The sequence below is a fragment of the Actinia tenebrosa genome, unplaced genomic scaffold, assembly GCF_029948245.1.
Source record: "Actinia tenebrosa isolate PJP-AT-01 unplaced genomic scaffold, QUT_ActTen_1.0 PGA_scaffold7__59_contigs__length_16204524, whole genome shotgun sequence".
NCBI lineage: Eukaryota > Metazoa > Cnidaria > Anthozoa > Actiniaria > Actiniidae > Actinia > Actinia tenebrosa.
In genome coordinates this window covers 14,489,034-14,560,308 of record NW_028292584.1, presented here as the reverse complement: position 1 = coordinate 14,560,308, position 71,275 = coordinate 14,489,034, and the positions used below count along the sequence as shown (strand labels likewise).

Genomic DNA, 71,275 nt, shown 5'->3' with positions numbered 1-71,275 from the left:
TGACGATTCAACCCGCGATGGGGGGGTTTTCGGCGAGAAAAGTTTGGAAAAGTCAGGGTGTCTCGGACGGCTGTCCGAGTTTTCATCCTCTGGTGGGTCTTAAGAAAGATATATGTGTATGTCTATAGTGCCTCTGGCGCGGGATTAAATCAGCCCCGTAACCCAAAATGCAAAAAACCCCACTGGGGAAGCTTGGTGTTCTGCTCGACATGCATTCCCCAGTGGGGTTTCTGGCAAAATAAACGCCAGTTTTTGCATTTTTATTTTCTCGGAATCCATCCTAATAGTGGGTGTTGGTCTATTTTTGTAAAATATCGTAGATTTACGTCAGGGTAATAAGGAATATCCTTATCCACCGCAAAAATCCACGCGGCTTTTGTCATATCAGAAACCTCGGAATAGACTTAACCGGTATTTCAGACAAAGATAGGGAATAGCTTTGTAATGTTCCCTAGTTTTAATTTTTCTCAAGCGTTTTTCTGTATTTCTTAACTTTGTGGGGTTGGCTCTTCTAAATGGTCTATGATTTATTCTTCTTTACTTCGTTGTTTAAATTGCCGGTCGATAACCCTGGAATGACCAATCCAGTCCCTAAAGTATTTTATTCCTTATGAGTGTTTTCTTACACCTCCATTGGCGTAATATTGCTCTCTGGTAGCAGTTGTTACGGCCATTCTAATATTTTTTACCACACTCGTAACACTGCTGACGTGTACACTTTCGTATTTGCATTTTCTTACCACACACGCCGAACCCTTGGGTTGGGAATTGTTAATTTGAATCTTAGTCAAATTAATACAGAAGGCTTGGTGAAACTTTTTTACATTCATGCATATATAAGACAAATATTCCCAACATAGCAGCACCAAATAAGGGACGGCGGGTATTTCCGCTGCCGGCGGCCTTCCTTACGCCTGTAAAACAACCCGTAATCTTTGACGTTGACCGCGAGTCCCCCTTACTGCTGCTGACCCATCACATCAACAGCATCAGAAAACAACATGAACTTTAGAAATTCCCACAGTTCCTCAAATCGCGCCGTCCTGCAACAGTATCCAATATTTGTGTATTCCCAACGAATCGCTAAACCACCCTTTTCTATAGAATGCGCCCCAGTGAAATCTGCATCGAATTGCAATTTTTTTTTGCTTCCCACGTTTATTTTTGACAATACTCCTACGTTTCGTTCAGGTAACCACGATAATAGTTCCTAAGTCGCGTTCCGCGCCATTTTAAACTATTGTTTGTCATGCGCGAAACCCAGCCTCGACTTCATCTATCATTCGTAGTCACGGAACCGGAATGTAAAAATGAATTGTCGGTTTTTCACATGACTTCATCAAAATCTAAATCATAGATCGTACAAGGCATTTCGCAAGTCTGTTGTAGAAATTAGTGTACACGTCACAAAAAAAGTCCGATTCAATTTTCGATGTTTGTTCCCGAGTTATGGAGGACGTTGACTCTTGTGTCACGCGATACCGCACGTCTATCTAAATACGAATCAAAATATAGTTTAAGTTTCCTTAGACACGTTTAAATAACTGTTTAAAGCATATTTAAAGAAAGTGAAAATCGTCAATACATATGAATCTTCCATCATCTTAAGCCCTTTGTGGGGGGAGGGGGGGCGAATTGAAATTTCGTCCGCCTGATGGTGTACCAACTTGGAACCCAATATGGCCGCTCCATACTTTTTAACCACAATTTGCGTCCTTTTAACTCGCCTCTATTTTCGCAACGAAATGGCTTTACCGCCTTGGAAATTTGGCCAAATATGTAGTTTGTCGCTTAACAAGATTATGAACACTTATATTTCATTAAATTTAAGCTTTTAAAATGTATGATGACGTAGGTGAAACCAGAAATTTAAGGGTTTTCGTTTTCGGGTCTTTTGTATTACCTCCTCCCGCAAAACCCCTTGCACTCAGTACCCAATTTTCAGTACTTTTTCTTTCTTACTATTTCTTCGGGAAATACAATCGATTTATTTTTTAACAAGCTATAATACGATATATACACAATTTTTTTAATAAATATCTTAAATTTTCTTAAAAACAACATCGATGCTATTAATACTATAATAAATCTTTTTCATAACGGTGCCACAAGTGCTCACGGCAAAACAAAACTCACGGCAAAAACAAACTTAAACTCACGGCAAAACTAACTAAACTCACGGCAAAACAAACTAAACTCACGGCCGAAAAGGCAATAAATCTCACGGCACACAACTAACTCAACGGCCGAAAAGGCAATAAATTCACGCTGCACAATAAACTTAACTCACGGCAGAATAAAGAAAGCCACGGCAAAATACAACTAAACTCACGGCAGAATAAAGAAAGCCACGGCAGAATAAAGAAAGCACGGCAGAATACAATAAAGGTTGTGATGGGCAACGACCGTGGGTTCTCTGATTTTTTACCGCGAGCAATTTGTCAGCGGTTTTGATGTTGTAACTACAAAGTTTATCAATTTATCATAACCTCTAAGAGACTTTAGATTTCAATATTGACCTGAAACAATAAGAACGCTTTATAATTATTCCAAAAAAAAAGTTTCAATGATAAGAACCTAAGCTTGACAAGAAATAATTAAAAATGAATGTATGTAATGAAATGAATGGTTTTAGGAGATATTTTAAAGAGAAAAATCGGTTCAAGGTTTGTCATCTTAGTCGCCGGGTATGTGATTCCAAGCCGATCGGTTTTTGGATGCTCGATGTTCTAGCTCAATCAATCGCGTTTGAATAAAGTTATCAAATGAAATATCCACCACTTAACATTTTGAGGCAAGTAACAGCCCTTATGGTCAAAGGCCACCTTTCGTCATTCAGTTCTCAGATGTTTTGGCAGTCAGGAAACAAAACAATCCTTCGTTCGCGAGGGTTGCCAGTGAAGCTTAACGTGGCCCCCCAACTAGTTTTATCGACATAAGTGGCAGAGACTTCATCGTACAAGTATGTAGAAAATTGAAAGTATACACTGTGTTAGATATAGGAAATCACCAACTGCAAGAAAATCCACACCCAAACCGGTGAGGACAGATTTGGCATTCATAATACTTTCTCGCCAGGAGATGTTCACACAACGACGTCAAATGCAAATGAAGCATAATGAAACTTTTAACCCACAATGCTTCACGCGACTTGATCACCCTCCTCTGATTCTGCCGTGGCTTTTCTTTATTCTGCCGTGAGTTAAGTTTATTTTGCCGTGAATTTATTGCCTTTTGCCGTGAGATTAGCTTGTTTTGCCGTGAGTTTAGTTTGTTTTGCATGAGTTTAGTTTGTTTTGCACATGAGTTTAGTTTGTTTTGCCGTGAGTTTAGTTTGTTTTGCCGTGAGTTTAGTTTGTTTTGCCGTGAGTTAGTTTGTTTTGCCGGTGAGTTTAGTTTGTTTTTGCCGTGAGTTTTTGTTTTGCCGTGAGACTTGTGGGCCACCGTAATTTCATAATAATGGCAATAATTATTGCATGTGATACAGCTGCGTGGGTCCCTAATGATTGGATTAGACATACGCAGTAGCTTGCTCATCCCCGCCTCAAAGGCCGCACCTCAAATCTTTAGGCCGACGCCCAAAATTAGCTTAAGCTCATTTTCCAATAAATTCTCCAAATCAAAAACCCGTTTTTGCCATATTTGTCTTCTTTTGTTCTTAATTCATTCTTAATACCTCACAATTAAAGTGTTAAGGGTAATATGCGGATGATAAGCTACTTTATTTAGCATTCAGTCCCAATGTACAAGGAGATGCTGATGCTGCTGTTAGTGTGATGCGTGCATGCATCACAGACTTAAAGAACTGGATGATTAGAGATCGTCTGATGTTAAACGACGATAAGACTGAATTTCTTTTACTAGGTACTAGGCAACAACTAGCTAAGGTAGATATTGATAGTATACTAGTTGGTAACTCATATATCGAAGCAAAACCAGTAGTAAGGAATTTAGGGGCCTGGTTTGATAGCACTTTTAACATGAATACTCATATCAGTAAAGTTTCTGGTGCGGCTTTCTACCATCTGCATAATATCAACCGCATACGTAAGTTTTTAAGTCCAGAGGACACAAAAGCTTTGGTGCATGCATTTGTAACATCACGCGTTGATTACTGTAACAGTTTGTTATATGGTTTACCTGCAAAGCATTTGCATAAACTGCAACGAGTTTTGAATACTGCGGCAAGGTTGGTATGCTGCGCCCCGCGGTTTTGTCATATCTCGCCTCTGATGCGCGAGCTGCATTTGCTACCAGTTAGGTACCGTATACACTTTAAAATACTGCTATTCGCATTTAAGGCCATTCATGGTCTCGCGCCACCGTACATAAAAGAATTGATTTCAATCAAGAGTCAAGGCAACTACAATCTGCGTTCATCTACAGGAATATTGCTAGCTTATCCTAGTTTTCGCACACGGGCCACCTTAGGGGATAGAGCGTTTGTTGCAGCTGCGCCTGCACTTTGGAATGATCTTCCATTTGAATTGCGCGCAATAACTGATATTAACACATTTAAGCGTCATTTGAAAACTTTGCTTTTTAGCCTGGCATACAATTAGGTGATTTGAAATATATTATGTAATCCAGAGAGCATCCACAAAGTTGGGACATGATATTATTTTATGTATATAGTTATATTTTTCTGATTTTTATTGGTATTTTGTTTAGATTAGTTCCTAATATTATTATATATGTATGTATATATATGAGTGTGTGTATATGTGTATATATATTTTTTTTTATTACAAAGTATGTAATGTGGTCTATACTGTTGAAACAGTGCTCGATGCGTAGGGATGCAGAGCAATAGATATATATAGTAAAGATTGGATTAAAGACGAGACATGTTCACTGTAACTCCGAATGTACAAACCAACGTCGGAAGCATCTTCCTGAAGCTCATACACAAACACTTTCCCAAGCACCACAGATTTCACCGGATCTTCAATAAGAATAATATCAAAGTGAGCTACAGCTGCATGGAAAACATGAAAACCACCATTACCAAACACAACAAGAAAATCTTCAACACCGATACCGATCCCGCCACCACCTCTGAGAAAACATGCAACTGCCGTAAAAAAAGATCAATGCCCTCTAAACAACAACTGCCTCTCCTCCAGCATCATCTACAACGCTCATGTCACAACAAACGAGGACACTACTTGGAAAAACTACATTGGCCTGACAGAAGGAACATTCAAACAACGATACATTCAGCATAAACTATCTCTGCGAAATAGAAAATACGCTAACAGCACCGAACTTTCTAAACACATCTGGGACCTTAAAGATAACAACAAAGACTACAACATAGAATGGACAATCATCACTTCAGCCAGACCATACAGCAACATTTCTAAGAGGTGTGACCTGTGCTTAACAGAAAAGCTACTTATCATCAAAGCAAACAGCGACACTCTTTTAAACAAGCGATCCGAATTGATCTCCAAATGCCGACATGAAAACAAGTTCTATCTGATGAACAATAGAAATCCAGGCCTTGCTAATTAACTCCTTTCCGAACAATACTTCTTTTGTAAATAATCATTACACCTCTTGTATATAAATATCACAGTAATAGGAATATGTTTCATTAAAGTCTGTCTGATGAGTGCGTAAGCACGAAACTCGGAGTTACAGTGAACATGTCTCGTCTTTAATCCAATCTTTACTATATATATATTTTTATTATATATAATTTCAATTGTGATTACAATATTTATTTATATTATAATTTTAGTGAATTAGATTAGATTTATTTTATATCATATATATTGTAATGCGCTGCTGATAATTTTATTGAAGCAGCGCAATATAAGTCAATAAATTATTATTATTATTATTATTATTATTATTATTATTAGTACTACTTTCAAGCTAATTAGTTTATCCAAAAACAATTTTCCATTTGTCACCTTTGAACTGTAGTTGTTTTTTAAGGTGCACCTATCGACGTCAGACAAAGCCTGAAATCTGAATGACGTTCCAGCTAACACGAAAGTTACTAAGGTAACGCTGCCTGATTTCTTTATCAGGCCATGAAACGAACACTGTTGTACAGTTCATCTAAGTTGCTAATCCCTGACTTTTCAAGGTGCTATGGAAATTAGCCCGGTAGACGATCAGTCGCTATTTCGTCGAAGACTACGAAACGCCACTCCAAAGTCCTTGGAATGCGACCTCCAAATAGTTCCTCCTTCACAATGCAGTGAATGCGAACTAGACCCTGATGCTTTCAAAAACAAGCCAGATGTAAAAGAATGGGTTTGGAAGACGGCACTAAAGATTTTTCGCCGACCTTGTTTGACATTTTCTCCATCATTCCTCTTATCACCAGTCTGTTTTTCGCCATTTATGGTCGACGATGGGCTGGTATCTCCATTCTCTTGCACAAACCAACTGATCACCACACCGAAGAAAACAACCGAAATTTTTCCATTTTCATCGAGCGAGTCAAGTAGCTGTAATATCTTCACATTTGATACAGTCGATGTTGCTCACGCCTCTTCATCGAGTCCCATAAGCTCTAGCCGTAGACTTTGTGTTATTCCCGAAGATAGCGAACTCACAGCTTTTGATATAGAAATAGCATCTAACTCAATTTGTAGTCAGATATTTCAGTATCGCAAAGCCGAAATTCCATCCGTTCCTCCAAAAGTCCAAGCATTGCTATTGCTACTCAAAGCAAGAACAACTCCTTCCAGAACAAACATCAAGTACAGCAGAAAGAGCCCGATAATTCGAAAAGCAACCGACGGATTTCTAACTCTGATTCAAATAAAAACACTTGCCAAAATAGCAGACAAAAAAAGCCTGGTACAACTCTTGTTGAAGGATTTGAAGCGAAACGAAAAAGCGGTAATTCAATGTTCTCATCAATGGTTACTCGTTAATACAACTTATTATCATATAATTATCCATAAAATACCTATATTTCTCCTTTTCGAAAATCTGATATTTTCATATGTGAAAATAACATATTATTTTCACATGTGACTGAATATCGTTACCATGTGTATTTAAGCTATTAGTTAGTTAGTTATAATTAAAAAAAGCTTATTAAGTTGATTTTATGGATAATTATATAATAAACAGAATATTACATGGGCGCTTGGAGATACGAATGTTTTCTTCTCGTGTTGAAAATCTCTCACTCTTTCTACGCTCACTCGTGAGAGATCTTTTCAACACTCGAAGGCAGGTCCACATCAGCCGTTGGCTGTCGATGCAATATTTGTTTTAAAATTTTGTAAACCTAACCTGCTTTAACAAATAAAGGATTGGTTGATTGATTGAAGATAAATTTCGTATCTCCGCGCGCCCATGTAATATCCTCTATTTATCCTGAAATTTAAAAACTGGTCTATTTATATGGTGATTATTCATAAAAAAGTTGAAAGCATTTTTATTATTTATCGATGCTATGAATTTGAGAAGGTGTCCTACAAAATTTCTGTTGTTTATAGGTCTGTTAATGTTGAGCATCAATGTAATTGAATTTTCTTAGTAATGACTGACATACTTGCAACAAATTTTGTGATCAGAAAAATATCTCTTTCAAAAAAAAAAAAAAAGCTTTCTTTTCCCAAATTATTATCTTACATATATATAAACATGTTTTTCTACATATAAAGTGAAAAATAGAATCCCATTATACATCGACGATTAAGGTACCAATTCCAATTATTTTGGTATGAGAATGTTATTAATTTGAAATATGATAAAGGAAAAAAAACGCCCTCTGTATGATAAGGACATTGCATAATATTATAATTTGTGGCTCTGACTTAATCTTAGTTACCGTTGCTATGCGCCACACTAGATTAATACTTCTAGATAAAGTAAACCTAGTCGAAGGAAAGTTGTCATTTATAAAATAAAAAATTAATACAAAATAGCTAATAAGAGTTAATAGTAAAACTGGTGTAATTAGAGACCTCTAGCACGACTTTCTTGCTACGTACTGCAAACCGCTCAAACTGCAGTTCGACGTCAGGCGTTTTTCGTCAAGATTTTCGACATATAGCAAGGCGTTATAACGGAGTTGTCGCTGGAAAAGCCGCCATATTGAATAGCGGGCGTGTTTCTTGACCTGATCCCTAGCGGATACACGTTGGCGGTTAGCAGTAAGCTTGATGCTAAAAGTCTCTATTGTTTTACAGTTCTGAAGGTATAGAATAATCAATCTCAATTGTGAATAGAGTAAGTAATACATACGTTTCTTCAATATGTTGTTTTCTTCTTGAAAAAAATCCACATCTCTTTAGTTTTCTTAGCATGAGTTCCACTTTGTTTTTGATTTGAGTTAGGTTGATGAATAGTTCTCTCCCTTGCCACGGGGGTTTTTCTCCGGGTTTTCCACCTTCTATAAAATTCAACATATGAGTTGATCGAGAGTTGAATGTTGTAAATAATGAGTTGAGAGTCGTGCACATAGAGGTGTGTGTAAGTGAATGTGTGACAAAATAGGGAATCATTTTTTCGCGCTAGTTTTTTTTCCTTCTATAAAAAAGATATACGTCAGTCATAAATAGTTGTAACACGCCCTCTTTTGGGGTCCTTCACTGGGTGTGATGTGAGGATCTTAACTCATATGAATCTTCTATCTAAAATAAATAAATAATCAGGTGTATTTTCAAGCCCCGGCAATAAATGACTTACTCTTAAACAAATATACACCAAGAAATTAAAAGACAATTGAGAGAGTCATCGGCTCAAAAGAAATTAAATGACATGAGATCATAATTAATTAATAATTATAATTAATAATGAAGAGGTTGGGTCCAGAAATAGAAAGAAGTTGTCGAAAATTTAAATTGAACTTTGGGATTTGATACTATCGTCGTGTACGGATTAACGAAGTACGTCATAGGTTTCCGAACACACGAGTGGGACTTAGAAATTTTGGTTCTCCTTACTTAGAAAAAAAATTAAGTGAAGACAACAAGAATCGAACTCGGTACCTTCGGCACCAAAGAACTACTACAATGCCAACCCCAACCCTAACTCTAACCCCAAGACCACGAAAGTGAATTCGGTTGGGTGGTCTCATTTTTTAGTCATATTTAAACGATGTATCATCAGCGCGTGCACATAAATATTTATTATAGTTTAATTTATGCTATCGTAGGTACGATTACTAGCCGATTACTTGAAATTTGAATTTGAATAGAATTCCCCTGACAATTCCCGTACACGACGATACAACCTGGGATTTAATTAAACTTTGTCTTAATTCTTGATTATTACGGTTCAATCTCCCAAACCACTCTTACATACCTCGTCTTGCCCTAGCGTGATTCGTGATTCTTTTACGTAGCAACGTAGAAGTCGTACAATTATTTGTAGCTCAGAACATCTTTCAAAAGTTTAATTCAAATTGCTTAAAATGTCTTCTTAAATGGTTCCAAAATCATTTAAAACTTGGTAAGTCATTGTTGATCATCTCACTGTTGTCCTTGCCTGGTTTTAATGGACCTGCTTTGCTCTGTTTTAGTACAGTACTTCGTTTTATGAAAGGGTTTGAATGCAGTTCTGTACGCCATCTTTGCTCTTTGCTTCGTTTTTAAAGCTAAGTAGCCACCCCTTTCGAGTGCACAGGGAACCCATGAATATATATGTTTTGCATGAAATACAAAGAATGTATGGGAGATAATAAAATAGATAATAAATCAATTGGAAGTCCAAAAAATCTTAACTGAATTTTAAAAATTGCTCTGCGTTTTTATTTGGTTCCGTATGCGATCTCAATATTTGGTTCCGTATGCGATCTCAATATTTGGTTCCGTATGCGATCTCAATCCATTTGTCTGCGTCTTAACTTCAGCTTGGGCTTCCTGTGGTCCATTGCGCCCTAGCAGTTCTTACATAAAAGAAATAAATACATATGAAACACTAAATTAATAAATAGAGCACAAAACAAAGCGGTACGCAAAAGGTGCGAAAATTAGCAAAGATAAAGCAGATAAAAACTCAACAATGATTAGGTGACACGACATGCACATGGCATATTAGTCCCTCTCCCTCTCCCTCTCCCTCTCCTCCCGTCCCTCTTTTCCTTCACGCTCGTCTAGCTTATTTCAAAAGTATCCCAACGTTAGATAGTTTCTTTCACACTAATACTTGACCTTTGCACTTTATCTGAAAAGCCTTTATTTGACCTCGCAATGCAACTCATACAAGTCATTTTCTTGACTATTTCTTCAAAACAAATTCGGCAAAAAATTCCTTATATTATGCATTATTTTGTTCGAATAAAGCCTGAATAATCATTTGCATCCCATACCACTGTAAATACAGCCATGGATTTTAAGATCCATGATTAAACAGCCAATAAGAATGCAGGAAAGTAGGCGCGCGGTATATTTATTGTTTGTTTTCATAGCCGCCATCTTGGTTGAGTTAAAAAAAAAGATTTGTCATAAGTCTCTTTGATTTCAACCAAAACGGCAGCCGTGTCTATTTTTATTTCAGACCACAGGTAGCCCAAGCTTGGTTTCTGTGGTGTCCTGTTATAAGGAAATGTATGGGGAATCATCAAAAATTTCAATAAAATCATCAAAACGTGAAATAAAGCCTCGAAATTTTACCCTATCATTGAGAAATAGCACTTCTTTCGCTCTGCGTGGTTATTTTTTGAATTTAGCCCGTTTTAAGGATTTTTTCCCCCACCAGTAAGAAATAAGAGAAGGTTGGAAACTCGGGATCCAAAAGCGAGCCATCACGAGTCTTTGAAACCTCGTACGTCTTCGAATTTTCTTTCCAGCGCCAAATTTTAGTCATGACCCTTCTCTCACATCCCTATAGAACCGAGAAAGTCGCATTAGAGATTAGTCTTCGCGTCTTTAAGCCATGAAATTTACCTGTATTCACATACTACCTCGCTTGTTCTGACCCGTACTTGGAGCTCACTGTACACCAGTTCAACGGATTTCTTTCGGCAACCGACGCGAGGTCACGCCGGAAGTCTTCGTATCGTAAATGCGGATTCGATTTGGATATCGTATTTCTTCGAAATTATGGTGAGTGTATTTTTTAACGGCCTAAGATACAAAAGTATTTAACTTATGATTTCGAAAATTATGGTGAGTGTATTTTTTAACGGCCTAAGATACAAAAGTATTTAACTTATGATTTCGAAAATTATGGTGAGTGTATTTTTTAACGGCCTAAGATACGAAAGTATTTAACTTATAATTTCGAAAATTATGGTGAGTGTATTTTTTAACAGCCTAAGATACAAAAGTATTTAACTCATAATTTCGAAGAAATACGATATTCAAATCGAATCCGCATTTACGATACGAAGACTTCCGGCGTGACCTCGGGTCGGTTGCCGAAAGAAATCCGTTGAACTGGTGTACAGTGAGCTCCAAGTACGGGTCAGAACAAGCGAGGTAGTATGTGAATACAGGCAAATTTCATGGCTTAAAGACGCGAAGACTAATCTCTAATGCGACTTTCTCGGTTCTATAGGGATGTGAGAGAAGGGTCATGACTAAAATTTGGCGCTGGAAAGAAAATTCGAAGACGTACGAGGTTTCAAAGACTCGTGATGGCTCGCTTTTGGATCCCGAGTTTCCAACCTTCTCTTATTTCTTACTGGTGGGGGGAAAAATCCTTAAAACGGGCTAAATTCAAAAAATAACCACGCAGAGCGAAAGAAGTGCAATTTCTCAATGATAGGGTAAAATTTCGAGGCTTTATTTCACGTTTTGATGATTTTATTGAAATTTTTGATGATTCCCCATACATTTCCTTATAACAGGACACCACAGAAACCAAGCTTGGGCTACCTGTGTTCAGACGTATTGGTGAGTGTATTTCAACTGATTCCTTGCAATCTGGCTTTGCATTCTAGGCGTATTTTCAATGGTTTGGGATAAGATATATTTCCAATGCTTTCTTTTAGCACACTATAGAATACCCCACTTTTTCTTTGTGTTTTCTTGTATACTCCCTCTCGTGCCAGTGAAGACTCCTGTGTAAACTCGAAAATACAAGTGCATTATGGGATATTTTATGGTATGCGAATTTAAAATATATTTGTAAAAAGCCGGCTCTCCGAGGTAATTATATAAATGTCAATTTCAAATGCATAGCTGATCAACGTAGCAACTTTCGTTCTCGAAAAAATAGTAAATAAGCATTTAAGAATCTTTGCATAACACTTTGTTATTCGTTTAATAACAAGCTTCTTTTTTTTTTTTTTTTGCGCGGCATTTAATTATGGAGTGAGGTTGAGTTTGATACTGTGAATTATCAAAACCGAGGTTATGTTGATATAATATATGATATCGTGCGAAAACCGAATTCACCGATTTGTTTTAGTATAATTATTGTCAGCGGAAGAATAAAAATTTATTATAATTTAATATTCAGCTTTTGAAACAAAGCAAAAATATTTCCATCTCTCTTGTGACCTTTCAAGGGCGGATCCAGCCAAAATCTTAGGTGTGGGGGGGGGGGGGGTGGCTTTTTGAGTTCCTTCCGTCAGCACAACGGAAAACAAATTAAAAAAAGCATCTAATTCTTCAGTTTTGTTTGTTTTTTTTCCTGCTGATGGGCAACTTTACGCCCCCTTTGCTCCCCCCCCCCCCCCCCCCCCTCTTCTCCTGGATCCGCCCTTACCTTTACAGATGACTGATGGGTTGCAAGCATTCCCAAGAGAGTTAAAAGACAAGAGCATTGCGGCCATTGTTTGTGGCGTTAGAGGCCGCGATGACGTAACGTGCAATCGAAGAATAGTTATGTAGGTTCACTCGCTATCAAAGAGGCCAAATAGTGAGCACAATGCATAAAATCTGAAAATCTGTGTAATATCGCTTGATATTTTTATACGGTAAAAAAAATATATACTAAACTGTTTTCACGTTTCTTGTAATACGTTTTTCACTGAAAACAGATTAATGAATGGCGTGAAACTATTTTTAAAATAATGCAAATTAGCTTAAAGCAGATGCGCATTTTTGCGTTTGACGTCATCCGTAGGTTTCCTACTCGTAGCCCGGTCCAAAGTATCTTGTATTTCACTTTTTTTGAGTCGAAAACCGAAAACTAAGACGTCTAGGATTACACTTCATTTCAGTTAGCCCGCGTTTCTTGGCGGTTTGCGGAGTTGAGGAGAGAGTCGAAACACCGCTGACCACCAAGCAACGCAGTCTATAATCATATTCCTTCGAACCACTACGTTTTTATGGAAAAAGACAATACTTTTGAACAGCTAGGTTTCGATCGACAATTAACAACGTGCTCTAAGCGTAGCTGCTTTTCTTTGCCAGATTCTCATACCCTGGTATTTTTTCATAGTGTTGGGCGGCAGCTTGGCTTTCTTCACCGCGATGTAATGATTCATACGCAGGCTGTTTCACGGTTTGCAGCTCCATGTACTCTGCCGTTTTTGTTTGCTTATTCGCTTCCACTTTCGCTGCCCTCGCAGCGTCGTCTAACGTCTCATAAACAGTACTAGTACCGCCTGGCGTTTGGCCTAATTGCGCGTAATGTTGTACACTTTGACTCTCATCTTGGATCACTTGCTCTGGTGGTTTGAGAGGGTTAGTTACGACGCCACTGCTTGACTGGATGACGTCACTCTCGAGTGTTTCGTTATCATTGGCGTCAGCCATTACGTTTTGCCCTTCATTATTTTCTCTATTTCTTCGTAATCGACAAATCAGGTAGACGATGCATATCACCATAACAACGATAATCAATACCAAAGGAAGTATGAAATACATCACTGATGATAAAAGAAAGAATTGGTCGATTATTTCATATATCTATTCCAATATACACATCTTTACCTTGGGCATACTTTTCCCTCATTACAGACCACATGTCATTCCCTTGAGTATCATTTCTTTGTTTAAAGGTTGCACATGAAAAGAAACACGAATATGGATACAGCTCAAACGAAGAATCTTATTCTTGAAATAACGACAAGTGGTTTGAAATGCCAAAACATAACGCCCGAGGTTATGAGGTGTATTTTACGAATAAAACCCTGAATCTCATTACCATTCATTGTTGGGTTTGGTTCTTGCTGCCTTGGGTCACCTGCGGCAGAACATTCCTTCACTTCATATCTGCTCGTCGTGAAAGTAACAGTCCCCTCACTATTAGTAGCATTGCACACATAGGTGCCAAAGTCTTCATCCTTCACAGATTTCAAAACTAGTTTATTTCCTTCGATCTTTGAAGCAGAATCATCATCAACCACTACATCATTTTTTGTCCAAGTAAATCTTACTGAGCCTGTCTGTTCGTTACTTGTCAGGCAGCCAAGTGTTATGGCGTTACCTTCTGAAGTGCACAAAGACGAAGTGGAAGATTTTGTTTTACTCGTATCTTAAACGAAGAAAAATATAAGTTGTTGGAATAGATCAGCTCAAGTCAGCTAAAATAGACTTAACCAATTTCCTCAAGCATACGCCAGACCAATTATTTTGCGCGAGAATTTACCCTGCGTCCAATCAAATACCCGAAACACGGCACCAACATGGTGCGGACACGGTCACGCAAAGGTCACGCTATTTCCAGGCCAATCAGATTGCGCGAGAAAACAATAGGACAATTAAAAGTTCTAGAAAACATCGCGGTCACGGCAAGGCACGCATAAGGCACTGAGCTTTTCACAGTCATACGAAAACTGCTCTAGGTAATTTGCGAAAGTTTGCTACTTTAAACTAAGGTTATTCAACTTTCCATAGACCTAGTTCTTACGATCTTTTCTAATAACGTACAGCAGACTAGAGTAATATTTATTTGTTTAAAGTGCACATGAACCCTTCAACAATACTTTCAGTACTGATTCTACATGAAGTAAATAGTTGAATGGTAAAATATTTCTTGATTTGAGTGATGCGTTTGTAAGTTATGAAGGTTTATACTTCCAATATGCTAATTAGTGTGACGTCTATTAAGGCTTAATTAAATATACGAAATCGAACTGGTTCATAGAAACAGTATTTAAAAAGCATCATTATTTTACTCATGGCTTACATGAAAGCTATTTAAAATTTTTATTTTCAAAATGGCCAGCATTTAGTATTACTAGTTACCACAAAAACACTCAAATACCTTACCTGACGTCACCATCATTAACATATTGGAAGTATAAACCTTCATAACTTAGATACGCATCACTCAAATCAAGAAATATTTTACCAATCAACTATTTACTTCATGTAGAACCAGGACTGAAAGTATTGTCGAAGAGTTTATGTTCACTTTAAAGGTAGAACTATAGAAATCGAATGAATAGACATTTCCGAATTCGCTTGGATGACCACGAAACATTGGTTTGAAATCTAGACTTGATTCTTTTATTCATCAAGTCCAACATCGATCTGAAACCATTGTTTTGTGATCAGTCAAGCGAATTTGGGAAAGGTGTGTTTATGTATATTATGTGGGGTGTTTTAAGTAACGCTTCATCAGTCAGTTGAAATTTCATGCATCAAAAAATGAAATACTAAATTTGAAAAATTAACACTACAATGGACCCTTCTCAAACGTATCGTGGATGCGAGGTTAACATGGAAATACGAAAAAAAATGATACTGCCAATTCCATCGAAAAAAAGTGTGATTTAATTGTTAGCCTCGCGTTCAAAACAATTTTAACAAAAGGTCCATTAAGGTTTCATATCACTTTTCATGATGCAAAAACAACACTTTATACAGTCAATTCAAAAAACGTTGTCGTCGACCAGCTCAAGCCTACGCGACTGGACCGAAAGGAATATGGGTAAAAATCACTGAAGCGATCAAATATTCGTTCTGAATAAATTGTTCCCGCTAGTAATAAGATAATAATGGCGAGATAATCCATCAAATGCATGTCTTTGGGTTTAGGGAAAGAAAAACAAAGTAGTTGATTCAGTTCACAATTTCGAAAATATGAAGGCATTAAAACAAAGTCTTCTTCGACACTTCCCGCTCGCCTACGAAGGTTCGTGCTGTAAACCAGGCATAACTAGTCAGATAAAATGATGGAGTCAACTCGGCTTCAATGATTGCTACCCAGAGTTCGTTTCGTCTTTGGGTTTAGGGAAAGAAAAACAAAGTAGTTATGATTCAGTTTCGAAAATATGAAGGCATTAAAAAAACGTCTCCTTCAACACTTCCCGCTCGCCTAAGAAGGTTCGTGCTGTAAACCAGGCATAACTAGTCAGATAAAATTATGGAGTCATCTCGGCTTCAATGATTACTACCCATATTTCCTTTCGGTCCAGTCGCGTAGGCTTGAATTGGTCGACGACAACATTTTTTGAATTGACTGTATGTACTAAAAGCATTTCCTTAAGCAGGGCCATGATGCAACGCATTCTGCACGCATGCGCACTCACTTGTTAAAAAGCTAACAGTGCTGTTCGGTCCTGGTCCAACACTGGTATATCCTCTCACAAGAACAGTGTATTTTTCATTTGGTTTGAGCTTATCTATCATAAACTTGGATTCCTTTGTCGAAGCTGTTAAGAATTTTTGACAAAAAGCATTTGATTGAGGTCTGTTTGTATCAAGATGCCAGATGATCTCGTATTTAGTGACGACGCCATTACTTTGCTTGTCTGTTAACGGTTGCCAGGTAACGAGGCATGTCGTAGCATTTACTTTCTTTGCTTGTGTGTTTTCGGGACCAATTTCAGGAACTGAAAGAAATTGATAGAAATATTATCAAACATAGGTTATGCAGTTTTGAATCTTGTTTTCACGAGTACTCTGCCGTTGTTTGCACCCAAGTTGTACCACAATGCATCTTGGTAATCGAACTCAGAAAAATCCTCTAGGTTTCCTGATTTACTTCTTTGACAATCCCCTGACATGCGCAGTATATTTTTCATCAAGTTAAATTCTCCCATTTCAAGTCCGCCTTTGCACAGTACAAATGTATTCTTTTCTTTTATCAAGGTCCATTGTATAGTAGAGCAGTTATCGCTTGACTGTGAAATGGTCAATGCCGTAAGCGTGCCGTGCCGTGACCGTGATGCTTTCTAGAATTTTAATTGGCTGATTTGTTTCCCCGCACAATGTGATTGGACTGGCATTGCCGTGACCTTAGTGTGACCGTATCCACGCCGTGTTCATGCCATGTTCCGGGTATTTGATTGGATAGAAAATAGATTCCAGTGCAATGTGATTGGTCTGGCGTATCCCTTGCCGTGTCACTACCGTGTTCGTGCCGTGAGCTTTTCACAGTCATACAAAAACTGCTATAGAGAATGTACCTACTACGAAACAACACGAGTTGATTAAAATGCCATGGGTTTTGGTTGAATTGAACACACAACCGGGACTAAGGCAGAGCAAAGAGAATTCGAAACTGGAGCATTGATGCAAAATACATAAGAATTGCAAAATCAATGATGATCCCAATATACGTTTTGGTTCCGATTCATCATAAAATAACTGTTACAAATCTCGCGTTCTGGTTGGTTGGGAGCGCGTGCTTTATGAGACCACACAGCACACTGTATACTGATTCGTCCATTCGCATCCAAAATAACGGCTGTGCGGTGTGCAGATATGAAGCATTTGGAGATTGGCAGAACAATCTAGAAGTGTTCCGCTACGCGTCGTGCTTCCCCTAACACTTCTTTGTGTTCTGCCAATAGAACCCTTGCACTACGTTGGATAGCAGAAGGATAGCAGCTCAATTTGGAGGATCAATTACAGGTTCAAATTCTCAGGAGGTTGAAATTGTTTTGTTTTGTCCTCCAAATTGAGCTGCTTCTTCTAACACTTCTCTCGTATTCTTCCGATCCCCGCGTGCTTTACAACTGCAAAATTGTGTTCATTTGCATAAACTTTAAGTTGGATTTTCTTGGCCAAATTCCTCTTTAATTTTGAAAATTTTAGTGAAACACAAGGGAACTAACCTAGACGTTTGACAAGTAATATATTCGTATTAGTGTTCGTGTCCGTGTTGTATCCGATATACAAACTCTTGGCTACGCCTCGAGTTCGATTCGATTCTTACCATCTTCTAGTGTTTTTTTCTGCTTTGTGACACTAGCAGGACCAACAAACATAGTGTTCTTTAAAGCCACTGATATACTGTAGGCTGTGTACTTTTTAAGGTTCGTCAACGTTACCTTAGTAACGTTACCTACATCCGTCTGCATCTCTTCTTCTCCATCGGGTCGATACAAAATTCTGTATCCCGCCAGTGGCCCATTTAACTTGTCTGTTTGCGTGAACTAAGAAAAAATAGTTGGGAATGTAAATTGAACCAGGTTAAATGGAACGACTTTTAATTTTTAATTCTCGGTCTGCACAGAACAGAGCAGAACAGAGCAGAGCAGAGCAGAGCAGAGCAGAGCAGAGCAGAGCAGAGCAGAGCAGAGCAGAGCAGAGCAGAGCAGAGCAGAGCAGAGCAGAGCAGAGCAGAGCAGAGCAGAGCAGAACTTTATTGCAAAAAAGACATTGGAGAATTAAAGAGCTTTTTATATTTATTTTCTGTAAATTTTAAGAATTCGTTTTTATAATAAATTTGGTAATACTTGGAGCCCTTGCTTCAGTATAATGGCAAACGCTCCAAATAGTATAGTATCTTGATATGATCACTATTTTTTAACCTTAATTGTCACTCTGATGCTTTGTGATGATATTGCAGTCAACGTCTCTATGGTAGGACTTGCTTCCGGTTCTGAAAAAGAAAACAATTCATATACGAAAAGAATGACTAGAAGTTTTTTGAGTAAGATATTGCGAACGATATCCATCGTCCATCATCGGTTTAATGACTCACTATAAGATCGTTCAAATGCTGGTTCGAATGTTGATTCAAATATTGGTTTAAATGTTGGGTCACATGTTGGGCTCAAATGTTGGGTCAAATGTTGAGTCAAATGTTGAGTTCAAATGTTGGGTTCAAATGTTTGGTCGAATTTTGGGTCAAATGTTGGCTAAATTTGGAGTCAAAGCTTGGTTAAACGTTGGGTCAAATACTGGCTTTGAGGCCCTCAAGCTAACCTGCAATGAGCGTTTGGAATCTTGAGGTACTTTGCCATAAAGGTTGCCCGTCGTTCTTTACACCAATGATCTTAGCTTCATAGTTTGTATAAGGCTTTAAATTTGTAATATTCTTTGAGGTTGTTGGTTGGTTTGGAACAATTATTGTCTGGTTCGTCCCATATGTATCGCTCACTACTATCGAGAACGAGTCTGCAGTCCCCTGGTTAGTTTGGATGTTGGTCCAATCTCAGTGAGGCTGATCTCTTGTCTGCAGTGACTGGAGTACTTGGACTTTTAGGGGTATCTAAAAGCCAAGTTTTTAAAATGTGATCAAAAGTGTTTATACTCGAATGCGCATGCGCAATAGACCGATATCAAATTATAGAAATATAGATAAGTTATAGTGCTTGGGAACGAGGTTATTCCGGGCGAAAGTCCTTGGAATTAAAATCGGAAAAATTAATTTCCGACCTCGCTGGGAATCGAACCCACGACCTTCGAAAATTGTACTACCGATGCTCTACCAGCTGAGCTAGAGGTCAGACTGAGAGCAGGCCGGGGTGAAATAGATGTTATCAAAGATGAGAATGTGTGGCCCACGCGTAGCACTTATGAAATACATGAATATGTGTACCGCGCGTAGCACTTATGAAATACATGAAGATATAGAAATATAGATAAGTTAAAGTGCTTTGGGAACGAGGTTATTCCGGGCAAAAGCCCTTGGAATTAAATTCGATATCAAATTAGTCAATACCGCTGTGTTCAGTGTACAATAAAATGTTCACAACTACCAACGGTAAAGTAAGGAATGCACCGCCTTGGCAATACAAAAACACTACAAAATTCCACGAACCTTCAATGGAACGCATGAATGTTCAGAATAACTATTCCATACGAAATCGAGGCTAATTACCGTGTACGACAGAGAAATTCTTTTTTTCGTAAATGTTTATCAGCTGAATCACAAGTTTTCAAATAGAATTCTTTCTGGCTGACAGCACACGGTGATCAGTGTTTGAAAACCATTTGGAGCAGGTAATGAGATTCAAAGACTTTTGTCAACTGATTAAAATCCAGCGATAGGCTGTTATATATATACTACAGCTACCAGAATCCCTTGCACACTGCCCTTTATTTAGCTTATTATTTATAATAATAGTAATAGTAATAATAATAATAATAATAATAATAAAAGAGTGCAAAAGCTCAAGTGTAAATCAGATTAACATAGTGTTTGACTTTCTCGCAGGACATCACGAAAAGCTAAGAAAAGACCAAAGAACAATTACAAATACAAACATGGAAGTGAACTTTCTTATAGAACGATACCAGAAATGGATTTTAAGCCAGAACGTTAATATAGTCAAGAAGTTCTATGAATATGCATCAACTGAAGAAAGGATTGTAAAAAATGATAAACTTAACCAGCTTAGACTTAGTCCGCTTGTCAATGTTAACATGATATATACAGACAAATAAAACTTGCCATAATAATAATAATAATGATAATAATAATAATAATAATAATAATAATAATAATAATAATAAAGCTTTATTTAACTAAGTATCTAGTATATAGAGCTGCAATATGTAGTAAATGAAAGATTTAACTACTCTAGTGTTTACTCACAGAAGGTGCATCCATAAAGGTCGAGTCTTAGACAGACTCCACCGCTACTGCTCTGAGGAAATATTTTGACGTAACGAGCTGCTGTTGGATGGCTTAGCCAGTTAACTATGACGTCAGTTCTATTTTTGTTTCCATTAAACACCTAACAAGGAAGGAGATTTGAAGCTGACATTAGGATTACAGAAGTTTTGCACCATCACGTGACGGCAAACATGTTAGATGGCAGGAACAATACAATCGTTTTACATGCGAAAGAATTCAATTCCCAGGAGCAATGGGATTTTATTGTTCTGCCATCTAACCACAGGCAGCCCAAGCTGTATTATGGGCGTGCGCACATGATGATGCAAAACTCTATTGATGTAATTGGATTCAAATTGGAATTAAGCGTACTGGGCTTTTGCGGAGGGAGAAAAACCTGGAGAATTTAGACAAAAACCCTCGAATCAAGAAAGAGACCTAACAACCTCTTCTCATTCTGTGATGTCAAGTCCAGAAATCGAAGCCGAGACCCCAGAGGTATAATAATACAGTCAAGATTGAAATACACCTAATTGAAAAAACGTAGTCGGGTTCGAGAAGGTCATATCATCGAAGCTAAGACCGACAAGGATTTTGAGTACTCTGAAATGTATATTGTATTTGCATATAGACAACTAAAAATGCACAGTAGAGCAAAGTCGGTCGACCTAGATTAACAACATGCCAAAGCTATGATGTATAAAATGTGCACAAGAAGGGAAAACTGCAATACGCATAAAATTAGCATAATTGTTTGTCTTCCCATGATCTACTTTGGTATTAGCTTTGATGATATAACCTTTTCTGAACTCGACAACGTTTTTTCAATTAGGTCTATAACTATTTGCATTTGGGAGGATAATATAAAGAGCCAAGATTGCCGCGCTAGTGAAAATTAGCTTAAATTCACACGCATAAGTCAAACAAATCAGTTGCTTTGATCATAAAGCATTTTTACCTTGACAAGTTTCCCTTCTTCGTACTCGTCCCAATGTGTACTATCAAAGCTGTAGCCCATCTTGTATAACGTTACCCACTTGTCCAAATCTTTGTCTCCTTGTGTTGCTATACCTGTTACTGTCTTGACCTCTCCAAGATCGACCTGGATGTACTCGGTATTGGATGAAGAGGAGCTGCACCATGAGGAGCTACCGTACAGACGACCATGAGATGCAGTATGGGAATTATCCAATGAGGAAGAGGAGGTGATGTAGGAGTCCGGTATGTGGGAATTCTCGAGACCCAATGATGTGCCACAGGCTGGGATTATTGTCGAAAGAGAAAAATGTTGCATTAGAGGTAAGAAAGGCAAGGCAAGGCAAGGCAAGGCAAGGCATAACAAGGCAAGGCATGGCAAGGCAAGGCAAGGCAAGGCAAGGCAAGGCAAGGCAAGGCAAGGCAAGGCAAGGCAAGGCAAGGCAAGGCAAGGCAAGGCAAGGCAAGGCAAGGCAAGGCAAGGCAAGGCAAGGCAAGGCAAGAGTAATAAATTGATGTCTGTTGTACCTGCTGAGAGTCCTTTAAAATCAACTCTTATACTCTTCCATTTATTGAATTCCTTCGGTAGAATACGAATAAACTTCGCTTTGAATGGATTCTTAATTGAATTGGTAACAATTGTTGATTGATCTGTATTTCCTGGAAATTCCTGGAAAAAAAATAGAGAAAAACGGAGACACCACAATTACATTTCACACGTCGCATTTCCGTTGCAACAAAGCAATTTTTGAAATTGATATCAATGAACGTATCAATTCTGGCAAACGGTAAAGCTAAAACTAATGAACTTTGATTGGTTGAGAAAATCACGCAACTGCAGCCACGCTGAAGTTTAATTTCACTTGATGAAACCAGATGGATGCAACATTTCAAGCAACAGTTTATTGCACGGTGTCTCCAAAGGAGCTCAACCATAAATTTTCAATGATCGGAGTTATAAATACTTTATTTATTAGGGTCTTTCTATATTGATTACATAAGTCGTGGTTTTGCGCTCCTTCTTTACTGTTGGTGGCTCGACGATCCATGAGCGACAAAAAAAAAAAAAAAAAAAGGAAAAAAAAAAAAAAAATTGAAAAAAATTGAAAAAAAGCGATCTGGGACAGACTTATGGAATCAGTCTAGGGTCTTTCTTGGTATAGCAAGATTTATTGTTCTTCTTTAGGGATTTGTTTTTGCAGGGTATTGTTTAGCTTTAAATTCATTATATCCTTGGCTATTGTATTGTTGTCGTCAAGCCTCAGGTGCCTTGCAACACCAAGAAAGAGCCATTCACTGGCAAGAAGCCTAAAACGCAGACGTCTTAGTGGAAATTGTGAGGGTTATTGAAACAAGCTAAAAAACCTAACAAAATAAAATATCGTAGCAGCTCAAGTTTTTTAATAGATTTAAAAAAATGCATTTTACCTTGTCTGTCCCATTCTCGCTGTATGTTATATACTGGTTATTGGTTGTAGAATACAACACCTCATACTTCGTGACCCACTCGTGTAATTTATTATTCCCATTGCCTTGGCTTGCTATAGAACACATGTACGACACAGCACCAACATCAATCTGGAGGTAGTCATCACCTTTTTGTTTTTCCGGCCCCCATGCTGAATCTGAGCCAAGTCTTCCCATAGAAGGTTGGTGTTCGCTATTGTAATATGATGTTGTTGAAATCCTGTGGTTGAGAACCCGTTTAGGGCTTGGTATGCCCAAGCTGTGACTTGAACAAGCTGTAAACGTGGATGAAAAATTTGAAATGCTTATTTAAATAAGTGTCAAAATTTTTATCTTAAAAAAAAAGATCTAAATATCAATTTCGACTCGAGAGTAGAGCTACTCTGCTTGACAAAGGTTTACTGCTTGTCGAAACAGCAACTTTACATGAAAATATATGAATTAAATTTTAAAAAAATTGCGTTTAAACGTTACGTCATCGCGGCCTCACGAGAGAACGATAGATTGGTTCAATTTAACGACGGCACCACAATGGTCGCCATTCTTTTGTCTTTTAACTCTTCTGGGCATGCTTGCAACCCATCAAGAGATATTAATAAAACCAACAAGTGATAATTAGCTTTAAGTTTCAGCATTTGAATTTTAGCCTTGACGTTTTATAAAGTCCTTTTGTTAATAGACAAGTTTGAAAGTATAATTTGCATATTTTAAAAATAGGACGAGTATTCGACTAATTTGCGTACGAAGTACGCGCATGCGCAGACGTTGCGCAGACGTTTCGTGCTGGATATATACTTAGATACTTGGACATTCGTGAACCCATTTTGTTTACAGTTTTAGCTCAACTTACTTTGATTTACTTGATATCCATAGATCTCTGTCCTCAAGCAAGGTGTAGTCTGGTGTGTCTTGGATATGATACGTATGTATCTTGAAACAGTGCTATAGAAAAGAACTTGGCGTACCACCGTTGAACGATCAAAATTGCCCCAAAATACCTGTGAATTGAATTATCAATAGGTCCGCATCAATATTCTTCATTTAATGCTGCATTTCAAGTAGTGGTCCATGTTGTACCATCAGTAGATGTATCTATCTGGTATGTCTCTATACACTGATCTATCATACTATCATTAATGCTACATTACCCTGTCAATATTGTTCTCCTGATAAGTGGTCCATGTTGTACCATCAGTAGATGTATTTATCTGGTACGTCTTCACCCACTGCTCTGCCATGCTGTTTCCCTGTGTAGCCACAGCACAAAAAAGGTGAAATGACCCCAAGTCAATCTGTAGATAAGGATCAGAGTCACTTGTAGAGGCGCACCAAGACGAGCCTGATGTGTAATGTAGTCTCGCATTCGTGGCTGGGTCTTGACCAGAAGAGGCTGTTATATTTTGAAGGACGTCTGATTCCATTCCAAGTGGAAGATTATCACACGCTTCAGAATAAAATATAGGAATAAATAAATAAATAAATGAAATGAAATGTAATAAGTTATACATTTTACTAAATGAAATTGTTTAACAGATAGTTTGGTGAATGCTTGTTTGACTTAAATAAGAGGCTGACTGTTTGAAAATGGCGTTATAACCACTAGAAGAATGCTTCAAAAGTTTCCTTTGTCATGTATTATTTATTCCATCATAAAAACAGCCCTTGAAAGAAGTAAGTTGGGATTTCTGGACTTAGCATAAACCTAACACGCTATATACATTTTCTTTTACTCCGACGAAGGACTAGCGTCCGAAACGTCAGTAAGTTTTTCCATCTTTTCACGGTGTATAATTTACCTTTTTATCATTACTGCTTCATTAGAAACACCGACGCAGCTCACACTAGTTTTTAGCTAGTTATCTCTTATTAATATATACTCTCATTGTTTTGAAGTATTCTTTATTTTTGATAATCTAAGTTTCTTAAAGCCGGGGAGGGTTTTGAATTCAGCAGGGAAGAGTGGGGCTGATGAATTAATTAAATGAAAACTGCGGACAGGTCATTATTGTGTGCACCGAGATGGGACAGTAGGTCATTATTTGTTGAAATAATGACCTCCTGTTCCATCTCGATGGGCATAATAATGACCTGTCTGCAATTTAATTTTAAAATGTAGTTTACAAACAAAACATACAGCAACAACAAAAAAAACGTCTTTTAATGACCTTTCATTGTTTAGGATATTTCATTATAGTTGGCCATCATTATGCGCATGAACAGTACTTACTTAATTGTTATAAATTGTAATATTACAATTGCCACCACTTACATTCAGACATATTTTCCCCGTATTACTTTCAATCTCCGAAAAGTTGGACTGCACGGCTGGAACTGCCGTTCTTTCACTACATTTGGTCCCTTGGCTAGCTTGCACAATACTGGAAACCTTAGCTAATTGATTGTCTGATACCCTTTTGTAGCTTTGCAAAGACTCTGATCTATGGCCAGTTACCTCCTTAATTTGTCATCAACATTTTCTTGGAACAATCTAGTCGCAGCTGTTGCTCGTAATTTGTGAAAAAACCATCTACCCCAGTTTCCTTCATCATTGACTGAACTACATTCTTAAGTGTATTATGACCCAAAGGAACACTACAGTACCATAATTATCCTTTCTTGTAATTTTGCAAAGGCTTTAAATAAAAAGCCTTTTCTAATGCATCTTTAGGACAACGCCTTATATAGGTCTTAACAATTTGCACCACACATCGCTCTGGACATTGGACATTAGCATATGCCCTACTAACGTTGGGCGTTAACTTGCGATGTTTCAAACCACCTTGTATAGTTTTAGACACACCCTCCGAATAAAGCAAATATTCCCTCCCCTCGAAATCAGTATTGATTGAAAGATTACTTATGGTCAATTTACTATGTTCATCCCCAGCCCTCATGGCAAAATTTAGACCTATTAAATAAAGGGCTGTTCTCAACAGAACTTTGGGACAACTATCGCTCAGAAATTTGTTTTCCCAAAGATAATTTTCTATTTCTTCAGAAATTACTTGTGCCTGCTTGGGATGCAAGCCTAGCTTGTTATTGGTTGAAGTTTTTATTTCGATATCTAGTGATTTTCTTAGCTTTTCAAATGCTTAACTATGCAAAAAACTTAACTACTCTCCCCTTCATTTCAAAATACTTCTGCAAACTACTCACTATCTCGTGCAATGTTTTGGCGGGATATCGTTCGCCTCCTTCCTTTCTAACTTCAGCGATGAATTGGCTAACAACGTCACTCAGGTAGACTTCTCATCTTTAGAAAAGTCACCCCTCTTTCGCCACATTGCCCAATTTTGGTATAAGCGGAAAGCCCACATGGCTTTACTCTTCGTATTAGTTGGAATCGATCCTCTGCTAGTTCTACTAAATTCCTCTCTTGCATTTTCTTGAAACGACTTTGCTGAGGCTCTTCGACTTCCTCCTCTTCAATAGCTAAAAATAAAGAATTCATTTAGTTGAAAGCATATTTACAAGCAGTTAAAAGTCAAGACAATAGCATCACATGAAATAATCAACAGAATCATCATACTTTTAAACAAACTCACTTTTTACAGTTAAGGACGAGTTCTCGTTTTCAAAACTGTCCACCAATTGCGATAGGATTGCATCGTCGTCCTTGTCGACCGCTAACATTTCGCAACAGCACTCTTCATACGTCTCCATCTCAGCAAAGTGAACCGTGAAGTGAACTCAATGAAATGCACATGTAAAAAGCCAAAGTTCGATTTTATAGTCAATTAATAGGAACGTGAATATGCAAAAGCTTAAAGCGTTTCATTGGTGTTTTGCGATATAGTGGAATTCCAACATATAATTTGAAGCTTTGTATACAAGTTCTATAGAACTCCTATACAAAGCGCATGGATTATTATGCTCACTTGAAACCAATAAGATTTCCGATTTATTGTGTGTTTTGTATATAGAAGTTCTAATGGAACAACGGGTTTAAAAAAGACACTCTAAACATAAACCATTAATTAGCCTGCTTATTGTAAAACACGAACAAAACAGTTTTGACAATTCGGTTTCTTTTCTTCGAAAACAATGAGAGTATATATTAAATAGGATAATGGTCTCGCTCTTCGGATTATTGAAATAATCCTCAGAGCTCGACCATTATCCAATACGTATAGCTATATACTAATTTAGTTTGTATATGTAAATAGTACAGGAACATCTTTACCTTCAGGATAACCAAATAATTCAACTCTCATTGTGCTCCCGCCTCGATACTTTGTTGGAAAAATGCGGACATATCTTGCCAAAGGTTTATTGACTCTGTTCTTAACGACAGTGTTTTGGTCCTTGTTTCCTGTGAAATTCTGTGAAAAATCCATCATGTTTTCAACCACGCAGTATTGTCAAAGTGAGAGAACCAGAGTATGGGAAATTGAAGTAAGCAAGTGCGCGGCGTTTTTTAGCGCGAAATGTTCCCGCCAAAACCACAGGAACTCCGCCTATATCCCGACATGGAACTACATCAAATTGCTTAAAAAAATAGATAACCAGCTGAGCTGAGAATGGAGAAAATTTGCAAATGACTGAGTTGTCACTTTTCCTCTTGAAATAACGGATTTCCAGGCCACAAAATGAAAATACATCGTTGATAATGAGCACTTGATAACAGTGACACAATAATGAATGAGTTTTATATTTTCATTGCAATAGAAGGTATGTTCCTGTATTTTTCGCTGGTGAATATTTGAAGGCTTTATGACAGCTTAATTTTGCAGTGACGTCATTACAAAGTCAATATTTCAGACTTTTTGGAAGACTTTTCTTGTCAAGATAACATTAAGAAAATCAAAGCAGGTTAACATACATAGCGTTTTCTTGTTTTTGTTAGGGACGTATAGATCCCTTGCTGTACGTCGGAATGCAGCTATGAATTTCTTAGTCAAGAATAAAGCTCCGTTTAGTTTTCTTGTTTTTCAAATCTTAAATTCAAGTTTTAAGTTTAAAAGTTTTCTATAGATCTCATTATTTTTACAGATGATGAGTTTAAATAATGTACATAGTGTCTCTTAAACTTGCCTTAACTTGACTATTTTCTTTATAGGCAACCCATTCCGTTCCATAGACTGATGTCATTATCCTATACTGCTTCACCCACTCAGTTTTGACACTACTACCTTGTGTTGCTATGGCACAGATGACGTAAGGGTACCCAAGGTCAACTTGTAGATATTCATTTTCGCCTTTCGCTAGTTTCGGACTCCATCCGTTGAAACCGTTCAGTCTAGCATTGTATGGGATGTATTTGTTATCGTAGAAAGAAGATGCTGTGAAGCTAATGTTAGGGATGATGTACATGTTTTCTAGGCCAACGGGTGTGCTGTGGCAATCTGGAAGAAGAATATAAGAGGGTTAATGAATGGGGAGGAAAGAGTGAATGAACGAATGAATGAATTGGAGAAAACAAAGGAAAGAAAAGGAGAGAATGAAAAATATAGAAAGAATGAAAGAGGATGATAGACGAGGAGACACCCGTTTCGAAGAGCTGGTTTAGAGGAGCGCTAAGACTAAGGACAAAAGCTTTAGTCTATGATGAAATGTTGTGATACGAAGGATAAATATCTTCTTTTAATTTGGAAATCATTTTTATGTAACTCTGATCCTCGACCTACCCAAGTTCAAGTCTTTAGTTAAAGGATTGTCCTTTAGTTTGCTCTGAATAGGCTTCACATTTTTCTGCAAAATTTCAAAACTGACTTTTTTGTTCTGATGTTTTTTTTAAATCTAAAGTTTGTTTTATTGAATTATTTTTGAGTGACATACTAGATCTGAAATGTCAGAAAATATTAATAGTGACATTTTTTCCTGATTCTGCCAATCTTGTTGATTCAAAAACTAGGTTTGGGTTTACCAATTTTCATAATAAAACTTTAAACAAGTTTTCAATGTGAACTATTTCAGCCCTTTTTGTATCATCTTTTATCACAAGTTGGGTGCTGGAATATTCTACTATAGCTTTAACCTAGCTATTCTGCATCTTGAGGGTGTTAGACAGAAGGAATTGTTACAATGCTATATAGAAAAATCATAACCTGAAAGTGGTTATCATTAATTTTAATAAACACATACAATGGAATTAATAAACTAACTTCTTTTCTTATATTTTCAAAATATTTTTACGACAAAGGTCTCACCCTCAATATCACTTATAAGGAACATTTCAGTTCTAGGTTTAGAATTGAAAACTGATTCAACAAAAGGAATTAATGATGAACCAATTACCAGGAAGGTATACCCAGAGTATTTAATCATTTTATGGGTGGGATACAATCATACTCCTAACAACCATCTTATTATTTAGTATTTTAGTGTATCAAAACAGTTGAAAATTGGAAGATGGGGTTTATATTTATTAAGCAATGTGAGGGGAAAATAACTATTAGCAAAAAAAAGAACACGAAAAAACCCAATGTTGTCTTTAGGAATTTTTCCAAGGCCTATTAACTGAAAATTTGCAATTGTGTATCATAAAGGTGCTTACAGTATATTCCTTTACTCTATTAAAAAAAACTGTATCTTGGTAGATGGAAAATCTATTTACTTTGGTTTTGAACTTTGGTAATATCATAATTCTCAATTCTCAGAAAGGAGAAAATGTATTCTAATTATTATGATCTATAACAAACAACACAGGCCACTAGGTGTACTAAATATAAAAGGACCTCCTTGTGTACCATATGGGTGGGTAAAAACAGGGCAAAACTACTGATTAAAACTACCCTAGACTGTTATGAAAGTTGACTGATGAAATACACAATGCAAACATAATGCTGAGATCATTTAACCTTTACAACCAACAACATACGATTGAATTAACTAACAAAAACAAGGAATCTGATGTATACATGAAACACTACTACACTGGGAGGGAATTAGCATTTTGGGTGAACCCAAAATAAAGCAAGTGCCAATTATACCATATGAAAAGGGCTTTCTAGTTAGTATCACATTGATGAATAATTTCATTATATCTAAACTAAACGCAGAAGTGATAAAACCAAAGATTCTTAATGTTGTTTCATTGTGCTTATCTAGAGGAGTACCTGATTATAACAGGTTTTTGATAAAACTCAGAACCTTAACAACTTTTGCTTAACTATAAATGCAGCACTAACATTAAGTGGAAACAGTTTTAAAAGTTATTATTTTTTAGTTGTTTTAATATTCTCCTGTGCATGACTCAAATGTTTAAAGTCAAAGGAAAAAACAGCCTAGCTAAACTGGCTGAAGATATGAGGAAGATCAAACTGAGTACTTTACAAGAGAGATTCTCCTATATCTACTTAACATAAATATTAAGAACTTCTTCATTGATATTGTAGAGATATCAAAATTAAATGAAAAAAGTAAGATTGCCATGCAAACACAAATGAAGTAGCATTTAATTCATTGCTAATAATGAGAATAATAAGAACCCTTTTCCTGAAAAAAAATTCTTTTTCTGACAAAAAAAAAAATGCTGTTTGTCAATGGGAGGTTCATGTATGCTTTCAAACTAGTTCAATGATGAGTATTCCCATTGTACGATTTGTTTTTCGCCAAGAAACACCTAAAAGGAAGAATTATCTAGGAATCTAACACACGATATCGAATTACAGCAACCCAGTTGAACAGATTTAACATAATAATCGGAGTAAAGCATGCTCATCTATAGTTTTGATCACATATTTTCAAATTTAAAGCACTCACGACTATATTTACATTATTATCTTGACAATCAAGCAGCATTTATAGGTCAGAACTTTGGAAAAGACTTAGAATAACGGCGCAATAATTGCATTTCTTCGCTGTTTTTTTATTCAAATACATACACTTCGATGACTTGTTTTTGGCCGAATAAGACTAAAAACAATTCAATTAACCATTCACATAAGATCAAGATACTCATCTGACTTGTCTTCTTGATCAATTACGGCATTTAATCCAGATATGTTAGTAAAAAGAAAAAGATACCCCTCGACAAGAATCCTTTCTCGTCCGCCATTTTGTACTGACCGCCTGCGCTAAATTCAGCGGAAAACCACACTGCGCATCCTCAGTTAATATTTTGAATTAACCAATCACGCCTTTTTTAAGCCGTGTCAACGCAAGGTGGTTTTATGAACCACAAATATGCTCTAAGCTTAAAAGGACTTTTACATAGAAAAGTTGTCGTTCCGCTCGAGCCGTTTCTTTTACCATATATGGAATGTACTTACCATATTTGGAAATTGGAATATAATTTTCTTCACTAAATAGGCGAATTTCTTGCTCAAAACTGCTCAAACTTTACAGTAAATCGAGTGAAAACATCCGAGCTAGTCAGCCATCTTAGTTTTGGCCGAAAAAGGACTGGAAATGTGTAGGGAAGAGAAGCGTGGTTTGTCACCACAGGAAGCCCGCGAACGACAACAATTGAAGAACAAGTTCATAAAAATAGGAAAAGTATGATTACTTTTAAGCCCCGTTTACTTTTGTGGCAATTTTCGGAAATATAAAATCTTTTGTCTCATCCTTCAAAACAAATTACATGTTTAAACCTATTGGTAACACGTCCTGACGAGTTTATTGACCGTATATTAGATCATTGTCAACGATGTCGTGGAAAAATTCCACTGTTTATTCAATAAAATCAATATGCTCCCTAACTGGCCATGGTTGGTCATGCAGTAAACAGTAAATCAATAAATGACAAGTATGACAAAACACGTCTTTTCTAACAAATTCTTATGAAACGGTTGATACCACTAGATCATATGCAAAAACATATTCAAAAATAAAATATAATCTACGTATCTACATAGTTCCCAATATTAGGCCCACTTTGGCTCACAACGCTTAATAAATTTCTCTGTGTTTAACTCTCAAATGTTGCTCTCCTACGAAGGGAATCGGAAGGAAACCCGTTTTGGCACAGGAGAGAACGAAACATCAAGCAAACTAAAGAATTGTCTTTGGTTTTGTATAGGTCTTCGAATCAGCGACGCGTTCAAATCAAGTTTTAACGTAACTAAATGGGAAACAGCACTGTTTCAGCGCCGTGAAAGGACACAAGAAGAGTGCGATTTAGCAGAACAAGTATACATGCTGGATCAGATATATGTATGCTTGGTCCAATAAAATATTTTTGTATTTTTTTAAGCGCAAGAAATGACCAGAACACCAAACGCCTAACGCCAAACACCAAACACCAAACAAAAGGCCAAAATTGTGCTTTAAAAACAATGTACTCATATGATCGTTCTTTGACGAGTATTATAAGCAGAAAATTAAAAGTGAAAGACGTCGACCAGAATTAACAAAGATTTACGTGTTAATGCAGAAAAGGAAGGAGTTACTTCCTCGAAGCATATTATCGAATTTTTCGTACGCTAACCACCTAATTATGGAATTAAAAAACAACCTACTATATGAGGACATACATAGTAATCCAAGGAAGTGGCTAAGTTTGAATTTTTCGTGACCCAGAAATCCTTTAAGCCAATAAATACAAAGAAATTGATGTTGGTTAACTATTATGTACGAAGATGAGAGTATGTGGACCGCGTGGCACTAATGAAATAGTAGAAGATAATATAGGTAAGTTGTAGTGCTGGAATCCCAGCGAGGTCGGAAATTAATTTTTCCGAATTTAATTCCAAGGGCTTTCGCTCGGAATAACCTCGTTCCCAAGCACTACAACTTACCTATATTATCTTCTACTATTATGTAGGAATTGTAGTGGCTACTAAAGACCTTAGGAAAGCATGTCTGTTTCCTATTTAATTTTCATCGGAAATCTCGAGTTCTGGGCAACCTTTTCCTTCCGGGTTACATGAATGACACGAAACTTGATAGTTCATAATTCCAAGAAGAAGAAAAAATATCTATCAAAGCGCTTTCTGCAGCTTCACTTTATTTTACTGAAAACAGTCTTGAAAACCATAGATATTATTTATGCCAAAACTGAAGATAAGACATATTTAAAAATGGATTCGCGTGAATGACTAAGATACTTAGTGAATTCAGTAAAACTCGAGTCATCGCACTGAGTTAATTAAAAGGAGTCCCTTAGAAGCCAAAACCAGGCTAAACCAAAATGTTTTGCCTATTGTAACCAATACATCTCTTTTTGTATTTATACAGAATACTTTTCTTTACTTTTGTCTTCAATTTTAAGCTGCTAATAAACTTTTCAATAAGCAGTACTCAGTATTTTCAAAATAACTTGTATAGGAATTTCAAGGACGAACAACCTAAATCGACGCTCTTCGATGGCGATATCAATTGAACTATATTTCTACACATTATGGCCCTATAACGGAGCATATCTAATATCTTTTGAAAATTTTAAGCACAATTTTTTTAGAAAAAAGCTTTGGATTTTAATCTAACGCCATATTCTAACTTACCAGCAACTACTTTCACCAAGTTGTCCAAGAATAATATAGCCATCAAGAAGGGCAAAAAGTGCGGCCTCCTAGGATTTTGGATCGCCATTACGACTGATAGAGACTCAAAGAGATCGAATCTATCCTTCCGTCTAATTGTTAAATGGCTTAGAATCTGTTTATATTAAGATCTTTGTTTTATCATCGATATGAGTCGCGCTTCGAATTCCACAGCTCCGGTCCCTTGGAAAGGTTTCCAAGAAATGAACTTGGAAATAAACAAACCACATCATTTGGATAGATAAACGATTCTTTAAATATTAAAAAGTTTATTCAGTTTCAAAAAATCACCTAGTATTTTCGATTACTTTTAATTATTACCGATTTTTAACCAGGACCATACTTCCAGACATCGAGTGCTGAACCGTCGTATGGACTTACGGCTATGCCGAAGATTTCAACCCTGATTTCAACCTTGATCAGGAAGCTCGGCAGAAGCCTAAGGGAGAGGTTAGTCGGCCCCTGGACCATTAATGATTAACCCCTTGCTATGGCCAGCAGCCCTGAAATGCCGATCGTATCAGTGAGGACTGAGGTCCCATTGTCTATCTTTTCCATGTGGGATGATGCGTTTTCAGAGAAACCAAAAAAACGGGCATTTCTTTTCAAACTGAAACGCTCTTGAATTCTTAGGATGAAAAGTGCTGAAATGCTGCGCCCATCCGCAAACTTTCTAAAGTACTTTCGCTTCATTCCAAAGATGAATACGTAAAATGACGTCATATATAAAGATGGTAATTCCACGAAATATACCCCGGCCTACCCTGCATGCAGAGTCTCTTCTCTTTCTCTCCCTTCTTTTATGCGGGGAAGGAAGGAGACTCTGCCGATGTAGAGCGTTTTCTTTGATATACCGCCGTCCAAGATCGTGGACAAAACGAAACCAGTTTTAAAACCGGTTTTTAACAAGTTACATGTAGTGCGCATGAGCAAATGTAACATACCGTGGCGCCAAACGTTGTTTGACGAGAGCGGCTGTCAAATAAATCATAGTAGTATGAAAGTACCAGTTCTACGCAACTTGGATCCCGAGCCGCTCTCCGGAGCCAGCGCATCGGCGGGTCCATCCGCTCCGGATTCGGCCGTATGCTCTGACTTCTTGTCCGATTATCTGGACAGCTCATGTCTAGTTTTAGAATAACCCTCTACTGAAGCCATCTTCAAGGTTGGATAATAGGTCATGTCTATATTTAGTAGTTTGAATGGGTCATATCTGTAAGCCTTTTCATAGTTTAAGAATCGATTCCACTGCGCATGCGATTTTATCCCCAATTTCTCACCTTTTGTTTAATTAAGAACAAAAGAAGGTTTAGTCAAAAGAAGGTGAGAAATTCGGTATGAAATTGCTTGCGCAGTGGAATCGATTCTTAAACTATGAAAAGGCTCATTGTAAGAATTTTTTTCAAATATCTTCTGGTCTGATATTTTGATCTATTGATTGCACTCCGCCTCACTGCGACATCCGCGTTCGATATGCAAATAATAATCGAACTTCACTTGACGATCAATTATTATTATACTTTCCATAGTTAATGGAGTGGAATGGTTTGGAAACTCAATAGAACAAAGCTATTGTTTTGCCACACAAGCACACAAAGCTGTCACGTGGGTTCAAAGAAATGGGTAGTGCACTCGCCTCTCCTCTCTGGGACTTGCATTAGGACTTGTTAATAGGTCTTTCCATTGATTTGAATGAGACCTAACATCTATTTCACCCCGGCCTGCTCTCAGTCTGTCCTCTAGCTCAGCTGGTAGAGCATCGGTAGTACAATTCCGAAGGTCGTGGGTTCGAATCCCAGCGAGGTCGGAAATTAATTTTTCCAAATTTAATTCCAAGGGCTTTCGCCCGGAATAACCTCGTTCCCAAGCACTACAACTTACCTATATTGTCTTCTATTGATTTGAATGGGTTATTTTTCAGTGTTCACAACGGTTCATTTCCAATCCCTCCCCTCCCCCCCCCCCTCCCCCTTTCCTCCGCAAAGCCTAACTCACTATCCAATTCTGTTTTTGAGACAGCCATGCACGCCTTCATGGTTCTATTGAATTAGCCATGCCCTGTATTTGATCAGCTAAGAGGTTGTTTCAGGGTTATTCGGTCTGTGAATTAGCTATGCCCTGACTAGATCAGACGATGTTGTTTCAGGATTCGATCTGTGAGTTAGCCATGCCCTTACTTAGATCAGCCCAGAGGTTGTTTCAGGACTCGATCTGTGAGTTAGCCGTGCTTTGACTTAGATCAGTCCAGAGGTTGTTTCAGGAGTCGATTTGTCGGTTAGCCTTGCCCTGACTGAGATCAGCCCAGAGGGTTGTTTCAGGGTTCCAGGGCCGTAGCCAGTATGAAGCAAACCGAGGCACTCGCCTCGGCAAAATTTTACCAAATGTTGTCGTTTTTTGTTTTTTTTTTCCCATAACTATATATTGACCTCGCATTTATAATGAGGGTTATAACAAAAATAAAGCCTTGTGAATAATAAAAGAAAACCGTGTCAATTGAGAAATAAACCCTGAAACAACCTCTGGGCTGACCTAAGTCAAAGAATGGCTAACTCACAGATTGAACCCTGAAACAACCTCTGGGCTGATCTAAGTCAGAGAATGGCTAACTCACAGATCCAACCCTGAAACAACCTCTGGGCTGATCTAAGTCAGGGCATGACTAACTCACAGATCAAACCCTGAAACAACCTCTGGGCTGATCTAAGTCAGTGCATGGCTAACTCACAGTTCAAACCCTGAAACAACCTCTGGGCTGATCTATAAGTCAGGGCTAACTCACAGATCAAACCCTAGCTGAAGCAACCCCTGAGCTGATCTACTTTAAGTCAGTGCATGGCTATCTCAAAGCCTATTTATTTTTCTGAAATAAAAAAATAAAAAGAATCCAAGTGTAGTAAGAAGTTACTTACCTTGCTAGCTATCAGGTAGGGTGGAACAATCTCAACATTAGTTTCTTCAAACATCTGTCGGCACTGTGCAGTGATGAAATCCCCTGCTAAAGGAGACTTGACGATGGCTTGTTGTAAGACATATCCATCATGAACAGGGACGGCACTTGTTTGGGTGGCACCAGAATCAATCACTAAACCATTTGACCTAAAGTAAGATTATCAAAATGACATAACATTATTTTTATTTTTTCTTCTTTTATTTAACCATTATCTTATATAAGGCCAAAAAAAAAAAAAAAAAAAGTGTGTTTCCTGTTGCGAGACCGACCCTAATTTTCTTGCCTCTAATATTTTTTTATTCCCAAATGCACCACAGGGTTCCCAGTAAGCTAATTTCCATTGAACTTGTATCAGTAAAAAAATAATAATCCGACCTACCGACCCCAATTATTTTTCTCATGCAATAGCACAGGTAGCCCAAGCTTGGTTTCTGTGGTGTCATGTTATAAGAAAATGTATGGGGATTCATCAAAAATTTCAATAAAATTATTGAAACGTGAAATAAAGTCTCGAAATTTTACCCGATCATTGAGAAATAGCACTTCTTTCGCTCTGTGTGGTTAATTTTTAGATTTAGCCCGTTTTAAGGATTTTTTCCCCACAAGTAAGAAATAAGAGAAGGTTGGAGACTCGGGATCCAAAAGCGAGCCATCAAGAGTCTTTGAAACCCCGTACGTCTTCGAATTTCCTTTCTAGCGCCAAATTTTAGTCATAACCCTTCTCTCACATCTCTATAGAACCGAGAAAGTCGCATTAGAGACTAGTCTTCGTGTCTTTAAGCCATGAAATGTGCCTGTATTCACATACTACCTCGCTTGTTCTGACCCGTACTTGGAGCTCATTGTACACCAGTTCAACGGATTTCCTTCGGCAACCAACCCGAGGTCACGCCGGAAGTCTTCGTATCGTAAATGCAGATTTGGATATAGTCTTTCTTCGAAATTATGGTGAGTGTATTTTTTAACGGCCTAAGATACAAAAATAACTTGGAATAAACTGATAATCAGTATTGTACAGATAAACGCATGTATAGTATAAATTCAATTAAGAAACCTTTCAATTTGGGACAGTTTTTTGATTGGTTACCCCCCAAAGACGCAAGGCATCATGGGGATGTGAAAGTCGAGAATAAATGAAACTGTAAAATGCATGGAGTATTGAACAGATGAAGTATAGAATGGAAAGTAAAGCATTTCTTCAAAAATAAAATGCAATGTAAACTTAATCATATGAATTTCTTTTTATAGCAAACCACCTCGTGTCTGAAGGAGTGATCGCTGTGGTCGGACCCAAGCAGCAGTAAGGGGGACTCGCGGTCAATGTCAAAGATTTACGGGTTTTACAGGCGGTTTAAGGAAGGCGCCGGCAGCGGGAAATACCCGCGCGACAAGTCCTTACTGCTGCTGTGTTGGGAATCAAAGATATCGCAAACGGAGGTTAAGATATCCTTTACATATAGATGGACACCATCACAAGCATTCGAAATAAAACTGTGCGCCGACTGCGAACTCAGGTGTTGGATCGCCTGGATGCTGACTTTGCCTTCACAACATTTATGGAGGGAGATACGGACGAGACGATGACAGAAGAAAGGGCTGAAAGAATAATTAACTTAATACCCGAAGGTAACTACCGGTTGGAGCTAACGTTCATAAAGTATTTAGACGGCGAGTGGATGATAGAAAAGGGGCGCAATCCTATCAGGGCGTCTGGTAAGAAGGACCTGTTTGTCTTAAACGAAAACACACGCCCGGGAGCATTGGTAGGAATAGACATGCTGTTCTACGAGGTTGCTTACCCGGTTACCGTAGTCATTTACGGTGCGTACGAGATAAAGACGCCAGACGTTAAGAAGTTGAAACCGATGCGACATCCCGGTAACTGCGTAGGGAAGTTAGGAAGAGAGTTCTTTGAAGACTCCTCTCGGGGCGGTAAACTGACTTTAAAGAGAAGAGAAGCCATCAGGAAATGGGAAAAAGATACTAATAGGACCGGAGGGTCGATAGACAACATCAAGAAGTTAGAAACGGCGCTGGAGAGGCGAATCCATGTGAAAGATATCACTGACGGCTTTATTTACTCCGGAACACACAAATATGGGGGCCGTGGTGCGCCTATAGTCATCTACCAGCACAATGGGCACGCCTGGCGCGAACTGCGGTTCCCAAGAAAGAAGGAAATGAAGGTCTATAAGAATTCTCCATTGGCAGAGTTAATCCATGAGAATTCCATTTGGTTGATGGATTCAGAAGGAAGTCAGTTTATGACGCAAGACGGCACTTTGTATCGACCCGAAATTGAACAACAGCGCATTCAAAGCGCCTGTGAGACCTTAGGGGAAGACTTCTCTGACGAGGTCCTTAGCAGTCGCAGCTTGGACTTCTTAGCCGCAAAGAAAAGAAATGGATGGAAACCTACCCCAAAAGAGTTCGGAGACATAGCCAAAGCGTGCGTAGAACACGGCCACGGTGGTCTGTGGAACATGGAATACGACGAAGACCAATACGTGTCTTTGGATATGAAACACTGTTACCCTGCAAGCTTTAAAGGTCTAGGAGATTGTAAGGAATATTACGACTGTTACGGACATCCAGACTCCCAATTCTTCCGTGTGTCTCTAGATGGTCACTACGGCTCCCCGGCAACGGGGTTTGTACGATTGACCTCTTGGAAATTAGCGTCGGGCCTGCATCCAATAATCTATGCGTGGTACGGAAAGCACCTGCAGGAGAAAGAATGGATACCGGTGCCCTTATTGAAGTTCTTTGAAGAGCGTAAGCTGCTCGAATACACAGCGCATGAAGCCATACTTTGTCATAGCGCCTTTACACAATGGCTCCCAGAGCACAACCCCACAGCGCGGATTGTTATAGGTAAATTCACACAGGGCGCTAAAGAAGGAGAAAAACATATGCAGCGTCGCTTGATAACAGACGAAGGCGAACTAAGCTTCCTTATAAAGCGCGCACATGACCAAGGAACGATGGTGTCCGTGGAGAAATGGGATTATTTCATAGAAGCCGAGCAGAGAGAACGTAAGTGGAATGCTTTGTGTTACTACCAGGACCATCGACCGCAGTATTACCATCTGCGTGCCAGCATGCTCGCATATGCGCACATTAACCTTCTCGCGATGTTACTGCGGTTTGACAAAGAGGACGTTCCGCGCGTAGCTACGGATTCCTTGTACGTAAAGCCCGAAGTGTTAGAAAAGATGAAGGAATTCTACACCGACGACGAACTCGCAGAAAGTGGTCAATGGCGTGTCAAAGATGAAGAAATAAAAGCTTGGAGAGAACGCGTAGAATATCACGGCGAGCACACCCGGGGCACCGTAACGCCTACCAAAGAGCCTCTACCTTCAGTTGCGGACCCAATCTCTTACCAACGCTTCTCTTACCTCTACGGTACGGGAGGCAGCGGTAAGACGACGCGTGTGTTAGAACTCTTTCCTAAGATAAAGGTGCTAACGCCAACGCACCGTTTGGAAAAAGAACTCTGCGAAAGGGGTTACGACGCGCAGACCTACCACAGCTTCTTCCGTTGGAATGGTCAAAAGTGGGTACCTGAAGCTATCCACGACATACCTCCGGTGATACTTTGGGATGAGATTTGCACCGTGCCTTTGGAAATCCTGCAGGAGTTCGTAGACTTCCTCCGCGGAAAGTGCCAAGTAATATTCGCCGGAGATCCATGCCAGCCTCCTCCAATAGCCGGAGAGATGCCCCACGAATGGCTAAAGGGGTTCGTAGACCATGCGGAGGAAATCAACACAGATTACCGCAGTAAGGATCAAATAAGAAACCTGAAAGCGGAATTAAGGGGCCTTAGTGATGCCGAGCAATGCAAGACACTGCGCAAACGCGTACGAGCGAAGAAATACGAGGACTTCCTTTACACATGGCATCCAAAGGATCTGGTGCTGAGCAGCAAACGCGCAGCACAGTCTCGCATACAAAAGGATTTGCTAAATATACGCCGAGAGCGCTTCCCTACGCATCCCGTACCTGTTTGCTACAAGCCCCACGACACCCGTATGCAGCGCCGCGACGTCTGGGTACCTGGTACCGACATCCAACTGCAAAATGCGGTAACGCACGATAAAGCCTGGGTGCCCATAGAAAAGGTGGAAAGAATTACCTCCCATCCAGACTGGCGCTTGGGCTATTGCATGACAGTCCACAGCGCGCAGGGGCTTACCATAAAAGAAACCTTATGGATCATAGACCAGCGGCTGTGTTGGAGCAACCTTATCTACACCGCCGTAAGCCACGTAGAATATGCCAAACAGTTGAAAAGAGCCTGGGGGCCGCAACTGCGCTACGATAAGACGCCAGAAGACGTAGCCAAAGAGAACATTGCTAAGAAACTCCTTCGCTACAAGCGGCACGACGAAGAAAAAAATATGACGTTCGACCTATGCGTGGACGACGTCTATAAGAAAGGGGCAAGGTGTGCCAAATGTAACATACCTCTACTATGGAGGTTTGACCCAAATGACGATCAGCAGTTCTCCGTGGATCGTATCAACAACAAACGCGGGCATTGTAGAGGCAACGTAAGACTGACATGCCTAGAGTGTAATCGGGCGCGTGGAGCAGCACTACTCTGAGTCTTTGGGGACTATGAGCAGCTCTTCCTTGACAAATCCACGACTTGGGCCATTTAGGTAATACAACACGGGTTGCCCTTCCTTGGTGACGGACTTCGAAATCTCATACGTTTCCAGGGACCAGTTAGGATCCGTGGCTCTCTTACTGCCACCTTCGAGTTCCCCCGGCTGATAGAGGTATCTGACCACTATGTCGCGGGGTAGCTTTTTTTCCTTCAGTCCGACCGCCCTCGAACTTCTGACGTAGGACTTGTGTTCCACGTGTTTCTTTTTTATGGCATCCTTGGGTTTCATTCCCGTAGCCCTGGCCGCCTCGTTGTTCAAAGCCACGATGACCTGGGGGAGCCTCTGAGTCCATTCCCTGTTGCGTTTGGAGGGGTCTTCCAGCTCTTTCCAATACTGGTACCCAAAGAGACGCTCGGCTAGGGTCTTATTGAATCTTTCGACGATGCTCTGACCCCTGTGGTACTCGGCTTCGGCTCTCCTAATCTTAGTGTCGTGGTCTTTCAGGGTCTTAGTAACCACGCCCATGAACTCTGTCCCCGCATCCACTTGCAGCAGCTTGGGCCATTTCAAGACGCGCTTATAAATCCTACTTAGGGCTTCTGCTACTTCCCCAGAATCCTTGCTGGTTATGGGTTCGGCGTCCTTCTTTCTTCTTGCGATATCGACTACGGTCAAAGCGTATCTATAGGTCTTTTTTCTCACCTTGTCGTGCGGTAAGAAAAGCAAATCCGCCTGATGAACTTCATTAGGGGCATTTACGGTAAAGCTGGGCCTGGGAATGTACTTGGGCACGGGAAGATAAACCTGCCAGAGGGTTTGTTTTCTTAGCCAATTCTTAGCCGTTTCTTCTGATACCCTGGCCGCGGTCGCGAGTTTCTTGATGGCCGACGCTCCTTTCCAATAGCCTTCAGGCCCATAGTAAATCCTTTTGAGTTTGTCCTCTACGCGGCCCATTATATGAATTCCAAAACAAGATTGATCTTGCGTCCGTTGAAATCCACCGTCTTTCCGTCCACTTTAATGGTGATGTTTATGCTTTCTACCAAATGAGACAAGTCATAGCTCAAAGAAATGGGAGTGTATTCTACTGGGTCAAATGGATTACCTTTGGGTAGAAACTTGGACATAAGAGAAGGCTTTTCCCCATTGCTGTAACTATGGACTAAATCGCAATAGACTTTATAAGAGGATGCGACTTTCCATTTCACAGGTATGGCTGTGTCGGTAATTGTTTTGCCCGAGGCACATAATAAAGATCCCAATGGGTCAGACTTTCCAAAAGTTACTGAATAATTTGACATATTATGTTTGAGGGTCATTTCGTGCGGCAACCCCGTGGTGAGAGTATAACCGTGTTTTGCTAATTCCTTGGCCAGTGTGATTGGTGTGTAATGTCCATCGGGCAGCAATACGGCTTGATAGTTAGATCCTCCTGTATGCTCAGTGACTATGCCCCTAATCAGGTTATACCAAGAATTGTACAAAGAGCAACTTATGAGCCGAACCTTATGGGCTTTAATGGGGGGATTTAAATAAGTGGTAAAGTCATTCTTGTCGCTTTCCAAAAAGACGATCATATATTACAGGGGACAAGTCCCCTTCTAGTGATCTGAGCGCAGCTTAGAGCAGATACGCCAAAGCTACGCCTCCTGTCAGCCCTGCGACTCCTACGAAGACCAGCTCATTGTCTTTTTGTTTCTTAGAAGGCTGGTAGTAATTCTTAAACTGAGGCTTTCTTAACCCCGTAGATGCCGCGGGATGCGCCTGCGCATAAAGCTTAAAGGCGTAGTCTGTATTTTCGAAGTTCTTGTCTGCCTGCATTTTGTCTTGGTAGTTCTTGTCCAACCAATCCCTGTAAGCTTGCCTTTTTTCATTCCAAGCTGCCACGTCCCGCTGATATTTCTCCAGCGCTAAGTCGTGTCTCTTCCTCTCAGCGGCTAAATCTCCGCTGCGATCACCTCTAACTAATCTATCCAAATATTGACCACCATAATTAGCTCCAGTGAATGCTAAAGCTGCAATAACTCCACCTGCGACCACGCTAGCCATTATATACCAGCAAACACAGTTTGCTTCTAGATTATGTCGTTGGCAGGTACTTTTCCTTCTGTAGGTAATTTCTTAGCATGATAGCCCCGCATACGGCAGCGGTCATCTTAGCAAAGTTACTCAGGTTTTTACTTGGGTCCTCAGTAAGGTCCTCCTTTAGGACTTTCTTACCTACCCAGCCAATACCAGCGATGATGGAGGTTGTGATAGCAGCTTCTTGGACGGCGTCAATTAATTTGGTTGACATTATATTACAAAGCGAGAAGGTTACTCCATTTCAGGGATTTTGCTTCTAGGCTCCTGCACGGGTGCGTGATATGTTGGCGGCTCCCACTTTACTTTTGGCTTCGTAGCCCGCCATTGTAAGTAGAGGCTGCCTGCTGCTATAGCAACTCCTAACGCGCCAATGACGTACCCAGGATTAATAAAGGATTCCTCTTCTTTCTCTTCCACCTTTTCCTCTTTTTTTGCCTTGTTCTTCCTGTTCATCTCCGCGAGCTTCTTCCCCGCGGCAACTCTGCCTGGAGATTTAGCCTTGGTAATCTTGGTATCTTCTACGGGAGCCTTTTCTGGTTGTTCTTCGGTGCCACTCATCTTATATTAAGGGACTTGAAGGACTTGACAAGTAACTTGATGACGACTTGACAATGACTTAATAATGACCTGACTAAGTACTTACGAATGACTTGACTAAGTACTTACGAATGACTTGACTAAGTACTTACGAATGACTTAACTAGGTACTTGAGGCGACTTGATCAGGTACCTCAGTAAGTGCTGCCTGGAAGACCTTTTCGACTTCTCTATCCTTCTTGAAGTCCTTCCAAGAGGCCCAAAAGGTGCCCGCAAGTTCCTTCAAGTCGACAGGCTGAGCTACGTGCAAAGCCGCAGAGGCGACTGCCATTAACTTACCGCACTTCAAAGACAACCACCCGCAGGTTATCTTAAGTTCTTGGGCGATGACATAGTCCTCGCTTATGTCCTTCCGCAGTTGCTCCACGTCGTCTATGGGCAGCGCAAGTCCAAGTAATTTAGTCGCAAGTCGGATAGCGGAGTCTGCTACGGCGTCCGTGGTCTTACTTGCAAGGGCGGCCTCGTACCTCTTATGGAACTTCTTGACTTCCTCTTCTGACAACTTATTAACCTGCTCATGGGTAAGTTCCTTGCCTATCATTTCTTTACACTTCCCAGAAGACACAAGGATGTTAAGTTGTTCCTTGAGGTTACTTTCGTCTAACTGCGCGGGGACTTCATCTAAGAGCTGCTCAATGTCCATATACATTAGGAATCATAGATTCCAACCGTGTAGGGAAACCTCAAAGACAATATCATTTTGGAGTGCTCATGCGTCTTTAAATGCCGCATGTATTCATGCAACTGTTCCTTGGATATCTCACCGCCGTAGTCAGAAAGGATGGTTTCCAGATCAGACTTACTTGGAGTATAAAATACGACAAGTGAACCTATGTTTTCCCTAAAAGGCTTGGAGACACTGGTAAGCTGCTGCGAGAGCAACCAAACGCTAATGTTGTCGTGTCTGCCGCTAAAGGCGAGCTTCACTAATTCGGACGTGCGTCTTTTCACGTCATCCCCGCAGGCAATGTCGTCCAGTATAAGGAGGGTTTGCGTATCTTTAGGGAATTGTTTGTGCCAGAACTTAAGATGGCTGGATAACTCGTTAGGGTCTAAGATATCTACAAAGAAGTCGTCGTCTTTCACTCCTATGCCCGTCCAGGTGCGGTTATTCACGTAGGTGGGGCATAATAGCACTATGTAGTCAAATCGGTATCTAAAGGGTCCTAATAGCTGCTCTACCACGAACTGGGTCTTTCCGCAGCCGGTGGGTCCTACTATCAGACCGTTACAAGGCATGTGATCTGGGTTCATTTATATCCCTTCTTTTGAAGGGAACTAGAAGCAAATTTATTTGCTGGTATATATGGAGCCAGTGGAAGCAGTGCAAAGAATTGTCGCCGACGCAAAAGATAAAGGAGACACCATAGAAATGCAAAGGGAGGAGATAGACCGGTTAAAAGAGCGCGTGCAGGAGTTGTACGATGAAATGTGCGGCCTGAAGCGCGCAGAAAGGTTTAGCGCCCTGTTGACAATGGCGGGCTGGGCGAAGGAATCAGTGCAGGACTTCATTCGGTATCCCTTATAAGGCTTAAATAACACATAGATATAATGGAGTGCGAGCAATGTAAAAGGGGTTTTAGCAGCCGGCAGCGGTTACAATATCACGTCGAAAGACGGGTATGTAGTAAGAAAGTAAGCAACGTTACCGTTTGCGAAGACTGTGATAAGCAGTTTAGCAGCGCGCAGGCTTTGGAGTACCATCGTAATAAAAGGGTTTGTTTAAAGAACGTATGCGTGCGCTGCGACGAGAACGTTACCGACGCATGGCACCGACATAGATGCCTCGGGTACGACTTGGTTGGCGTAGCATGTTTAAAACACGGCGACGTTGCCGCCCGATGTTGTCCGGTCGACACCACGAAGGAGTTAACGCGCCGCAAGAAGGAAATAGACAAAACGTTTGCGGAGTTTGACCGCGTAGAAGGCGTAAGGTGGGAGAACAGGGAACATTGGGAGGCGCTTTGTGAGCGCTGCGGCTGTCAAAGAAGTGACCAGCATATTTGGCAGTGTTTGTATGAAGGCCAAGGCGGCTTTAAAGAGTACTTAGATCGCTTTGATGCTTGGCATGCCAGTAATGAGGCGGCAAGGAAAACCCGTAAGGGTTAGTAAGGGGCCTTTGATAGTAAAGTAGGGTTTGTGCAAAGAGTCTCAAATCCTGATCTTATTTTTCTTGTTGTTTGTTAGGGATCAACAATACCTCAACAAAACAACAAGAATAATAGAGACCCCTTTTAAAGGAGGTTGCAGGATAATGAATAAGAATAGGAACCCTTTTAAAAGAAGAGCGGATCGTCATTACCTTTTCTTGTGTCCCAAGAGATGTCGTAGCAAAGTACGACTTGCGCAAAGAGTCTCAAAATACGACTTTATTTTTCTTGTTGTTTGTTAAGTATCATCAACATTTAACAAAACAACAATAAAAATAAGGACCCCTTTTAAAGGTATATGCTAGCCTACGCAGCCGCCTTCTTAGGAGGATTCCTAATCGCCCTTTCAATATATGGACTGTATTACGTGCGAACTACCAAGCGACTGCATAATCCCTGAAACCCCCGCAATTCGTGAGGAGAAAAAATACACCTGCCTTCATTGTGGCAAGGTATTCCCCGAAGGATCCTTCGTTGGTCATTGGTGCTCCGCGGATCCTAAAGCGCAGCGGACATTAGCAGACGCGCTAGTAAGCTGAGGAACGAAGCTTAGCTATGCAGAGGACTCTCGGGCTCATACTTAACCACGTCAAATACCCACCTGCCATCCTTTTTACCATGACTCATAACATGGGTAACGTCCTGCCCTTCGATGGCGTACCTTATTCTATCGGGCGCCCAAAGGGTGTATGTTCTTTTTTTATTCTTTAAGACCAAACGCAGGCGGTCGATGTCTTCAAAGACTACGTAATTCTTTATCTCGTAAATCTCCCCCACCACCAAATCGCGCCAGTGCGTTTGTATGAACTTTAACTCGTTAAATTTATCCTTGTCCATTATACCTATGGAATATTCTCAAATGCGTTGCCAGGGTCTGCGCGCTTTTAAAGCGCTTACAGCACCACCTACAAGGCAGGCGAATTCCTTGTGCATACTCCGTGATCTCCCTGCAAATGACATCGTAGTCGCTGCTAATCATTACCTTATAACCGTTTTCTTCATACCTCTGTAAGAGGCGGCGTTGATCCTCGGATAATACCCCGTTGCCTTTAGGTGTCTTCAGCTCGATGCAGAAGCCGCGGTAATGGGTGTGCGCATTCAGGATGAGCAGGTCGGGTTGCCCTCGCTGATATCCTTTCTGCCAGCACTTTATGCGTTTACCGTCGCCGTCCTGCAGTTCGCCTAGACCAGGGGTCACGAGCATTTGGGGGTAAAACCTGCGGATGTAGTCTACTACCTTTTTATGCAGGTCGAATTCATTTTCTATTTTGAATACCAACTTGTTTGGACCGTCAAAGCGCCTTTCGATTTCGTATTTACCTGTTTTTCTTAGCGTAGGGAGAACGTCGCCCAACACCCATTTCCTGAACTCCTTGGCTGCGGACTTTTCAGATCCGAATATTAACTCGTAAAGGCCCATTTCTGTTACGTAAACGGAATGCGGTTGCGCATTAAGGGTGTCGGCCAGATTGACACCCTTTATGTGCCTCAAAGTTACCTTGTTTTCCTCTGAGACGTGTGCTCTAGCTGCGTCCCTAGAGTTAACGTAGCCCAACGCCAAAGCCACCTCCTTTGCTTTGAAGTACAGTTTGTCGCCTTGCACTATGCATTGCAGTTTGGTTTCGTTGTTTTGAAATACGCGAAGCATATTATACGTAAGGGATATTTTAATTTTTTCGTTCACTTTGTTCACGAAACTAGTAGGCGACGCTCTTTAGCTGATTCATTTCTACGCTCAGTTGCGCGTCTGAGACTACGAAAATGTACGCATTTACCTTAAAGTCGGTAGCGGTTCCTTTAGTGCGCTTGATTTCCAATGTAATGCCATCCTGCGTATTTACTAGACGTAAACCCTGCCCATGTAGGTCTTCGTCGTTGGTGGTGCGCATATCGATCCATAACGCATATTTATCATTAAAGAATTTCTCAGGGCTAATTTGGTCGCCAAACTTACGCGCGACTTCCTGGTACATATTCGTGGGCTTTATCCCTTGGGAGTAGACCTTGTTTGGAACGCCGTTTATGCTCACACCCACGTTGGTAATGTTGGGATTGAAGAACGCTTCGGAGTCGCGCTTACCGGCCTCGTATGTCTTCGCAAACACCAACATCAATCCCGTAAGACTTCTTCGGGGAACGTTGATGCTTTGGTTAATGACCTCGTCGCCGTTGTTTTGAAAGCTAAATGTCTTGTACATCACTACGTGGTCGTAAAGGAATGCCTTTCCGGCGCTATATTCCATGCCAGCGCTACGGGCCAGCTCTTCGCTGTATACCGTTTCGTACTGCAGCTCTAAGTTGGTAACAGAATAGGGATGAATACTTCCGGTAAGTGCTGCCTGTGATGTGTCCATCTGTAAGATGTTTGTGGTATCTGCTAGGGTCACTTCAAACTGTAACTCGGATAGCTGTCTGGGGTAGTACGCGCCATGATTCGTAATCACCTCAAAGTCCAGTGGTATGACGTACTTAATACCATAGGCGGTCTTTACCCTCGTCGCGTCTGCTACTGCGGTTGCGTCACCAGAATCCGTAGGCTGCGTCTTAGTATCACTGCGAACCTTACGAAGAATGACGCTTCCAATTCCCTGCGCTATCTTTTGTGCGCAGTCAAAGGCCGTCAACCACAAATCTTTGTACGTGGCATACAGATCGTACCTGTTTAGATCCAGCAGGGTCTCCCCGGCAAACTTGACCCTCATCTTAGAGACCAAGTTGCGGCCTGCGTTATTAACGACGTAAGTTTCTAATTTTGTGCTTGGTTGTATTGCTAGGTCAAACCTTATCGCCAGGGTGCCAGGAACCAACACTAGGTTATCCGTTAGGCGGGGCACGCCTACGTACAGCGTTTCTCCAGGTTTAGCGCTAGAAGGCGTGAATGTGACCCGATGAAAGGTGCGTTCTGCTTTCAGCCCGCCAACCTGCTTAGGTAATACGTTGGGATTTAACTTTGAGCTTATCATATATAATGGAAGTAGAAGGAACGGATTTTGATCCCCTTACTGAAGAAGGTCAAGTAGACATTAACGACGACGAATTCGACGCATGGACTAAAGGCGCGGATACCGACCCCCTAATCTACGACGCAGCCCTAGAAAATAAGTATGGTAGCAGATGGGAACGCTTCAAAGCTGCCTTAAGAGATAAGTGGATATCTAAGAAGCCTAATGAACCCATTCCCGAGTACTTGGAGCTTCATAACATGGGGCAGCCAGAGGCAGCCGCGCGGGAGACCGTAGAGTGGGCAAAGCAAGAGCTGGAGCAGCGTTATCCCCACCTTGACACTGACGGCGTAAGACTCACAGAACACGGAAACAAAGTCCTCATAAGCGTCCAAGACCTGAGGTATCCCGACAAAGACCGTTGGACCAAACCACAGCTCCTTTTCGATGAAAATGGCTCGGTCAAGGTTAACGTGGCAAGATTAAGGGGCTTTCAAGTGGCTACCCGAAGTGCGTTAGAAAGGTTGGAAACCCTAAATGAAAGGGTCAGACTAGAAAAACGCGCCGAGGGGCTGCAAAAGGCGCTGGAAGAAAAAGAGGCGGCGTACGAAAAGCAAAGTCGACTACTTGCTAATGCTGAGAAAAAGTTTAGTCAACGAGACGTAAGAATGGAAGAAATGACGAAACACTTAGATCAGGCTTTACGTGATCGGGATAAAGCAGAAAGGGAGTTGGAGGAGGCTAAGAAATCACATGCTCCAACGGGGGTGTTAGAAAAAACGCTAAAGGAAAAGGAGTTAAGCTATAAAAAGCAATTGCTGCGGCTGGGTCAAAGTAAAGACGAAAGCATACTGCAAATTAAACGAGAAGCTGAAAAGGCTTTAGATGAAAGGGATACAGCCCGACAGGCCTTCAGGCTTGCCTTAAAAGACCTAAACATGAGTCAGGAGGAAGTTAGGAAATTACAAACCACCATAGAGGGGTCTTTAGTAGAGCGGCGGCAGTTGATTGCTGAAATCAACATTAAAGAAGAGCAAATCCAGCAAAGGACTCAGGCCATCGAAGATTTGGAAAAAAACATATCCGAAAAGCAGGAAGTAATCGAGGACCTAACTCGCTCCGAAGAAGAAAGGGAAGCAGCTCAAAAGGAAATAGAAACGCTTGAGGTGCGCCGCGCAGAATTACAGGCGGAAAAGGAGAAGCTGGAAAAGGAGCTGGGGCTTACCACCAAGGAAAAGGTAAAAAGAGCCCTTTTAAAGTATGGCGTTCCGCTGGCATTTGCGGTCGCTATTTCGAGCGTAGTAGGAGTTATCCTTAACGCGCTTAAGGCTACGGGCGCGGGCGTAAAGAAATTAGGCAATGGGCTGACGGACTTGGGAAAAAAGATGGCAGCCGGTCTTCCTGGGCTGCTGGGTTCGGTTGTTTCCTTGGCACTTAGGGCCGGCGGCGAACTGTTGAAGTTCGTGGGGAATAACATTTGGATCTTGGTAGTAGCTATTGGGGTGGTACTCCTGAAGAAGATGAGGGGTTGATCTTATCCTTGTATATTATGTCGGGCTTATCGTCGTCGGGTGCCCGAGGCGTCCTCGACTGGGGATAAGTAAAGATAGTATTCGCGCCGCCTTGATAATTTGGTAGTAGGGGTATGGCAGTCATGGTGCTAATGGTCTTATGATTCCAAACAGCATCCGGCAAGCCACCATTTTGCGTTATGGCATTAAATACGACAAAGCCTTTACTATTGGGATTACCTGGGAAGTTATCGCTGGGGCGAACTTGAAGCTTTGCATATTGACAATTAACTACCATGTGAAAAGTTACCGGCTGTTGGTTTTCCCTGGTAGCAAGCACACCTTCAAACGTAAAGTGTGATGGGTGCCTCTCGTTTATTTTTTTCCTATATGGTAATAATGTGGTGTTGGCCTCATCTACGATTCTAAGTCCAAGATTACAGCTATTCCATAGGTTAACGTTAATGGTGCACATAACTAATCCCAAGCCCCCAACCTTTACCCACACCCCGGTATCGTACCACTTATCCCCCTGGTAGTACTTCTCCCCTAAGTAATGAAAAAACCAATCTTCCTTCGCGTGTGGGTTCATATATTTCAGGGAATAAATTCCCTTCTAAAGACTAAGCGCCGTAAGAGTGCTAATGGTTGCGTGGTTATAAACCGTATCTCTCTGATTTTCTATACTATTTATGCAAACGCTCCCGGTGTCATCTACGCGCATTTGCAGCTTTACCTTCCCATGGTAATCGGCGACCATGTGGAAAGTCCAAACGGAGTGATTCTCGGAGCTGCCGGGATTGGGCTCAACGGAGAAATGCGTAGGCTCCCTGTTGTTTGTCTTTGCGCGCATAGGCTGCAGTATGCCGTTGTCATCCAGGAACCTAAAGCCCACGTTGGCATGGCTGCTCGTACCAATGCAAATACTACAAAGGATTAACTTCTTCCCTGAGTAGTTCAAGTCTACAGACATCCCCGTGACATCAACCCAAGATGCCTGGGTGTATTTTTTCTCGCCTGTGTAAGTCGTATAAACACAATCTACTCCAGCTACGTAGGGGTTGTTCATCGCCATATATAATAACTCAGACCAATGCTCGCAGCTGCTAAGCCGGCTTTTAATAAGTTATGGTCATATTCCTCATGTATCGCAGGCAGGACCTTCTTTGATGGTTTCTTAACTACGGGTAGCTTCGTTTCGTGTGACTTTTTTGGCTTCTCTACGAAGTGAGGAATGTTCCTAAGAGTGTCAGAGTTCACGTCATTCACCCCAAACTTCATATCCTTAGTAGCTCGTTGAAGTTTGTTGTTGTATCCTACTACGGAACCAGTATTTATAGATAAATTACTAGGCATTAACCAACAGCCCGGAGCTACTGCATAGTCCAACCTAGTCTTAGAATTTTGTATAGCTAGTTGGTAACGCTGTACGCCCTTGCTAATGTCACCCTCCAAAATTGAACTTTCGAATAAGATCAAGGCTTCGGCTCGCGTCTCTTCTGCGGCGCCAGTATTCCCCACTATGCTGGATCGGGTGTTTACTTGGGCTCCAAGGATAGAATACACGTAAGCTTCTATGCTGCGGTTCAAACGGGCAAGGCCGGCTTTGGTTAACCCTTTACCTTCTGGGGGTATGAAATTAAGACTTTGCTTTGTTTGCTCGTCGTTGGTAATTTTGATAATCAGTGGATTGGCCCCTGCATACTTACCACCCTCGTCTTTGAACAAAGGTCCGTCTCTGACTTCCTTAGTGGTTTTAGCATTTGGTTAAAAGAAGGTGCTACTGTCGTGAGTTTCTTTGTGATATCCCGTGTTCCATCGCAACTGCAGCGCATGAACTTCTTTATCGCTTAGCTCGTGCCCACCAATCCCCCAGTAAGCCCAAATGTGCCCCAAACCATTGTTAGCACCCGCGGTACACCTGAAATCCTTCCCTACAACACCGAACTCCTTACAAAGTCTATCATAAGCCGGCACGCTGTATTTATTATCTCTTGGATAAAACGTGGCATCTCCCGGCAGCGCAATAACACCCATCTCATGCAGTATTCGCCTCACCGTAAAGTGAAAGTGAAACATAAATATCGAATTCTTCATCAAGTTTGCGCTTACCCCACAACAGCTAGGTGGTACACCAAACCGCAAAGTTCAACTGCTGCGGCCAATAACGCATATTAGGAGCGCTTAACCATTCGTGGGCTTCTTTCGCCGTGGTATGAATAATGGGCACGTTTTTGAAGATATCTAGCACCTTTAACGGAAAGGAATGCTTGTTAGAGATCCGCATGTTCAGCGTTAGGTCCAAGCTTGGGTGTTTATCAAATGAAACTGCGGGTATCGGATAAGTACTGGTACCCAGCAATAATTCCTTTGACCAACCGGGTTCAACATGCGTTGGCGCTGGCGTTGGCTTATGCATTGGCGAATTCTTCAGTTGATTGTCTATCTGATCGACCAGCGTATGTTTCAAATCCTCATTGCTGTACATCCTAGAGCTGTTATAGTAAATCCCATCGAGTCTTCTTTCGAACATACTGGGGTCTGCATGCGGAAACATCTTCCTAAAGGCCCTCCAGTTCCAGTAATCCCGGTTGTCGTGATGTGGCTGCTCCTCAATATCATTCCCAAAAGCGTCGTACATTAGTATATATAATGGATGTTATACCATCAGCGCCTCCACTTTATCTTGAACTTCCTAAGGAGGGTCCTAACGAACTAAACGCAGAAAACTTTCGCTTGAATAAAGCGAACTTAATCCTGGCTTACTTGGAAGGGCAGACAAAACACTATGAAAAAGTCCGAAAAAAGTACGTCAGAGCCCGTAGCACGCTACATAAGATTGCGATTACTTCAGGGTCCATATCTGTTGTGTTAACGGGCTCCGGCGTTGCTACTTCGCTTACTGGACCGGGAATAATCGTTGGAGTTCCTTTGGCCGGCGTTGGGGCAGCCTGTGGTATCATTTCGGCCGTTGCTACGGGCATTATGAAACAGTTGTCAAGCAAAATATCCAAGCATGACACGACAATAGCTCTGTCAAGGGCTAAAGTAAATACAATTACCGATCTTGTCTCAAAGGCTTTGCGTGACAGAAAGATAGACGACGTAGAATTCTCGCTTATTCTGGCCGAAGAGGAAAAGTACGAGAAATTAAAGTCGGACATAAGAAACAAAAAAACAGTCGTAAAAGATCTTTCCGAGGAATCTCGCAAAAAGATCTACCAGGAGGCAAAAGAAGAGCTTCAAAGAAGGCTTGCTCAGTAAACATCTGCTTCGAAAAGAGCGTGACGGGATTCTATTTACATATCGAACGTCAGTCTAGAAAATATGCAAATTAGAGTGTAAGACATAAATATAATAATTTTCACATACATAAGCGTCCAGATGTGTCTGGCGTTCGCTTGTGATCGTGGACTTTGGAGCTGGGGAGACCTAAAGTCCCGAGTTCGAGCCTCGCTGTAGACGCATTTGGACCGGTTGCTGTGAGTGAAAAAAAAAGCCTCCCCCACTCACAGCAACCGTGGGGGGAGGGGTGGAAAAGACAGAAAGTGCGATTCAACCCCGCGATGGGGGGTTTCGCGAGAAAAAGTTGGAAAAGTCAGGGGGTGTCTCGGGACGCTGTCCGGAGTTCATCCTCTGGTGGGTCGTAAGAAAGATATATGTGTATGTACTAGAGGGCCTCTGGCGCGGGATGAAATAAGCCCCGTAAGCCCAAAATGCAAAAAACCCCACTGGGGATAGCTTGGTGTTCTGCGCGATGCATTCCCCAGTGGGGTTTCTGGCAAAATAAACGCCAGTTTTGCATTTTTATTTTCTCGGAATCCATCCTAATAGGGGGTGGTTGGGGTCTATTTTGTAAAATATTTCGTAGATTACGTCAGGGTAATAAGGAATATCCTTATCCAGCCGACAAAACATCCACTCGGCTTTTGTCATATCAGAAACCTCGGGAATAGACTTACCGGTAATTTCAGACAAAAGATAGGGAATAGCTTTGTAATATTTCCCTAGTTTTAATTTTTTCAGCGTTTTCTGTAGACTTTGTGGGGTTGGCTCTTCTAAATGGTCTATGATTTTCTTCTTTACTTCGTTGTTTAAATATACCGGTCGATAACCCTGGATATGACTCATCCAGTCCCTAAAGTATTTTATTCTCTTATAAGGTGTTTTCTTACGACCTCCATTGGCGTAATATTGCTCTCTGGTAGCATTTGGTACGGCATTACGAATATTTTTACCACACTCGTAACACTGTGCTGACGTGTCATCTTCTATTTGCATTTTCTTACCACAACACCAGAAACCCTTGGGCTTGGGTATGTTAACTTTGAATCTTAGGCAAATTATACAGAAGTCATTGGTGAACTTTTTACATTCATGCATATATAAGACAAATATTCCCAACATAGCAGCAACAAATAACGGGACGCGGGTATTTCCCGCTGCCGGCGCCTTCCTTAAACCGCCTGTAAAACCCGTAAATCTTTGACATTGACCGCGAGTCCCCCTTACTGCTGCTGACCCATAACATCAACAGCAGTCAAAAACACACATGGAACATTCAAGAAATTCCACATTCCTCAAATCGCGCCGTCTGCAACAGATCCAATATTTGTGTATTCCAACTATCGCTACCCTTTTCTTATACGAATGATGCCCAGTGAATCTGCCATCGAATTTGCAATTTTTTTGCTTCCAACTGTTTATTTTTGACAATACTCCTACAGTTTCGTTCAGTAACCACGAATAATAGTTCTAAGTCGAGTTTCCGCGCATTTTAAACTATAGTTTTGTCATGCGCGGAAACTCCAGCCTCGACTTCGATCTATCATTCGTAGTCACTGAACGGAAATGTAAAATGGAATTGTCGGTTTTCACATGACTTCATCAAAATCTAAATCATAGATCGTACAAAGGCATTTCGCAAGTATGTTTTAGAAATTAGTGTTACAAGTCACAAGAAAAAATTCCGAGTCATTTCGATGTTTGGTTCCCGAGTTATGGAGGTTGACTTTGTGTCACGCAATACCGTCACGTCTATCTAAATAGCGATCAAAATATAGTTGAAAGATTTTCCCTTAGACACGTTTTAAATAACTGTTTAAAGCATATTTAAGTGAAATATAGTCAAACATATTAAATATTCCATCATCTTAAGCCTTTGAAATTTCGTCCGCCATGATGGTGTACCAACTTGGAACACCAAGATGGCCGCTCCATACATTTTAACCACAAATTGCGTCATGTTTACTCGCCTATAGTTCCGCAACGAAATGCTTTACAGCCTCGAAATTTGGCCAGAATATGTAGTTTTGTCCGCTTTACAAGATTATGAAACTTATATTTCATTAAAATTTAAGCTTTTAAAATTTATGATGACGTAGGTGAAAACCAAGAAATTTAAGGGTTTTCTTCGGGTTCTTTGTATTACCTCCCTCCGCAAAACCCAGTGCACTCAGTACCAATTTTCATACTATTTTCTTCAGGGAAATACAAAGTCGATTTATTTTTAAAATGCTATAAATACGATATAATAAACAATTTTTAATAAATATATTAAATTATTATTAATTAACATCGATGAATATTAATAACTATAATAAATCTTATTTCATACGGTGGCCCACAAGTCTCACGGCAAAACAAAAACTCACGGCAAAACAAACTAAACTCACGGCAAAACAAACTAAACTCACGGCAAAACAAACTAAACTCACGGCAAAACAAACTAAACTCACGGCCGAAAAGGCAATAAATTCACGGCAAAACAAACTAAACTCACGGCCGAAAAGGCAATAAATTCACGGCAAAATAAACTTAACTCACGGCAGAATAAAGAAAGCCACGGCAAAATAAACTAAACTCACGGCAGAATAAAGAAAGCCACGGCAGAATAAAGAAAGCCACGGCAGAATACAATAAAGGTTGTGATGGGCAACGACCGTGGGTTCTCTGATTTTTTTACCGCGAGCAATTTGTCAGCGGTTTTGATGTTGTAAATACAAAGTTTATCAATTTATCATAACCTCTAAGAGACTTTAGATTTCAATATTGACCCTGAAACAATAAGAACGCTTTATAATTATTCCAAAAAAAAAAGTTTCAATGATAAGAACCTAAGCTTGACAAGAAATAATTAAAAATGAATGTATGTAATGAAATGAATGGTTTTAGGAGATATTTTAAAGAGAAAAATCGGTTCAAGGTTTGTCATCTTAGTCGCCGGGTATGTGATTCCAAGCCGATCGGTTTTTGGATGCTCGATGTTCTAGCTCAATCAATCGCGTTTGAATAAAGTTATCAAATGAAATATCCACCACTTAACATTTTGAGGCAAGTAACAGCCCTTATGGTCAAAGGCCACCTTTCGTCATTCAGTTCTCAGATGTTTTGGCAGTCAGGAAACAAAACAATCCTTCGTTCGCGAGGGTTGCCAGTGAAGCTAACGTGGCCCCCAACTAGTTTTATCGACATAAGTGGCAGAGACTTCATCGTACAAGTATGTAGAAATTGAAAGTATACACTGTGTAGATATAGGAAATCACCAACTGCAAGAAAATCCACACCAAACTGGTGAGACAGATTTGGCATTCATAATACTTTCTCGCCAGGAGATGTTCACACAACGACGGTCAAATGCAAATGAAGCATAATGAAACTTTTAACCCACAATGCTTCACGCGACTTGATCACCCTCCTCTGATTCTGCCGTGGCTTTCTTTATTCTGCCGTGAGTTAAGTTTATTTTGCCGTGAATTTATTGCCTTTTGCCGTGAGATTAGCTTGTTTTGCCGTGAGTTTAGTTTGTTTTGCCATGAGTTTAGTTTGTTTTGCCATGAGTTTAGTTTGTTTTGCCGTGAGTTTAGTTTGTTTTGCCGTGAGTTTAGTTTGTTTTGCCGTGAGTTTAGTTTGTTTTGCCGTGAGTTTAGTTTGTTTTGCCGTGAGTTTTTGTTTTGCCGTGAGACTTGTGGGCCACCGTAATTTCATAATAATGGCAATAATTATTGCATGTGATACAGCTGCGTGGGTCCCTAATGATTGGATTAGACATACGCAGTAGCTTGCTCATCCCCGCCTCAAAGGCCGCACCTCAAATCTTTAGGCCGACGCCCAAAATTAGCTTAAGCTCATTTTCCAATAAATTCTCCAAATCAAAAACCCGTTTTTGCCATATTTGTCTTCTTTTGTTCTTAATTCATTCTTAATACCTCACAATTAAAGTGTTAAGGGTAATATGCGGATGATAAGCTACTTTATTTAGCATTCAGTCCCAATGTACAAGGAGATGCTGATGCTGCTGTTAGTGTGATGCGTGCATGCATCACAGACTTAAAGAACTGGATGATTAGAGATCGTCTGATGTTAAACGACGATAAGACTGAATTTCTTTTACTAGGTACTAGGCAACAACTAGCTAAGGTAGATATTGATAGTATACTAGTTGGTAACTCATATATCGAAGCAAAACCAGTAGTAAGGAATTTAGGGGCCTGGTTTGATAGCACTTTTAACATGAATACTCATATCAGTAAAGTTTCTGGTGCGGCTTTCTACCATCTGCATAATATCAACCGCATACGTAAGTTTTTAAGTCCAGAGGACACAAAAGCTTTGGTGCATGCATTTGTAACATCACGCGTTGATTACTGTAACAGTTTGTTATATGGTTTACCTGCAAAGCATTTGCATAAACTGCAACGAGTTTTGAATACTGCGGCAAGGTTGGTATGCTGCGCCCCGCGGTTTTGTCATATCTCGCCTCTGATGCGCGAGCTGCATTTGCTACCAGTTAGGTACCGTATACACTTTAAAATACTGCTATTCGCATTTAAGGCCATTCATGGTCTCGCGCCACCGTACATAAAAGAATTGATTTCAATCAAGAGTCAAGGCAACTACAATCTGCGTTCATCTACAGGAATATTGCTAGCTTATCCTAGTTTTCGCACACGGGCCACCTTAGGGGATAGAGCGTTTGTTGCAGCTGCGCCTGCACTTTGGAATGATCTTCCATTTGAATTGCGCGCAATAACTGATATTAACACATTTAAGCGTCATTTGAAAACTTTGCTTTTTAGCCTGGCATACAATTAGGTGATTTGAAATATATTATGTAATCCAGAGAGCATCCACAAAGTTGGGACATGATATTATTTTATGTATATAGTTATATTTTTCTGATTTTTATTGGTATTTTGTTTAGATTAGTTCCTAATATTATTATATATGTATGTATATATATGAGTGTGTGTATATGTGTATATATATATTTTTTTATTACAAAGTATGTAATGTGGTCTATACTGTTGAAACAGTGCTCGATGCGTAGGGATGCAGAGCAATAGATATATATAGTAAAGATTGGATTAAAGACGAGACATGTTCACTGTAACTCCGAATGTACAAACCAACGTCGGAAGCATCTTCCTGAAGCTCATACACAAACACTTTCCCAAGCACCACAGATTTCACCGGATCTTCAATAAGAATAATATCAAAGTGAGCTACAGCTGCATGGAAAACATGAAAACCACCATTACCAAACACAACAAGAAAATCTTCAACACCGATACCGATCCCGCCACCACCTCTGAGAAAACATGCAACTGCCGTAAAAAAAGATCAATGCCCTCTAAACAACAACTGCCTCTCCTCCAGCATCATCTACAACGCTCATGTCACAACAAACGAGGACACTACTTGGAAAAACTACATTGGCCTGACAGAAGGAACATTCAAACAACGATACATTCAGCATAAACTATCTCTGCGAAATAGAAAATACGCTAACAGCACCGAACTTTCTAAACACATCTGGGACCTTAAAGATAACAACAAAGACTACAACATAGAATGGACAATCATCACTTCAGCCAGACCATACAGCAACATTTCTAAGAGGTGTGACCTGTGCTTAACAGAAAAGCTACTTATCATCAAAGCAAACAGCGACACTCTTTTAAACAAGCGATCCGAATTGATCTCCAAATGCCGACATGAAAACAAGTTCTATCTGATGAACAATAGAAATCCAGGCCTTGCTAATTAACTCCTTTCCGAACAATACTTCTTTTGTAAATAATCATTACACCTCTTGTATATAAATATCACAGTAATAGGAATATGTTTCATTAAAGTCTGTCTGATGAGTGCGTAAGCACGAAACTCGGAGTTACAGTGAACATGTCTCGTCTTTAATCCAATCTTTACTATATATATATATTTTATTATATATAATTTCAATTGTGATTACAATATTTATTTATATTATAATTTTAGTGAATTAGATTAGATTTATTTTATATCATATATATTGTAATGCGCTGCTGATAATTTTATTGAAGCAGCGCAATATAAGTCAATAAATTATTATTATTATTATTATTATTATTATTATTATTAGTACTACTTTCAAGCTAATTAGTTTATCCAAAAACAATTTTCCATTTGTCACCTTTGAACTGTAGTTGTTTTTTAAGGTGCACCTATCGACGTCAGACAAAGCCTGAAATCTGAATGACGTTCCAGCTAACACGAAAGTTACTAAGGTAACGCTGCCTGATTTCTTTATCAGGCCATGAAACGAACACTGTTGTACAGTTCATCTAAGTTGCTAATCCCTGACTTTTCAAGGTGCTATGGAAATTAGCCCGGTAGACGATCAGTCGCTATTTCGTCGAAGACTACGAAACGCCACTCCAAAGTCCTTGGAATGCGACCTCCAAATAGTTCCTCCTTCACAATGCAGTGAATGCGAACTAGACCCTGATGCTTTCAAAAACAAGCCAGATGTAAAAGAATGGGTTTGGAAGACGGCACTAAAGATTTCTCGCCGACCTTGTTTGACATTTTCTCCATCATTCCTCTTATCACCAGTCTGTTTTTCGCCATTTATGGTCGACGATGGGCTGGTATCTCCATTCTCTTGCACAAACCAACTGATCACCACACCGAAGAAAACAACCGAAATTTCTCCATTTTCATCGAGCGAGTCAAGTAGCTGTAATATCTTCACATTTGATACAGTCGATGTTGCTCACGCCTCTTCATCGAGTCCCATAAGCTCTAGCCGTAGACTTTGTGTTATTCCCGAAGATAGCGAACTCACAGCTTTTGATATAGAAATAGCATCTAACTCAATTTGTAGTCAGATATTTCAGTATCGCAAAGCCGAAATTCCATCCGTTCCTCCAAAAAGTCCAAGCATTGCTATTGCTACTCAAAGCAAGAACAACTCCTTCCAGAACAAACATCAAGTACAGCAGAAAGAGCCCGATAATTCGAAAAGCAACCGACGGATTTCTAACTCTGATTCAAATAAAAACACTTGCCAAAATAGCAGACAAAAAAAGCCTGGTACAACTCTTGTTGAAGGATTTGAAGCGAAACGAAAAAGCGGTAATTCAATGTTCTCATCAATGGTTACTCGTTAATACAACTTATTATCATATAATTATCCATAAAATACCTATATTTCTCCTTTTCGAAAATCTGATATTTTCATATGTGAAAATAACATATTATTTTCACATGTGACTGAATATCGTTACCATGTGTATTTAAGCTATTAGTTAGTTAGTTATAATTAAAAAAAGCTTATTAAGTTGATTTTATGGATAATTATATAATAAACAGAATATTACATGGGCGCTTGGAGATACGAATGTTTTCTTCTCGTGTTGAAAATCTCTCACTCTTTCTACGCTCACTCGTGAGAGATCTTTTCAACACTCGAAGGCAGGTCCACATCAGCCGTTGGCTGTCGATGCAATATTTGTTTTAAAATTTTGTAAACCTAACCTGCTTTAACAAATAAAGGATTGGTTGATTGATTGAAGATAAATTTCGTATCTCCGCGCGCCCATGTAATATCCTCTATTTATCCTGAAATTTAAAAACTGGTCTATTTATATGGTGATTATTCATAAAAAAGTTGAAAGCATTTTTATTATTTATCGATGCTATGAATTTGAGAAGGTGTCCTACAAAATTTCTGTTGTTTATAGGTCTGTTAATGTTGAGCATCAATGTAATTGAATTTTCTTAGTAATGACTGACATACTTGCAACAAATTTTGTGATCAGAAAAATATCTCTTTCAAAAAAAAAAAAAAAGCTTTCTTTTCCCAAATTATTATCTTACATATATATAAACATGTTTTTCTACATATAAAGTGAAAAATAGAATCCCATTATACATCGACGATTAAGGTACCAATTCCAATTATTTTGGTATGAGAATGTTATTAATTTGAAATATGATAAAGGAAAAAAAACGCCCTCTGTATGATAAGGACATTGCATAATATTATAATTTGTGGCTCTGACTTAATCTTAGTTACCGTTGCTATGCGCCACACTAGATTAATACTTCTAGATAAAGTAAACCTAGTCGAAGGAAAGTTGTCATTTATAAAATAAAAAATTAATACAAAATAGCTAATAAGAGTTAATAGTAAAACTGGTGTAATTAGAGACCTCTAGCACGACTTTCTTGCTACGTACTGCAAACCGCTCAAACTGCAGTTCGACGTCAGGCGTTTTTCGTCAAGATTTTCGACATATAGCAAGGCGTTATAACGGAGTTGTCGCTGGAAAAGCCGCCATATTGAATAGCGGGCGTGTTTCTTGACCTGATCCCTAGCAGATACACGTTGGCGGTTAGCAGTAAGCTTGATGCTAAAAGTCTCTATTGTTTTACAGTTCTGAAGGTATAGAATAATCAATCTCAATATTGTGAATAGAGTAAGTAATACATACGTTTCTTCAATATGTTGTTTTCTTCTTGAAAAAAATCCACATCTCTTTAGTTTTCTTAGCATGAGTTCCACTTTGTTTTTGATTTGAGTTAGGTTGATGAATAGTTCTCTCCCTTGCCACGGGGGTTTTTCTCCGGGTTTTCCACCTTCTATAAAATTCAACATATGAGTTGATCGAGAGTTGAATGTTGTAAATAATGAGTTGAGAGTCGTGCACATAGAGGTGTGTGTAAGTGAATGTGTGACAAAATAGGGAATCATTTTTTCGCGCTAGTTTTTTTTCCTTCTATAAAAAAGATATACGTCAGTCATAAATAGTTGTAACACGCCCTCTTTTGGGGTCCTTCACTGGGTGTGATGTGAGGATCTTAACTCATATGAATCTTCTATCTAAAATAAATAAATAATCAGGTGTATTTTCAAGCCCCGGCAATAAATGACTTACTCTTAAACAAATATACACCAAGAAATTAAAAGACAATTGAGAGAGTCATCGGCTCAAAAGAAATTAAATGACATGAGATCATAATTAATTAATAATTATAATTAATAATGAAGAGGTTGGGTCCAGAAATAGAAAGAAGTTGTCGAAAATTTAAATTGAACTTTGGGATTTGATACTATCGTCGTGTACGGATTAACGAAGTACGTCATAGGTTTCCGAACACACGAGTGGGACTTAGAAATTTTGGTTCTCCTTACTTAGAAAAAAAATTAAGTGAAGACAACAAGAATCGAACTCGGTACCTTCGGCACCAAAGAACTACTACAATGCCAACCCCAACCCTAACTCTAACCCCAAGACCACGAAAGTGAATTCGGTTGGGTGGTCTCATTTTTTAGTCATATTTAAACGATGTATCATCAGCGCGTGCACATAAATATTTATTATAGTTTAATTTATGCTATCGTAGGTACGATTACTAGCCGATTACTTGAAATTTGAATTTGAATAGAATTCCCCTGACAATTCCCGTACACGACGATACAACCTGGGATTTAATTAAACTTTGTCTTAATTCTTGATTATTACGGTTCAATCTCCCAAACCACTCTTACATACCTCGTCTTGCCCTAGCGTGATTCGTGATTCTTTTACGTAGCAACGTAGAAGTCGTACAATTATTTGTAGCTCAGAACATCTTTCAAAAGTTTAATTCAAATTGCTTAAAATGTCTTCTTAAATGGTTCCAAAATCATTTAAAACTTGGTAAGTCATTGTTGATCATCTCACTGTTGTCCTTGCCTGGTTTTAATGGACCTGCTTTGCTCTGTTTTAGTACAGTACTTCGTTTTATGAAAGGGTTTGAATGCAGTTCTGTACGCCATCTTTGCTCTTTGCTTCGTTTTTAAAGCTAAGTAGCCACCCCTTTCGAGTGCACAGGGAACCCATGAATATATATGTTTTGCATGAAATACAAAGAATGTATGGGAGATAATAAAATAGATAATAAATCAATTGGAAGTCCAAAAAATCTTAACTGAATTTTAAAAATTGCTCTGCGTTTTTATTTGGTTCCGTATGCGATCTCAATATTTGGTTCCGTATGCGATCTCAATATTTGGTTCCGTATGCGATCTCAATCCATTTGTCTGCGTCTTAACTTCAGCTTGGGCTTCCTGTGGTCCATTGCGCCCTAGCAGTTCTTACATAAAAGAAATAAATACATATGAAACACTAAATTAATAAATAGAGCACAAAACAAAGCGGTACGCAAAAGGTGCGAAAATTAGCAAAGATAAAGCAGATAAAAACTCAACAATGATTAGGTGACACGACATGCACATGGCATATTAGTCCCTCTCCCTCTCCCTCTCCCTCTCCCTCTCCCTCTCCTCCCGTCCCTCTCCTCCCGTCCCTCTTTTCCTTCACGCTCGTCTAGCTTATTTCAAAAGTATCCCAACGTTAGATAGTTTCTTTCACACTAATACTTGACCTTTGCACTTTATCTGAAAAGCCTTTATTTGACCTCGCAATGCAACTCATACAAGTCATTTTCTTGACTATTTCTTCAAAACAAATTCGGCAAAAAATTCCTTATATTATGCATTATTTTGTTCGAATAAAGCCTGAATAATCATTTGCATCCCATACCACTGTAAATACAGCCATGGATTTTAAGATCCATGATTAAACAGCCAATAAGAATGCAGGAAAGTAGGCGCGCGGTATATTTATTGTTTGTTTTCATAGCCGCCATCTTGGTTGAGTTAAAAAAAAAGATTTGTCATAAGTCTCTTTGATTTCAACCAAAACGGCAGCCGTGTCTATTTTTATTTCAGACCACAGGTAGCCCAAGCTTGGTTTCTGTGGTGTCCTGTTATAAGGAAATGTATGGGGAATCATCAAAAATTTCAATAAAATCATCAAAACGTGAAATAAAGCCTCGAAATTTTACCCTGTCATTGAGAAATTGCACTTCTTTCGCTCTGCGTGGTTATTTTTTGAATTTAGCCCGTTTTAAGGATTTTTTCCCCCACCAGTAAGAAATAAGAGAAGGTTGGAAACTCGGGATCCAAAAGCGAGCCATCACGAGTCTTTGAAACCTCGTACGTCTTCGAATTTTCTTTCCAGCGCCAAATTTTAGTCATGACCCTTCTCTCACATCCCTATAGAACCGAGAAAGTCGCATTAGAGATTAGTCTTCGCGTCTTTAAGCCATGAAATTTACCTGTATTCACATACTACCTCGCTTGTTCTGACCCGTACTTGGAGCTCACTGTACACCAGTTCAACGGATTTCTTTCGGCAACCGACGCGAGGTCACGCCGGAAGTCTTCGTATCGTAAATGCGGATTCGATTTGGATATCGTATTTCTTCGAAATTATGGTGAGTGTATTTTTTAACGGCCTAAGATACAAAAGTATTTAACTTATGATTTCGAAAATTATGGTGAGTGTATTTTTTAACGGCCTAAGATACAAAAGTATTTAACTTATGATTTCGAAAATTATGGTGAGTGTATTTTTTAACGGCCTAAGATACGAAAGTATTTAACTTATAATTTCGAAAATTATGGTGAGTGTATTTTTTAACAGCCTAAGATACAAAAGTATTTAACTCATAATTTCGAAGAAATACGATATTCAAATCGAATCCGCATTTACGATACGAAGACTTCCGGCGTGACCTCGGGTCGGTTGCCGAAAGAAATCCGTTGAACTGGTGTACAGTGAGCTCCAAGTACGGGTCAGAACAAGCGAGGTAGTATGTGAATACAGGCAAATTTCATGGCTTAAAGACGCGAAGACTAATCTCTAATGCGACTTTCTCGGTTCTATAGGGATGTGAGAGAAGGGTCATGACTAAAATTTGGCGCTGGAAAGAAAATTCGAAGACGTACGAGGTTTCAAAGACTCGTGATGGCTCGCTTTTGGATCCCGAGTTTCCAACCTTCTCTTATTTCTTACTGGTGGGGGGAAAAATCCTTAAAACGGGCTAAATTCAAAAAATAACCACGCAGAGCGAAAGAAGTGCAATTTCTCAATGATAGGGTAAAATTTCGAGGCTTTATTTCACGTTTTGATGATTTTATTGAAATTTTTGATGATTCCCCATACATTTCCTTATAACAGGACACCACAGAAACCAAGCTTGGGCTACCTGTGTTCAGACGTATTGGTGAGTGTATTTCAACTGATTCCTTGCAATCTGGCTTTGCATTCTAGGCGTATTTTCAATGGTTTGGGATAAGATATATTTCCAATGCTTTCTTTTAGCACACTATAGAATACCCCACTTTTTCTTTGTGTTTTCTTGTATACTCCCTCTCGTGCCAGTGAAGACTCCTGTGTAAACTCGAAAATACAAGTGCATTATGGGATATTTTATGGTATGCGAATTTAAAAAATATTTGTAAAAAGCCGGCTCTCCGAGGTAATTATATAAATGTCAATTTCAAATGCATAGCTGATCAACGTAGCAACTTTCGTTCTCGAAAAAATAGTAAATAAGCATTTAAGAATCTTTGCATAACACTTTGTTATTCGTTTAATAACAAGCTTCTTTTTTTTTTTTTTTTGCGCGGCATTTAATTATGGAGTGAGGTTGAGTTTGATACTGTGAATTATCAAAACCGAGGTTATGTTGATATAATATATGATATCGTGCGAAAACCGAATTCACCGATTTGTTTTAGTATAATTATTGTCAGCGGAAGAACAAAAATTCATTATAATTTAATATTCAGCTTTTGAAACAAAGCAAAAATATTTCCATCTCTGTTGTGACCTTTCAAGGGCGGATCCAGCCAAAATCTTAGGTGGGGGTGGCTTTTTGAGTTCCTTCCGTCAGCACAACGGAAAACAAATTAAAAAAGCATCTAATTCTTCAGTTTTGTTTGTTTTTTTCCCTGCTGATGGGCAACTTTACGCCCCCTTTGCTCCCCCCCCCTTCTCCTGGATCCGCCCTTACCTTTACAGATGACTGATGGGTTGCAAGCATTCCCAAGAGAGTTAAAAGACAAAAGCATTGCGGCCATTGTTTGTGGCGTTAGAGGCCGCGATGACGTAACGTGCAATCGAAGAATAGTTATGTAAGTTCACTCGCTATCAAAGAGGCCAAATAGTGAGCACAATGCATAAAATCTGAAAATCTGTGTAATATCGCTTGATATTTTTATACGGTAAAAAATATATATACTAAACTGTTTTCACGTTTCTTGTAATACGTTTTTCACTGAAAACAGATTAATGAATGGCGTGAAACTATTTTTAAAATAATGCAAATTAGCTTAAAGCAGATGCGCATTTTTGCGTTTGACGTCATCCGTAGGTTTCCTACTCGTAGCCCGGTCCAAAGTATCTTGTATTTCACTTTTTTTGAGTCGAAAACCGAAAACTAAGACGTCTAGGATTACACTTCATTTCAGTTAGCCCGCGTTTCTTGGCGGTTTGCGGAGTTGAGGAGAGAGTCGAAACACCGCTGACCACCAAGCAACGCAGTCTATAATCATATTCCTTCGAACCACTACGTTTTTATGGAAAAAGACAATACTTTTGAACAGCTAGGTTTCGATCGACAATTAACAACGTGCTCTAAGCGTAGCTGCTTTTCTTTGCCAGATTCTCATACCCTGGTATTTTTTCATAGTGTTGGGCGGCAGCTTGGCTTTCTTCACCGCGATGTAATGATTCATACGCAGGCTGTTTCACGGTTTGCAGCTCCATGTACTCTGCCGTTTTTGTTTGCTTATTCGCTTCCACTTTCGCTGCCCTCGCAGCGTCGTCTAACGTCCCATAAACAGTACTAGTACCGCCTGGCGTTTGGCCTAATTGCGCGTAATGTTGTACACTTTGACTCTCATCTTGGATCACTTGCTCTGGTGGTTTGAGAGGGTTAGTTACGACGCCACTGCTTGACTGGATGACGTCACTCTCGAGTGCTTCGTTATCATTGGCGTCAGCCATTACGTTTTGCCCTTCATTATTTTCTCTATTTCTTCGTAATAGACAAATCAGGTAGACGATGCATATCACCATAACAACGATAATCAATACCAAAGGAAGTATGAAATACATTACTGTTGATAAAAGAAAGAATTGGTCGATTATTTCATATATCTATTCCAATATACACATCTTTACCTTGGGTATACTTTTCCCCCATTACAGACCACTTGTCATTCCCTTGAGTATCATTTCTTTGTTTAATGGTTGCACATGAAAAGACACACGAATATGGATACAGCTCAAACGAAGAATCTTATTCTTGAAATAACGACAAGTGGTTTGAAATGCCAAAACATAACGCCCGAGGTTATGAGGTGTATTTTACGAATAAAACCCTGAATCTCATTACCATTCATTGTTGGGTTTGGTTCTTGCTGCCTTGGGTCACCTGCGGCAGAACATTCCTTCACTTCATATCTGCTCGTCGTGAAAGTAACAGTCCCCTCACTATTAGTAGCATTGCACACATAGGTGCCAAAGTCTTCATCCTTCACAGATTTCAAAACTAGTTTATTTCCTTCGATCTTTGAAGCAGAATCATCATCAACCACTACATCATTTTTTGTCCAAGTAAATCTTACTGAGCCTGTCTGTTCGTTACTTGTCAGGCAGCCAAGTGTTATGGCGTTACCTTCTGAAGTGCACAAAGACGAAGTGGATGATTTTGTTTTACTCGTATCTTAAACGAAGAAAAATATAAGTTGTTGGAATAGATCAGCTCAAGTCAGCTAAAATAGACTTAACCAATTTCCTCAAGCATACGCCAGACCAATTATTTTGCGCGAGAATTTACCCTGCGTCCAATCAAATACCCGAAACACGGCACCAACATCGTGCGGACACGGTCACGCAAAGGTCACGCTATTTCCAGGCCAATCAGATTGCGCGAGAAAACAATAGGACAATTAAAAGTTCTAGAAAACATCGCGGTCACGGCAAGGCACGCATAAGGCACTGAGCTTTTCACAGTCATACGAAACTGCTCTAGTTACTTAAAGTAATTTGCGAAAGTTTGCTACTTTAAACTAAGGTTATTCAACTTTCCATAGACCTAGTTCTTACGATCTTTTCTCATAACGTACAGCAGACTAGAGTAATATTTATTTGTTTAAAGTGCACATGAACCCTTCAACAATACTTTCAGTACTGATTCTACATGAAGTAAATAGTTGAATGGTAAAATATTTCTTGATTTGAGTGATGCGTTTGTAAGTCATGAAGGTTTATACTTCCAATATGCTAATTAGTGTGACGTCTATTAAGGCTTAATTAAATATACAAAATCGAACTGGTTCATAGAAACAGTATTTAAAAAGCATCATTATTTTACTCATGGCTTACATGAAAGCTATTTAAAATTTTTATTTTCAAAATGGTCAGCATTTAGTATTACTAGTTACAACAAAAACACTCCAATACCTTACCTGACGTCACCATCATTAACATATTGGAAGTATAAACCTTCATAACTTAGAGACGCATCACTCAAATCAAGAAATATTTTACCAATCAACTATTTACTTCATGTAGAACCAGTACTGAAGTATTGTCGAAGGGTTTATGTTCACTTTAAAGGTAGAACTATAGAAATCGAATGAATAGACATTTCGGAATTCGCTTGGATGACCACGAAACATTGGTTTGAAATCTAGACTTGATTCTTTTATTCATCAAGTCCAACATCGATCTGAAACCATTGTTTTGTGATCAGTCAAGCGAATTTGGGAAAGGTGTGTTTATGTATATTATGTGGGGTGTTTTAAGTAACGCTTCATCAGTCAGTTGAAATTTTATGCATCAAAAAATGAAATACTAAATTTGAAAAATTAACACTACAATGGACCCTTCTCAAACGTATCGTGGATGCGAGGCTAACATGGAAATACGAAAAAAAATGATACTGCCAATTCCATCGAAAAAAAGTGTGATTTCTTTGTTAGCCTCGCGTTCAAAATAATTTTAACAAAGGGTTCATTAAGGTTTCCTATCACTTTTCATGATGCAAAAACAACACTTTCTACAGTCAATTCAAAAAACGTTGTCGTCGACCAGCTCAAACCTACGCGACTGGACCGAAAGGAATATGGGTAAAAATCACTGAAGCGGTTAAATATTCGTTCTGAATTAATTGTTACCGCTAGTAATAAGATAATAATGGTGAGAAACAATCCATCAAATGCATGTCTTTGGGTTTAGGGAAAGAAAAACAAAGTAGTTATGATTCAGTTTCGAAAATATGAAGGCATTAAAAAAACGTCTCCTTCAACACTTCCCGCTCGCCTAAGAAGGTTCGTGCTGTAAACCATTATGGAGTCATCTCGGCTTCAATGATTACTACCCATATTTCCTTTCGGTCCAGTCGCGTAGGCTTGAATTGGTCGACGACAACATTTTTTGAATTGACTGTATGTACTAAAGCATTTCCTTAAGCAGGGCCATGATGCAACGCATTCTGCACGCATGCGCACTCACTTGTTAAAAAGCTAACAGTGCTGTTCGGTCCTGGTCCAACACTGGTATATCCTCTAACAAGAACAGTGTATTTTTCATTTGGTTTGAGCTTATCTATCATAAGCTTGGATTCCTTTGTCGAAGCTGTTAAGAATTTTTGACAAAAAGCATTTGATTGAGGTCTGTTCGTATCAAGATGCCAGATGATCTCGTATTTAGTGACGACGCCATTACTTTGCTTGTCTGTTAACGGTTGCCAGGTAACGAGGCATGTCGTAGCATTTACTTTCTTTGCTTGTGTGTTTTCGGGACCAATTTCAGGAACTGAAAGAAATTGATAGAAATATTATCAAACATAGGTTATGCAGTTTTGAATCTTGTTTTCACGAGTACTCAGCTGTTGTTTGCACCCAAGTTGTACCACAATGCATTTTGGTAATCGAACTCAGAAAAATCCTCTAGGCTTCCTGATTTACTTCTTTGACAATCCCCTGACATGCGCAGTATATTTTTCATCAAGTTAAATTTTCCCATTTCAAGTCCGCCTTTGCACAGTACAAATGTGTTCTTTTTCTTTTATGAAGGTCCATTGTATAGTAGAGCAGTTTCGCATGACTGTGAAAAGCTCACTGCCGTAAGCGTGCCGTGCCGCGACCGTGATGCTTTCTAGAATTTTAATTGGCTGATTTGTTTCCCCGCACAATGTGATTGGACTGGCATTGCCGTGACCTTAGCATGACCGTGTCCACGCCGTGTTCATGCATGTTCCGGGTATTTGATTGGATAAAAAATAAATTCCAGTGCAATGTGATTGGTCTGGCGTATCCCTTGCCGTGTCACTACCGTGTTCGTGCCGTGAGCTTTTCACAGTCATACAAAAACTGCTATAGAGAATGTACCTACTACGAAACAACACGAGTTGATTAAAATGCCATGGCTTTTGGTTGAATTGAACACACAACCGAGAGTAAGGCAGAGCAAAGAGAATTCGAAACTGGAGCCATTGATGCAAAATACATAAGAATTGCAAAATCAATGATGATCCCAATATACGTTTTGGTTCCGATTCATCATAAAATAACTGTTACAAATCTCGCGTTCTGGTTGGTTGGGAGCGCGTGCTTTATGAGACCACACAGCACACTGTATACTGATTCGTCCATTCGCATCCAAAATAACGGCTGTGCGGTGTGTAGATATGAAGCATTTGGAGATTGGCAGAACAATCTAGAAGTTGTTCCGCTACGCGTCGTGCTTCCCCTAACACTTCTTTGTGTT

The 71,275-nt window shown here is 39.7% G+C and overlaps 4 protein-coding genes across 6 annotated transcripts in view; all 4 read right to left on the bottom strand.

Annotated features, from left to right (window-relative positions):
• Window positions 1-5,360, bottom strand: part of LOC148905737 (uncharacterized) — a 15,856-nt gene extending 10,496 nt beyond the window's left edge. Inside the window, exons 1-2 of the mRNA XM_089040620.1 lie at window positions 5,353-5,360; window positions 4,877-5,058 (exon numbers count right to left, since the gene is read on the bottom strand). Of these exons, the coding sequence (XP_088896746.1) occupies window positions 4,877-5,058; window positions 5,353-5,360 (190 nt within the window). The remainder of the gene's footprint in view (window positions 1-4,876; window positions 5,059-5,352) is intronic.
• A 12,766-nt stretch (window positions 5,361-18,126) lies between these two features.
• Window positions 18,127-36,494, bottom strand: LOC148905736 (neuropilin-1a-like). 3 transcript variants are annotated; one of them, XM_089040127.1, is made up of 12 exons: window positions 36,392-36,494; window positions 28,093-28,403; window positions 27,242-27,380; window positions 24,207-24,502; window positions 23,909-24,056; window positions 23,020-23,333; window positions 22,120-22,261; window positions 21,575-21,876; window positions 20,596-20,737; window positions 18,981-19,266; window positions 18,584-18,654; window positions 18,127-18,205 (listed from the first exon to the last, which is right to left on the bottom strand). In XM_089040127.1, the coding sequence occupies exons 2-10, from the start codon at window positions 28,369-28,371 to the stop codon at window positions 19,187-19,189; spliced, it is 1,842 nt and encodes a 613-aa protein (XP_088896253.1). In that variant the 5' UTR covers window positions 28,372-28,403; window positions 36,392-36,494; the 3' UTR covers window positions 18,127-18,205; window positions 18,584-18,654; window positions 18,981-19,186. The 3 variants fall into 3 exon arrangements, with proteins under 3 accessions (XP_088896253.1, XP_088896251.1, XP_088896252.1); XM_089040125.1 differs by lacking the exon at window positions 36,392-36,494 and adding an exon at window positions 33,444-33,628; XM_089040126.1 differs by lacking the exon at window positions 36,392-36,494 and adding an exon at window positions 31,272-31,380.
• Window positions 25,221-27,235, bottom strand: LOC116293462 (uncharacterized). Its single transcript, XM_031700887.2, has 2 exons — window positions 26,604-27,235; window positions 25,221-26,490 (listed from the first exon to the last, which is right to left on the bottom strand). Exons 1-2 carry the CDS (start codon window positions 26,719-26,721, stop codon window positions 26,291-26,293), a joined length of 318 nt encoding a protein of 105 aa, XP_031556747.1. The 5' UTR covers window positions 26,722-27,235; the 3' UTR covers window positions 25,221-26,290.
• Window positions 36,495-65,704: 29,210 nt separating the features above from the next.
• LOC148905735 (uncharacterized) lies at window positions 65,705-70,428 on the bottom strand. The gene is made up of 4 exons (XM_089040619.1): window positions 70,419-70,428; window positions 70,019-70,321; window positions 67,896-68,225; window positions 65,705-67,617 (listed from the first exon to the last, which is right to left on the bottom strand). The coding sequence occupies exons 1-4, from the start codon at window positions 70,426-70,428 to the stop codon at window positions 67,133-67,135; spliced, it is 1,128 nt and encodes a 375-aa protein (XP_088896745.1). The 3' UTR covers window positions 65,705-67,132.
• Between the last annotated feature and the right edge of the window lie 847 nt (window positions 70,429-71,275).

Excerpts from the sequence above, each read along its gene's own strand:
- LOC116293462 (XM_031700887.2), bottom strand. The coding sequence starts at position 26,721 with ATGGAGACGTATGAAGAGTGCTGTTGCGAAATGTTAGCGGTCGACAAG. Across the intron at positions 26,491-26,603 it reads CTCGTCCTTAACTGTAAAAA|CTATTGAAGAGGAGGAAGTC; the intron begins GTGAGTTTGTTT and ends CTTTATTTTTAG.
- LOC148905736 (XM_089040125.1), bottom strand. The coding sequence starts at position 33,531 with ATGGCGATCCAAAATCCTAGGAGGCCGCACTTTTTGCCCTTCTTGATG. Across the intron at positions 23,334-23,908 it reads TGGATATCAAGTAAATCAAA|CTTGTTCAAGTCACAGCTTG; the intron begins GTAAGTTGAGCT and ends CCACGTTTACAG. Across the intron at positions 20,738-21,574 it reads AAGAAGGGAAACTTGTCAAG|GTGTTTAATGGAAACAAAAA; the intron begins GTAAAAATGCTT and ends CTTCCTTGTTAG.
- LOC148905735 (XM_089040619.1), bottom strand. Across the intron at positions 68,226-70,018 it reads CACTGTTAGCTTTTTAACAA|ATACGAGTAAAACAAAATCA; the intron begins GTGAGTGCGCAT and ends TCTTCGTTTAAG. Across the intron at positions 67,618-67,895 it reads ACCAAACCCAACAATGAATG|TAATGTATTTCATACTTCCT; the intron begins GTAATGAGATTC and ends TTTTATCAACAG.